The 72089-nt window shown below is 45.7% G+C and overlaps 2 protein-coding genes and 1 long non-coding RNA gene across 5 annotated transcripts; all 3 read left to right on the top strand.

Annotated features, from left to right (window-relative positions):
• Positions 1 to 4300: 4300 nt before the first annotated feature.
• LOC137528065 (carbohydrate sulfotransferase 4-like) lies at positions 4301 to 5413 on the top strand. The gene has a single exon (XM_068249317.1). It carries the CDS (start codon positions 4301 to 4303, stop codon positions 5411 to 5413), a length of 1113 nt encoding a protein of 370 aa, XP_068105418.1.
• Positions 5414 to 22726: 17313 nt separating this feature from the next.
• Positions 22727 to 41162, top strand: LOC137528064 (uncharacterized). Its single transcript, XR_011023263.1, has 3 exons — positions 22727 to 22839; positions 26261 to 26440; positions 41005 to 41162. It is a non-coding gene; the product is annotated as an uncharacterized lncRNA (long non-coding RNA).
• Positions 41163 to 48360: 7198 nt separating this feature from the next.
• LOC137528063 (carbohydrate sulfotransferase 4-like) lies at positions 48361 to 71557 on the top strand. 3 transcript variants are annotated; one of them, XM_068249314.1, is made up of 3 exons: positions 48361 to 48570; positions 57947 to 58019; positions 69295 to 71557. In XM_068249314.1, exon 3 carries the CDS (start codon positions 69355 to 69357, stop codon positions 70489 to 70491), a length of 1137 nt encoding a protein of 378 aa, XP_068105415.1. In that variant the 5' UTR covers positions 48361 to 48570; positions 57947 to 58019; positions 69295 to 69354; the 3' UTR covers positions 70492 to 71557. The 3 variants fall into 3 exon arrangements, with proteins under 3 accessions (XP_068105415.1, XP_068105416.1, XP_068105417.1); XM_068249315.1 differs by lacking the exon at positions 57947 to 58019; XM_068249316.1 differs by lacking the exons at positions 48361 to 48570; positions 57947 to 58019 and adding an exon at positions 60390 to 60444.
• Positions 71558 to 72089: the final 532 nt, after the last annotated feature.

The raw sequence follows: 72089 nt of genomic DNA, 5'->3' as shown, positions 1-72089 counted from the left end.
CAGATGGAAGAGCCCAAAGTGAGGGAGGGGGGGACCTTCCCCCCTCCCCGCCGAGTGTGGCCATGGCTTTCCCCTCATGCTGCGTCCCCTCCAGCCCCCCAAAATGGCCCTGAGCGGGGACTGCAGGCCCTATTGTTACGCCCATGGCTTTATCCTTAAAAAATGGTATATAGAGTTCCATTCTTGTATAAAGAACTTTAAGTGGATATATCTTAATCAATCAAAGCTAGGTAGTTGTCCCTAAGCTTGCAATTGCATTTAAATAGCAATGCTTACTAGGTGGAAGGGATGGAGCGGCGTACTTTGGTGTCTCAGCCTTGGGTGCTGGAGGACCTTGTCCCAGCTCTGGCTGCACCCCAACATGTGTGAGAGGCGGCTCGCTGCTTGCCCGAAGTGCCCCTGCTTCACTCCCTACTTCTGTAGAAGAGTAAAGAATTATTAGCAGCAGTAGACAAATAGGGGCACATCTGGCTATCTAAAGGGGGCACATTTGGCTATTTAAAGGGGGCACATCTGGCTATCTGAACAGGGGAAGGGAGCATATTTGGCTAAATGGGGGAAGGGGGCACATCTGGCTAAACAGCCTTTGAACATTTGACTCCACCCATGACCACAACCATATTCTGACATGTGGCCATGCCCATTTTTTTCCGGGGGGGGGGGGGGGGGCGGTATGGTGGGTGCCAAAACTGCCTCTGGGTGAGACAGTTTGCAAAGAGAGTTTTTCTGAATGTAAGTGGTTCTGGATGTGTGCCTGGCTTTCAAGAGCATAAAGAGATGATTTGCCTATTTGGGGGTGATGCATCATGGGAATCCACAGTTGCTCACTTAAAGGGAGTCAGAAGCCAACACCCCCCCCCCCACCACCACCACCACCACCACACACACACACACACACACAAAAACAGATACTTACCTAAGGAGGGGGAAGGCTCTGGGTGCTACAGAGCCTTCCCGTTCCTCTACTCATCCAGCAGTTCCTGTACTGGCTCCCCCCGTTAGCAGTCTCCGACCCAGAAGTCTTCGGGAGCACTTGGGCTCCACACTGCGCACACAGGATTGCCCGATCTCGCGCAGTACAGCACTCGGGCTCCTGAAGACTGCTTAAGCCTCCCGCGGCGCTAGATTTAAAAGGAAAAGCCTGCAGGGGAACGAGGGGATGAGGAGAGGTATGGAAAGGCTCTGAAGGACCCCAGAGCCTTCCCTCTTCTTAGGTAAGTATCTGTTTTTTGGGTGGTTTCAGATCCTCTTTAAAGCTGAACTATCGTAAATACCTTTTGTTTTAAGAAGGCAAAATTACATATTCAGCAATGATTTTTAGTAAGAGGGCTTTACAGTCTCGATTTATTTAGTACATCACTGCGATTTAAGGCAGCGCTGTACTGGGGACAGCTGTGACACTCGGCTGTCCCCCTGGGTGACTCAGCGAGTGATCGTCTCTCATAGGCTGATGTCTATGAGAGCTGATCGCTGGGATTGGCTGATGGGAGGAGGGTAGTAAATAAAATATAAAAAAGGCAAATTTTATTTTTAAAAAAGGAAATAAATTTACAAATAAATAAACAAACATGGCAGCACCAATCAGAGCCCACCAACAGAAATCTTGGTTGGTGGGCAGAAATGGGTGGGGGGGATCACTTGTGTACTGAGTTGTGTGGCCCTGAAGCAAGGCCTTAAAATTGCAGTGGCCTAATTTGTAAAAAAAAATAGCCTGGTCACTAGGGGGTAAAGTCTGTGGTCCTGAAATGTTTAAAGAGGAACTTCAGCCTAAACAAACATACCATCATTAAGTTACATTAGTTATGTTAATTAAAATAGATAGGTAATATAATCTCTTATCCACCCTATTTTAAAGGAACAGGCAAATGTTTGTGATTTCATAGGGGCAGCCATCTTTTTGGTTGAAAGGAGGTGACAGGGAGGATGAGACACAGCTCCAACTGTCCTGTTGTGAGAAAACGCGGAAAAGCCACCGCAAGTACTCAGAGTAAGGCGGCCGATTCCGCGTTCAACACGGCAGCTTGTGCGCAGGGCGGCGGATTCCGCGTCCGACGCGGTGGTTTGCACGCATAGGGCTACCTCTGTCAGTACTGCTGAATGCGGAGAAAACGCCGCACGCTCGGCCAGCGGTGCAGCGGATTCCGCATCCAAAACAGCAGAGGCATTACAACACATGTCTGGTGTGGCTGGGACTGATAGTCCACTTTAGAAGGACGCGTGCGCGCGCAGAGAGGCAGAGCATTTATGACAGCCAGAGGGGTGTCAGCTGACCAGGCCGGTCAGCTGACAATTCTTTCAGTTCTCATTGGTCCAGCACTTAGGGGAGGCGCAGGAGAGCGCTGGTGTATATATACTGGGTGCTGGTCATTCCTCTGGTGTCTGGCGTTGCGATCACTACGTGGTAGCACTCAGACCCTGTCAGTATCTGTGTTACATTAGACCAGTTTCCTAGGTGTTGATGATCAAGGAGCTCACACCTTAGTCTAGGAATTCTGTATCATTTGTGTTATTATCTAGACCAGTTTCCAAGGTGTTGATGACCAAGGAACTCACACCTTAGTCTAGGAATTTCTGTTATCATTTGTGTTATTATCTAGACCAGTTTCCAAGGTGTTGATGACCAAGGAACTCACACCTTAGTCTAGGAATTTCTGTTATCATTTGTGTTATTATCTAGACCAGTTTCCAAGGTGTTGATGACCAAGGAACTCACACCTTAGTCTAGGAATTGTTGATTATTTGTTATGACCTTCTGCTTTCCTGACCATTCCTCTGATCTCTGATTTTGTACCTTTGTCATTCTGATACTCTGTTGCTGAACTCGGCTAGTCTCAAGATTCTGTATCTGTCTCCTGTTCTGTACTTTATCTGTCCGTGTGTTAACGACCTGGCCTGCCCGACCTCGAGAACTATCTCTCCTGTTGAGAGATAGTTCACAGATCTGTCAGTGACACTCCCTCATTGGTGTCACTCACGTTCTGTCCTTCCCACTCTCGGCCTGACTCCTCCCTGCGGAGAGTTCAGACCAACGGAAGGAACTTGCTGCAGAGCAATACTCCTTATTGCTCTAGCACCTGATTTCCAGGTGCGGTCCTCAAAGTATTACTGTTGCACCAAAACACTCTCATCACTCAGGTGTCCAGAGGTTAGAGATATATCTGATTATCGGTGATACTGCAGATCATTAATAATTGGGTATATATCTGCATTCTCGGTGATACTGCAGATCACCGGTAATCAGATCCTCTCTGTGTTACACCGATCGTTACACATGTGTCCTGATAACCCCTCCCAGCTGTGTGCACTTGGCTTCAAATCCCATCATGCTTTGCACAGCATCAGGGGAAAATGTCCGGGCAGATTTCTTCTGTGCAGCTAAAAATGAGGCTTGTATAAGAGAAACAAAGTTCTGATGCTGTGAAACTGTTAAAGAAACGCCAAGCCTGTTTAGTGCTGCTGAGTAGATTTTTAGTCTGGAGGTTCACTTTAACTACTTGAGGACCACAGTGGTAAACCCTCCTAAAAGACCAGGCACATTTTTACTAAAATGGCCACTGCAGCTTTAAGGCCAAGCTGCAGGGCCACACAACACAGCACACGAGTTATTCACCTCCCCCATTTCCCCCCCACCAACAGAGCTCTCTGTTGGTGGGGTCTGATCGCCCCCCCCCCCCCTGTGTTTATTTTTTTTATCAATATTTATGTTTTTTTATAATATATATTCCCTGCTCCCTCCCCCCACCAGCCAATCAGCGTGATTAGCTGTCATAGGCTTCAGCCTATGACAGCCGATCCCTCCCCAGCATATGGAGGGGACAGCTGTGTCAAACGGCTGTCCTCAGTACAGCGCTGCTGCCGATCACAGCGCTGTACATGTTAATTAGCCGGCAATTAGCGGCAATAGCCGCTCGGAGACTGAAGGCGGGGTGGAGCTCCGACCCCCGAGCAGGAGATGCGCGCGCAGCCTTCGCGCGATCTCCTACAATATGCAGCCCCAGGACTTAACACCGATCGACGTTAGGCGGTCCTGGGGCTGCCGCCGTGGCCACGCCCGTCGGTGTTGCGCGGTCCCAGAGGGGTTAAGTAAGCAAAGGTTGTCTGTTACCCTCCTCTCAGCTGGTACATAAATTGTTGTCCTGAGTGCTGGAATAATCTATGTGCAGGGTTTGGCTGTGAGAGATGTGCAACAGGGAATGGGTTTATGACAGTGGTATATAACTGATTATTTCTCATGTATTAACTTACCTTTATTCTCATATCTTTGTTCTTGTTTTTTGTCTCCCCAAGAGTCAACGTAACAATGCCGATCCACAAAATCTTCTTCTTCCTTCTCTTTTTTGCCATCATATTCATTCTGTACCAGGCCCTCAACATCATCTACCTTACCTATACCTACCCTTCTAATGAATCTCAGAAATCTCCTGTCCACGTTCTCATTATATCTTCCTGGCGTTCTGGGTCTTCCTTTCTTGGCCAAATCTTCAACCATCACGAGGATGTCTTCTATCTCTTTGAACCAGGACATTCAGTCTGGATGAAGTTTCGGAAACAGAGTGTTGAGCTACTCAACTACTTGGTCAGGGACCTCTTTCACTCCCTATTCACTTGTGATGTGTCTCCACTTCGACAATACCTTTCCAAGGGTGGGAAGAGTATCTCTGAGATGGGTTTCTTTGCAGAAAGTCGTGCTTTGTGCTCTCCACCATCTTGTTCATTTTATGTTCCATCTGAAGGATTTGATCGTCTCAAGTGCTACAGCCGTTGTAGAAATGTCTCTCTGGATAAAATGGCCGAGGCATGTACTAAATACAGTCATGTGGTGATGAAAACAGTTAGAATCCTAGATTTATCTGTGCTCCTTCCACTTTTTCGAGACCCTAATCTTGATCTACGGATTGTCCACCTTGTGAGAGATCCCCGAGCTGTTGCATCATCAAGAAAATATTTTAGCTTAAGTATCGAGGATCGAATTGTACTTCAGAACAACAATGAAAAAAGCAAGAATGACAAGGTCATGTCAAAGATCTGTAGATCACAAGTAGCCATAAACAAATTTGCCAAAACAGCAAAACATTTCATGCATGGGCGATATATGTTATTACGTCATGAGGACCTAGCTCTACATCCCGTTAAGAACCTCAAAGAGATTTATGAGTTTGCCAACCTAAGGATGTTGGAGGATATGGAGAGCTGGATCTATAATGTCACCCATAAAGAGGTCCTAACAAAAAGAGGTTTCATGACTTTTTCGAAAAACTCCTCATCAGTTGTCCAAAAGTGGAGATGGAAAATGGATTTCAAAAAGGTGAAGGGGGTTGAACAGGTTTGCAAAGAAGCTATGGATTTGTTTGGCTATTTGCCCGTAAATTCAGAACTGGACATGAAAAATGTTAGTGTAGAACTTGTCATTTAGCTGGGAATGCAAATGTGGTGCACTTCGAAACAAAGAACAGTAAGTTGAACTTGTCTAACAAAAAAGGTACTAAACAATGTTTACAAAGAAGGCCTAGTGTATTACAAAAGTTCAATCACCATCATTCGTGTGGCACACTACCTGCAAAGAAGAACATCACGGGCCATATGCAAACTGGTAGCAGGAAAAAAGGACGCAGGACAAGGGTGGACGAAAAGGGCGCCGCCATAGATTTTAATGCAATTATTGTTCATGCGGTGAAAAAAACAGAAAGAAGAGCACCGTGAAAAAATTCATTACAAACACTAAAACATTATAGTTTTTGTATAAAATATCGTTACCCATCATTATAACCTAAACATTTTTGAATATATTTAAGACTAATATGCAATTAAACAAAATATATCGTAACATCAATAACGATAACTAAATTCAATGATAGTTTATAACACCTATCAACTAAAAATTTTTTGAATTATCAATAATACAATCATGACAATAGTTATCTAATTAATGTGTAACCAATACGTTTGCAAACCAATATATTCATTAATAAAAAGCTTAAATATTTATTGTTAATAAAATCATCACTTTGAAATGCGATTTGAATAACAACTATATTTACAGTACAGTGCTTTCTAAACAAATTTCTGTCATGGATTTTTTGCAATGTCATATAGAAACGATACAATGCATTTCCGTTTTCATAATGACGTGATATTTAACACTTACAATTTATCACAACATGTGTTAACCATAATTAACTTACACATGTATCGACTTAAATGCGGTCAATGTTAATAAATAGAGATGCCCCGAACAGTTTGCTGGCAAACGGGAACTGGTGAACTTAGGGGGTTCGCGATCGCGGAGATCCGCAAACTTTTCCAGAAGTTCGATTTGCCTCCATAGTAGTGGCTGGATAGCGTAATGGTTAAGGGCTCTGCCTCTGACGTAGGAGACCTGGGTTCAAATCTTGGCTCTTCCTATTCAGTAAGGCAGCACCTATTCAGTTGAATGCGGTCAATGTTAATAAATAGAGATGGCCCGAACAGTTCACTGGCGAACGGGAACTGGTGAACTTCTGGGGTTCACGATCGCGGAGATCCGCAAACTTTTCCAGAAGTTCAATTTGCCTCCATAGTAGTGGCTGGATAGCGCAATGGTTAAGGGCTCTGCCTCTGACGAAGGAGACCTGGGTTCAAATCTTGGCTCTCCCTATTTAGTAAGGCAGCACCTATTCAGTAAGGAGCTCTTTGGGCAAGACTCCCTAACACTGCTACTACCTACTGAGTGCGCTCTAGTGGCTGCCTCGCAAGTGCTTTGAGTCTGACAGGAGAAAAGTGCTATACAAAAAAAGGAATTATTATAGTACATCATTATGGTCAACTTTGACCCACTACATCACAGTCAGCAGGCACATTGTAGCCAATCAGGCTACATTCCCTCCTGGAGCCCCCCCCCCCCCCCCCCTTATAAAAGGCAGGCAGCGTCAGCCTTTTCACTCACTCGTGTGCCTGCAGTAATTAGAGAAGGGAGAGCTGCTGCTACAGACTCAGAGAGAGATATAGGAAAAGCTTAGTTAGGCCCTTGTAGGCTTGCTCCTTGCTGATTGTTATTGCTAAAAAAGCACCCCTCGACAGCTCTTTTGAGAGCTAATCTTGTTCTTGTGATCTATTTTTTTTTGTTTTTGTGTGTGGCCTACTTGCATTATATACAGCCCTATCAGTCAGTCGCAGATGGCCTTTGGCCCCTTGGCGGTAATTCCTACTGTGCCACTGCCAGGCCCAGCAAAATCAGTGACTACCTGTGTGTGTGACAGGCAGCTGCACATTTGTAATCCCAATCATTGCACCTGTTCACTGTTCAGTGCACCCACCTACCTACCTGAGCGCACGCAGTGTCACTGTGCTTGTTCGGTACCTGTGTGTGTGACAGGTGCACATTTGTAATACCTATCACTGCATATACCTACCTGTTGTTCAGTGCACCCACCTACCTACGTGAGCGCACGCAGTGTCACTGTGCCTGTGCGGTATCTGTGTGTGTGTGGCAGGTGCACATTTGTAATACCCATTGTTATTTTTTATCACTACCTCTGGACTTGCATGCCATGCCTGCTGCCTTCCTTGGATGGGTGGTGGTAGCCGTTCCTGTTCCTTTGCCCACAGCGTGCCTGCTGCCTTCCTTGGATGTGTGGTGGTGGTAGCTGTCTCTTAGGTTACCACTCCGGACCGGAATCTAACCAGGATTCCCTGGCCATTACCCGTGGTCACCATGGTACTGAGAAAGTACCATCAAAAGTTTCACACAGTTGAATGAATGGCAGACTTGCCCTCCATAATGCATTCTTGGCAAATGCTTTCGATTTGGTTCGTCTATAGAGATGGCTTGAACCTCCGATTTTAGGTTCGTGAATCCACCGCGAAAGTTCGGTTCGTGCGAATTTTCGCGAACTGAAATAGACTTCAATGGGGAGGCGAACTTTGAAAACTGGAAAAATTATGCTGGCCACAAAAGTGATGGAAAAGATATTTCAAGAGGTCTAACACCTGGAGGGGGGCATGGCGGAGTGGGAAAATCTGGATTGGACGCAAAGCAGCGTTTTAATGGCAAAAATCACATTGAATACTAAATTGCAGGCCTAAAGTGCTTTAAAACATCTTGCATATGTGTACATCAATCAGGGAGTGTAATTAGAGTACTGCTTCACACTGACACACCAAACTCACTGTGTAATGCACCGCAAACAGCTGTTTGCATTGTGACAGCCGTGCTGGACTGGTGCGCACCATGGCCAGAGTGCAGGCCGTGGCGGTTTTCAAGCCCATATGGTCGCCGGGCTGTGGCAGCTCAATGATAGAACAACAGTGACTGTCCAGCTGATCAAATTTGGTCTGACCACAATGAAGCAACAACCTTATTATCTTTGGTGTGCCAACCCCCAAGACACTCATATAGCCGGCAGTCATTGCTTCATTGTGATACGCAAGCCCCTTCACCGCAGCAAGGTAATGATCACGAAGGGGAATGGGCACATGTACATGCCTTTTGTTTTGTTGTTGCAGCCGCCCGCAGTGCAGCCAGAAAATTAGGCAGGCATGTACACGCACCAGAAAAATTATTATAGCGGCCCCTGCTAGCCGCCTGGAGTCCTGGACCCTGTTGGTGGTGGCGGAGAAGGCAGTCAAGCGGCCTGCGGGCAGAGGTGCTGTGTGGGGAGCAACTTAGTCTTGGGGCAGGCAGTCACACGGCGTGCAGGCAGAGATGCTGTGTGTTGGGACTGACTTAGTGTTTGGGCGGGCAGTAGAGATCCGGGATCCATGCCTCATTCATTTTGATAAAGGTTAGGTACTGAACACATTTGTGACTCAGGCAACTTCTCATCTCAGTGACAATGCCTCCAGCTGCGCTGAAGGTCCTTTCTGACAGGACGCTTGAGGCAGGGCAAGTCAGACGTTTGATGGCAAATTGGGACAGCTCTGGCCACAGGTCAAGCCTGTGCACCCAGTAGTCCAAGGGTTCATCGCTGCTCACAGTGTCTACATCCACACTTAAGGCCAGGTAGTCGGCTACCTGTTAGTCTGGGAGTTGGTGGAGGGTGGACCCGGAAGCGCTAAGGCGAGGTGTTGGACTAAAGAATGTCCGCATGTCCGACATCACCATGAGATCGCTGGAGCATCCTGTCCTTGCCTGCGTGGACATGGGAGAAGGATTACTGGCAGTGGTACCTTTATTGCGTTGTGCTGTGACATCACCCTTATACGCATTGTAAAGCATACTTGCCAGCTTGTACTGCATGTGCTGCATCCTTTCTGCCTTCTGGTGAGTTGGTAACATGTCCGCCACTTTGTGCCTATACCGAGGGTCTAGTAGTGTGGCCACCCAGTACAGCTCATGCCCCTTGAGTGTTTTTATACGGGGGTCCCTCAACAGGCTGGACAGCATGAAAGATGCCATCTGCACAAAGTTTGATCCAGACGTACTATCCATCTCCTCTTTCTCTTCCTCAGTGACGTCAGGAAAGTCCTCCTCCTCCCCCCAGCCACGAACAATACCACGGGAACGTCAAGCAGCACAAGCCCCCTGTGACGCCTGGTGCAGTTGTTCATCTGTCGCTGTCTCCTCCTCCTCCACAGAAACAAATTCCTCATCATCCAAGTCTGACTCCTCTTCCCCACACGCCTCTTTGTCCTCCTCCCCCCTCTGTGCTGCCGCAGGTGTTGAGGAAACATCTGGTTCTGATGTAAATTGCTCCCACAACTGTTCCTGCCGTAACTGTTCCTCTTCATGCTCCTCCACAGCTTGATCCACCACTCTACGCACGGCACGCTCCAGGAAGTAAGCGTAGGGGATCAAATCACTGATGGTGCCTTCACTGCAACTCACCAGGTTGGTCACCTCCTCAAACGGCCGCATGAGCCTGCATGCATTTCGCATCAGTGTCCAGTTGTTGGGCCACAACATCCTCATCTCCCCGGATTGTGTCCTTCTACTGAAATTGTAGAGGTACTGGGTGACGGCTTTCTCCTGTTCTAGCAGGCGAGAGAACATGAGCAGGGTCGAATACCAGCGAGTCGGGCTATCACATATCAAGCGTCTCACCGGCAACTTGTTTCTCCGCTAAATGTCCGCAAAGCGTGCCATGGCCGTGTAAGACCGCTTGAAATGCCCACACAACTTCCTGGCCTACTTCAGGACGTCCTCTAAGCCTGGGTACTTTAACACAAATCTTTGAATGACTAGATTCAGCACATGTGCCATGCAGGGTACATTTGTCAGCTGGAGAGGAGATCGCGGCACCAGCCAAGGAGGAGGAGGATGACAACAGCGAAGAGGATGTAGCAGGCGGAGAGGAGGTGGCAGGAGGTCTGCCTGCAAGCCGTGGAGGTGTCACAAGTTGGTCCGCTGCACAGCCACGTACTCCCTGCTTGCCATCGGTCACCAAGTTGACCCAATGGGCTGTGTAAGTAATGTAACGGCCCTGACCGTGCTTGGCAGACCAGGCATCCGTGGTTAGGTGGACTCTTGACCCAACGCTGTGTGCCAGAGATGACACCACTTGCCTCTCCACTTAATGGTGCAGTTTGGGCATCGCCTTTTTAGAGAAATAATTGCGGCCTGGCATCTTCCACTGCGGTGTCCCCATGGCCACAAATTTATGGAAGGCCTCAGAGTCCACCAGCTTGTATGGTAACAGCTGGCGAGCTAACAGTTCTGCCACGCCAGCTGACAGACACCAGGCAAGGGGGTGACTGGCAGAAATTGGCTTCTTCCCCTCAAAGATTTCCTTCACAGACACCTGGCTGCTGTGGGCAGAGGAGCAGGAACCACTCAAGGTCAGAGGCGGAGTGGAGAAGGGTGGCTGTGAAGGTGCAAGGGAGAAAGCGGCTGAAGACTCTGCACCTGAAGGAGGAAGAGGAGAAGGAGGGTGGCTTTTCTTTTGTGTGCTGCTTTTCCTCTGGTGCTCTTCCCATTGCAGTTTTTGCCTTTTCGCCAGGTGCCTTCGTAAGGCACTTGTGCCTGCGTGAGCGTTGGCCTTTCCATGCCTTGAATTTTTGGAGGCAGAGAGAATAGGGGCTTGATTCACTATGGGGTGCTAACCTACTTAGCACATGTAAAGTATTTAGGCGTACTAACCAGGGTGCTAAGTAGGTTAGCACCGATTTTCTCAATCACATCGCGCGCAAAGTCTTATGCACACGCTAAGTCCCATAGCCTTTAATGGGCACTTTGCGCGCAGCACCCCTGCGCTCTGTGCAGTGCGCGCGCAAGGTTTTGCACGCATAACTTTGCGTGCCATGCGGTTTGCGCGCAAATTAGCGCGCGAAAAGCTCTTTTAGGCGTGCTAAGGGGGTTTTCACAGGCATGCTAACAGTTAGCACCGCTTTGTGAATCAAGCCCTAGATGGCTTTGCTCCGATCTGAGGTAGTCGACACACTAAAAAATTTCCAAGCCACTGAGCCCCCCCTGGGGTAATGGCACTATGGTGGCCTCAGCAGCTGACGTTGAAGGGCATGTTGGCTAGCTGTCCATAGGTGGCGATACATGGCGCCGGACACTGCTACCAGCTGTTTTTGACAACGAGCTCCCCCTTCTTCTTTCAGCAACTCGTCTCCTCCTACTCCTCTCTGACTCCCCTTCTGAACTGTCCCCCTGTTCATCTCCTCTATTGGGAACATACGTGGGATCCGTACCATCGTCATCATCATAATCATCCTGCCCTGCTTTGCTTGCCTCAGACACCTCCAAAACTGCACCAACAGCAGGTACTTCATAATCCTCCTCCTCACACTTTACGTTCATAGTGTCGCCTAACTCACACATATGAGGTGGTGTAACTTGCTTAGCACCTTCATAATGTTGTTGCAGTAGTGGCAGGGAATCAGTGATTTCACCCCCAAATAACTCCTGCGAAGTGTCAAATGCAGCAGATGTGGTGCTTGTAGTAGCGCTGGTGGCTGCGGGAGATGAGGTGTTCTGTGTTAAATAGTCAATCATGTCCTGACACTCTTGGGAGTTGATGGCACGTGCCTTCTTCTGAGCACTGTACTTTGGGCCAGGGCTGCAAGAAATCACATCATTACGACCTCGCACAGACCTGGTACGGAGTGGTATATCACACTGCGTCCCCTCATGTAGGTAGGTAGGTGCACTGAACACAACAGGTAGGTATTTGCAGTGATAAGGTGGGTTCACTAAACACAAAAGGTGGGTATATGCAGTGATGAGCTGGGTTCACTGAACACAACAGCTAGGTATATGCTGTGATGAGGTGGGTTCACTCAACACAACAGCTAGGTATATGCTGTGATGAGGTGGGTTCACTCAACACAACAGCTAGGTATATGCTGTGATGAGGTGGGTTCACTGAACACAACAGCTAGGTATATGCAGTAATGAGGTAGGTTCACTCAACACAAAAGGTAGGTATATGCAGTGATGAGGTGGGCTCACTGAACACAAAAGGTAGGTATATGCAGTGATGAGGTGGGTTCACTGAACACAACAGCAAGGTATATGCAGTGATGAGGTGGGTTCATTGAACACAACAGGTAGGTATATGCAGTGATGAGGTGGGTTCACTGAACACAAAATGTAAGTATATGCAGTGATGAGGTGGGTTCACTGAACACAACAGCTAGGTATATGCTGTGATGAGGTGGGTTAATTGAACACAACAGCTAGGTATATGCAGTGATGAGGGGGGTTCACTCAACACAACAGCTAGGTATATGCTGTAATAAAGTGGGTTCACTGAACACAACAGCTAGGTATATGCTGTGATGAGGTGGGTTCACTCAACACAACAGCTAGGTATATGCAGTGATGAGGGGGGTTCACTCAACACAAAAGGTAGGTATATGCAGTGATGAGGTGGGTTCACTGAACACAAAAGGTAGGTATATGCAGTGATGAGGTGGGTTCATTGAACACAACAGGTAGGTATATGCTGTGATGCGGTGGGTTCACTGAACACAACAGCTAGGTATATGCTGTGATGAAGGGGGTTCGCTGAACACAACAGCTAGGTATATGCTATGATAAAGTGGGTTCACTGAACACAACAGGTAGGTATATGCTGTGATGAGGGGGGTTCACTGAACACAACAGCTAGGTATATGCTGTGATGAGGTGGGTTCATTGAACACAACAGCTAGGTATATGCTGTGATGAGGTGGGTTCACTGAACACAACGGCTAGGGATATGCTGTAATGAGGGGGGTTCACTGAACACAACAGCTAGGTATATGCTGTGATGAGGTGGGTTCATTGAACACAAAAGGTAGGTATATGCTGTGATAAAGTGGGTTCACTGAACACAACAGCTAGATATATGCTGTGATGAGGTGGGTTCACTCAACACAAAACGTAGGTATATGCGGTGATGAGGTGGGTTCACTGAACACAAAATTTAAACTGAACACTGCATTTAAAGGGGGCTTAGATGCTTTCCTTGCGTTGAAAGACATCCATGGCTACAATTACTAGGTTATGCCTAATGATGTTGATCCAGGGATTTTATCTGATTGCCATCTGGAGTCGGGAAGGAATTTTTCCCTTTTTGGGGCTAATTGAACCATGCCTTGTAAGGGTTTTTTCGCCTTCCTCTGGATCAACAGGGATATGTGAAGGAGCAGGCTGGAGTTGTACTTTGTACTGGTTGAACTCGATAGACGTATGTCTTTTTTCAACCAAAATAACTATGTAACTATATGTAACTATGTAACAAAAGGTAGGTATATGCAGTGATGAGGTGGGTTCACTGAACACAACAGCAAGGTATATGCCGTGATGAGGTGGGTTCACTGAACACAAAAGGTAAGTATATGCAGTGATGAGGTGGGTTCACTGAACACAACAGCTAGGTATATGCTGTGATGAGGGGGGTTCACTGAACACAACAGCTAGGTATATGCTGTGATGAGGTGGGTTCACTGAACACAAAAGATAGGTATATGCGGTGATAAGGTGGGTTCATTGAACACAACAGCTAGGTATATGCTGTGATGCGGTGGGTTCACTGAACACAACAGCTAGGTATATGCTGTGATGAGGTGGGTTCACTGAACACAACAGCTAGGTATATGCTGTGATGAGGTGGGTTCACTGAACACAACGGCTAGGTATATGCTGTAATGAGGGGGGTTCACTGAACACAACAGCTAGGTATATGCTGTGATGAGGTGGGTTCATTGAACACAAATGGTAGGTATATGCTGTGATAAAGTGGGTTCACTGAACACAACAGCTAGATATATGCTGTGATGAGGTGGGTTCACTGAACACAACAGCTAGGTATATGCTGTGATGAGGTGGGTTCACTCAACACAAAACGTAGGTATATGCGGTGATGAGGTGGGTTCACTGAACACAAAATTTAAACTGAACACTGCATTTAAAGGGGGCTTAGATGCTTTCCTTGCGTTGAAAGACATCCATGGCTACAATTACTAGGTTATGCCTAATGATGTTGATCCAGGGATTTTATCTGATTGCCATCTGGAGTCGGGAAGGAATTTTTCCCTTTTGGGGCTAATTGGACCATGCCTTGTAAGGGTTTTTTCGCCTTCCTCTGGATCAACAGGGATATGTGAAGGAGCAGGCTGGAGTTGTACTTTGTACTGGTTGAACTCGATAGACGTATGTCTTTTTTCAACCAAAATAACTATGTAACTATATGTAACTATGTAACAAAAGGTAGGTATATGCAGTGATGAGGTGGGTTCACTCAACACAACAGCAAGGTATATGCAGTGATGAGGGGGGTTCACTGAACACAACAGCTAGGTATATGCTGTGATAAAGTGGGTTCACTGAACACAAAGGGCTTGATTCACAAAGCGGTGCAAAGTGTTTGCACGCCTGTGAAAAGCCCTTTATCACGCCTAAACTCAGTTTAGGAGTGATAAGAAGAAACTCGCGCGCAAAGTTTTGCGCGCGTAGCGCACCGCGCTGCGCGCGCAGTGTGCCGTGCTTCGCGCGCAGCGTCCATTGAGCCCTATGGGACTTTGCGCGCGCAGCGCGGTGCGCTACGCGCGCAAAACTTTGCGCGCGGGAGCTTCGCGCGAAGAGCAGCACAAATCGGTGATAACTCAGCTTTGCACCGCTTATCACGCCTAAAGTCTTTTAGGCGTGATAACTGAGTTATCACCGCTTTGTGAATCAAGCCCAAAAGGTAAGTATATGCAGTGATGAGGTGGGTTCACTGAACACAACAGCTAGGTATATGCTGTGATGAGGGGGGTTCACTGAACACAACAGCTAGGTATATGCTGTGATAAAGTGGGTTCACTGAACACAACAGCTAGGTATATGCTGTGATGAGGTGGGTTCACTGAACACAACAGCTAGGTATATGCTGTGATGAGGTGGGTTCACTGAACACAAAAGGTAGGTATATGCGGTGATAACAGTACACACAAGACAGTCCGTGCACTGCTTCCTTAAGACAAGTTTATTATCCCATTGATTTTCATCAGCAGGTAGATTGACACATTGCAGTAACAACTTAGGTTCATGTAGACATATTATGGAACGTGCTGACCTGTGCCAAGGACGGGTGCGGGAGGGTGACCAGGGGGAGATAGGACTGCGCGACAGCCGTTTCGCGCCGGTGTGGCGCTTGTTCACGTGCAGAAGTCCTGGGGCAAATGGCGGCGTGCACGGGCCTCCGTATGTTACTCGGAGGCCCCGCCCACCACGCGCGCCATTGGCCCTTAGATGCTGGATAGTGATTGTGCAAAATGCTAAGGGGGAGGAGACCGGCCTGTGACGTTACTTCACTCCAGTGGTTGCTATGTCATCAAAGCACACGTGTGCCTAACAACGGATCGCCGTAATATGGCGAATAAGAACTGGTGCGCTTGTTCAAACATAAATCATGTGGGTGCTCATACTCATTCTCATAACGTTATTCGTGCATGTCTTATACATTACAAAACTTCAAAAACCAATGTGTTCATTGTGCCTTATGTGAAATCCGACATCCCACTGAATCTCATTGCCTGTCTGTGCTGTGCCTCAATCTCCACCTGCTTTCTATATAAAAAAACTTTATTTAAATACTAATCTAAAAACACCCTAATATTAAAATCACTATGAGGTTGGGAGGGAGGATGTGGAGTAAAGGAGCGCATGCCGCTGGACCAGTACCTTGTATGGTACACTATCTAGTCCCCACCCTTACCTCCTTTACCACTGTTCCCACCCACATTGGGATGGGACATTCCCACTAGTATTCTCCCATTCATGGGGAACCAATTTAGGGGGTGGGGAGGGGGGGGGGGGAAGAGGGGAGATGGGGAGAAAAAAAAAACCCACCTCCACCTACCCAAAGGGGCATGTACACTCCGTTGCTCAGTTTCACAAGGGGATCCTCAGGTTCTAACCAGAGGACAAGTTTCCAAGTACATGGGAGAGGAGAAAGGAAGAAAAGGGGATGGGAGGGCCCCGGGTGCACCTCCAGGAGCAAAAACTTGTCCAAATTGTGGGGGAGCAGTGTGTGACAAGGCAGTGCATATGTGGGGCAATTAACGCCCGGGGGGGGGGGGAGGAACACCACTGGGGCAAACAACTCACCCCCGTGCGGCGTTCACCCACCTCCCCCGGGGACGAAAAACGGGGGCATGGCCTCCCCCACTCTTGTGGCCCGTAGGCCACATTGCCATCCACAATATAATAGCACCTGCCTCACCCCAGTGCGTCCCCAAAGACGAGGATTATGGTGCATTTCCATCAAAACCCACCGTTTCCCGGGAAGGGACAGAGAAGGGGGAGAGAAGAGGGAAGGCAGGGAGAGAGGGATAGGGAGGGGAAAGAGCCAAACTTGGCTCCTATTCTTGGAGGGACATGGAGATGGAAGTTCCTCGATTCCCAATATCATAATGTGTCTTAGACAAGCTGGTCCTAGAACCAGGGGGGGAAAAAAAAGGAGAAGAGGGGAGGAGAAAAGGGGAACGTGGGGGAGGGGGGAAAATTCTCTCCAGAGGGAATTGGATGAAGAAAAAGGGGGGCGAGCAGGTCAAGGTATAAGTGGGGAAGGGAACACGGGAAGGAAAGAAGGGGGAGAGTTTCGGGTACCAGAGGGAGTAGGGGCACCCCAACCCTATGGATCGAGGAAGCAGGATAGCTCAAGCCTATCATTGAGGCCCACAGGCCCCATTGCCTCCGTGCGTAAGATTACACGGGACTCACGTCGGGTCAACTCCTGGTCTCTGTTACCTCCTCTTCTGGAGTTCGCAACATGTAGGAGTCCTGCAAATTTCAAACATCTGGCTTTACCTCCATGGAAATCCCTAACGTGCTCAATGAGGCGTGGGCACCCCTTCCCCGACTTGATGGACTTGAAGTGCTCCCCCACCCTCTCCTTAAATGGCCTGGTTGTTTTACCTACATAAAAGAAAAGGCAAGGGCAAAAAATGACGTAGGAGACGAACTTGGTCTGGCAGGTGATAAAAGCTCTCACCTCCCACTGCGTTCCCCCCAATCTAAGGTTTGTGCCTTCCAACATCTGTGGACAGTATTTGCATCTGCCACATCTGTGGTTACCTTTTGGACGTTCATTGGTCAACCAATTGGTTGGTGCAACGGAGCGGTACTCGCTCCGAGTCAGGATGTCTCCTAGGGTCGGGGCCCTCCTATACACCACTCGTGGGGGATCGGGGAAGATCTTTTGCAGAGTAGGATCTCTGGTTATAAGTGACCAGTTTTTCTTAATGACCTGTGAAAGTTTCCTGGACATGGGGGTGTAATCAAACGTGCAGGTAATGGAGCCACCCTTATCAGGTTTTGGTTGTCTAGCCAGAAGGGTGGATCTCTCCTTTCCTCTGAACACAACAGCTAGGTATATGCTGTGATGAGGTGGGTTCACTGAACACAACAGCTAGGTATATGCTGTGATGAGGAGGGTTCACTGAACACAACAGCTAGGTATATGCTGTGATGAGGTGGGTTCACTGAACACAACAGCTAGGTATATGCTGTGATGAGGTGGGTTCACTCAACACAAAAGGTAGATATATGCAGTGATGAGGTGGGTTCACTGAACACAAAAGGTAGGTATATGCAGTGATGAGGTGGGTTCAATGAACACAAAAGGTAGCTGTGATGAGGTGGGGCCACTGAACACAACAGCTAGGTATATGCTGTGATGAGGTGGGTTCACTGAACACAAAAGGTAGGTATATGCAGTGATGAGGTGGGTTCACTCAACACAACAGGTAGGTATATGCTGTGATGAGGTGGGTTCACTGTAATTAAAAACAATGGTGCATGAGCCAGCCTGGGGCCCCGGGAACTCTCACTGCCCGGGGCCCCAGAACCAGCATCTGACACCATATGTGAGCGCAGCCAAGACCTTGGAGCTGCCACATCCAAGGCCTGTCTCCTACTGCTCTAAAACTTACCAAACACACAATTGGAGTATCCCATGCAGTTTAGTTAGGAGGGGGGCAGATGAGAGGGAATATCCTGCACGCTGGTGCCCCCTGCTGGTCATATAGCCATTGTCTATATGCAACTGAAGCCCTCTCCTACTAATTGGCTGACTTGCTCAGCTTTTGCTTGATTATCACTGCAAGCTAGGTGTATTATGTGTGCACTTCTCATTGGCTTATAAGCAGCCTGCAGGCTTTATAAAGCAGCAGAGAACTGTTTGGGAGTGAGGTTCTCCAATTGTGTGTTTGGTAAGTTTTAGAGCAGTAGGAGACAGGCCTTGGATGTGGCAGCTCCAAGGTCTTGGCTGCGCTCACATATGGTGTCAGATGCTGGTTCTGGGGCCCCGGGCAGTGAGAGTTCCCGGGGCCCCAGGCTGGCTCATGCACCATTGTTTTTAATTATTGTAGTATCCCATGCAGTTTAGTTAGGAGGGGGGCAGATGAGAGGGAATATCCTGCACGCTGGTGCCCCCTGCTGGTCATATAGCCATTGTCTATATGCAACTGAAGCCCTCTCCTACTAATTGGCTGACTTGCTCAGCTTTTGCTTGATTATCACTGCAGGCTAGGTGTATTATGTGTGCACTTCTCATTGGCTTATAAGCAGCCTGCAGGCTTTATAAAGCAGCAGAGAACTGTTTGGGAGTGAGGTTCTCCAATTGTGTGTTTGTTGAGGTGGGTTCACTGAACACAACAGCTAGGTATATGCAGTGATTAGGGATTAGTGTTGGGCGAACAGTGTTCGCCACTGTTCGGGTTCGCCAGGATTTCGGGCTGTTCGAGTTCGATTCGGGCTTCGCCGGACACCTCGTGGTGTTCGGCCATGTGTTCGGCCATGCGGTCGAACGTATGTTCGGCCTGACAGCGCATGGCCGAACATTCCCCGAACGTTTGGTTCGCGCTGTGATTGGCCGAGCGGGTCACGTGGTTCTGGCACGAACACGCGGCTCGCGCTGCGATTGGCCGAGCGGATCACGTGGTTCGGGTAAATAAATACCCGAACCGCGTCATTTCTCCGCCACTTGCGTTTGGGTTTAGCTTTGGGTAGGCAGGCAGGTTAGACTCTCTCTCACCAGCTAGGCTAGCCAGGGCCCCCCAGCCTCCTATACTATATTTGCCACTGCACTGTAGTGCCAGTCAGCTCAGCGTGCGTTTACTGCTGGGATCAGTAGTACTTCCGTCCATCACCAGTGTATAACATAGTATATAGCATTGTCTTCTATTGCCACTGTACTGCCAGTCAGCTTGTACTGCTGGGATCAGTAGTACTTCCGTCCACCACCAGTGTATAACATAGTATATAGCATTGTCTTCTATTGCCACTGTGCCTGGGTTGCGCCTCAAAGCGTGGCCTTCTCCTCCTGCGCCTCCTCCTGTTCCATCACGTGTGCTGCTGCTGGGTTAGCGTTGCCGGTCCCTTTTTACGGAACCTCTTATCTGTATTACATTTATGACTGCACGGCGGCAAAATGCATTGCTATCCGCACGCTTCTTGTCCTCATGCAAGGCCTGGGTTGTTGTGTCTCAAAACGTGGCCTTCTCCTCCTGCGCCTCCTCCTGTTCCATCACGTGTGCTGCTGCTGGGTTAGCGTTTCCGGTCCCTTTATACGGAACCTCTTATCTGTATTACATTTATGACTGCATGGCGGCAAAATGCATTGCTATCCGCACGCTTCTTGTCCTCATGCAAGGCCTGGGTTGTTGTGTCTCAAAGCGTGGCCTTCTCCTCCTGCGCCTCCTCCTGTTCCATCACGTGTGCTGCTGCTGGGTTAGTGTTGCCGGTCCCTTTTTACGGAACCTCTTATCTGTATTACATTTATGACTGCATGGCGGCAAAATGCATTGCTATCCGCAAAAATGCATATGCTGTGATAAAGTGGGTTCACTGAACACAACAGCTAGGTATATGCTGTGATGAGGTGGGTTCACTGAACACAACAGCTAGGTATATGCTGTGATGAGGTGGGTTCACTCAACACAAAAGGTAGGTATATGCGGTGATGAGGTGGGTTCACTGAACACAAAAGGTAAGGTATATGCAGTGATGAGGTGGGTTCATTGAACAGGTAGGTATATGCTGTGATACGGTGGGTTCACTGAACACAACAGCTAGGTATATGCAGTGATGAGGTGGGTTTACTGAACACAACAGCTAGGTATATGCTGTGATGAAGGGGTTTCGCTGAACACAACAGCTAGGTATATGCTGTGATAAAGTGGGTTCACTGAACACAACAGGTAGGTATATGCTGTGATGAGGGGGGTTCACTGAACACAACAGCTAGGTATATATGCTGTGATGAGGTGGGTTCATTGAACACAACAGCTAGGTATATGCTGTGATGAGGTGGGTTCACTGAACACAACAGCTAGGTATATGCTGTGATGAGGAGGGCTTACTGAACACAACAGCTAGGTAAATGCTGTGATGAGGTGGGTTCACTGAGCACAACAGCTAGGTATATGCTGTGATAAAGTGGGTTCACTGAACACAACAGCTAGGTATATGCTGTGATGAGGTGGGTTTACTGAACACAACAGCTAGGTATATGCTGTGATGAGGTGGGTTCACTCAAGCAGCTGGCGCGCATGGGTCCGCATCCACTAGTCTGACGGAGCGCGGAGAAACCGCCGCACGCCCAGTGAACAAGGCGGTGGATTCCGCGTCCGACGCGGCGGTTTGCACGCATGGGCTCACCACTAGCAGTGTGGCTGAACACGGGGAAACCGCCGCATGCTCTGACAGCGGTGCGGCCGGCCCCGCGTTCAAATCTACTGATGCATTACAACACATGTCTGGTGTGGCTGGGACTGATAGTCCACACAGGTTCAGAAGGACGCGCGCGCGCGTTGAGAGGCAGAGCCTTTATGGCAGTCAGAAGGGTGTCAGCTGATCGAGCCGATCAGCTGACAATTCTAGCAGTTTTTATTGGTCCAGCACTTAGGGGAGGCGCTGGAGAGCGCATGGGTATATATACTGGGTGCTGGTCATTTCTCTGGTGTCTGGCGTTGCGATCACTACGTGGTAGCACTCAGACCTTGTCAGTATCTGTGATATTATCTGTGTTATTATCTAGACCAGTTCCTAGGTGTTGATGATCAAGGACCTCACACCTCAGTCTAGGGAATACTGTATATTATCTGTGTTGTTATCTAGACCAGTTCCTAGGTGTTGATGATCAGGGACCTCACACCTCAGACTAGGAATTAGCTTTACCATCTAGTTATACTCAGACCAGTTCCAGGGTGTTGGTGATTAAGGAGCTCACACCCAAGACTAGGCATTGTTGATTATTTGTGATGACCTTCTGCTTTCCTGACTACTCTTCTGAACTCTGATTAGGTACTTCGCTATATCTGATACTCTGTTGCCAAACTCTGCTTGTCTTAGGATTCCGCATCTTGTCTCTGTCCCTGATCTGTCTGTCTGTTGCCGACCCGGCTTGCCCGACCTCGAGAGCTATCTCCTCAGGTTAGAGATAGCTCACAGACCTGTGGGTGACGCCCCTTCCTTGGTGTCGCTCACACTCTGTCCTTCCTACTCCTAGCCTGACCCCTCCCTCAAGAGAGTCTCAGGCTTGCGGGAGGAACATGATACTGTGCAGTACTCTTTACTGCTGTGCACCTGCTCCTCAGGTGCAGTCCTCAAAGTATTTCTGTTGCACCAAAACACTCTCATCACTCAGGTGTCCAGAGGTTAGAGATATATCTGATTATCGGTGATACTGCAGATCATCAATAATTGGGTATATATCTGTATTCTCGGTGATACTGCAGATCACCGGTAATCAGACCCTCTCTGTGTTACACCGATCGTTACAATATAAATATATATATATATCATGTTACAGAAGACTACAAGTTTTTATTACATAGTGAATTATCTGCACTCTAGTCTGGGATTAGTCACAGTTTCTCAGCATGTTACAGGGAGACAAGCTGAAACTGAGAGCAGAGACGCTGTCTGTGACTACTAAACAAAGCACACACACAAAGCCTGCAGGGGGCATGGAGGGGACGTGCATAACTTCTCCCTATTAAAGCAGAGGCAGCACATTCCTCCCTGGGTCGACAAAGCTTGACAAAGAAAAGAAGATTAGATATATTACAGAGACAGTGCAACTAGAAAAGGCTGCAGTAATCCCGACCACATTAGAACAGGTATAGAACTGATAGGATAAAAGAAATAAGGCTGAACATTTTGTTACAGAGTTTATTTAAATTGTGGAATGGGTTTTATGACACCTTATTTAACATGATTGACTTGGCTTCATGATCTTCAGAAACCTGCTGGATTTCACGTATGCTTGCATGAGCTCACTGGCTCCAGTCTGCTGAGCACCTGACATCTAACTGCTAAACAGTAACCAGCACAACTGTCATCTTTGTGTTTACTATTTCCCTGCATCAGTGTTTTACTTCAGCTAACATCTGGAAATATGCCTGAAGAAAGGGACTAGACTAACTTTATCGGTTAGCCATAAAAAGGTATTACTTTTACAAGACTTTGTTTTTTTCACACTTTATAGTGAAACTTGTCTCTCGTTAAAAACGTATATAGACATACAGTAAGGCTGGTTTTACACTTGTTCTTTGTGTTGCGGTGCAATGCTCCTGCTGCCTCGCACTGCTATAAACCTCACTCGGTACTTACGTATTATCCCATCTGGAAAGTTTGGCAGCTTTTTGTTAAAATTCTGTTTGCTCCCCAAGAAGATCTTTTTTGGAAAGCTGAAAGTCCCGGCTTTCTGTTGCACTGGGTCCTGAGCAGAAGCGTATCTAGAGGGGTACAGGCATGGTTTGTGCCACGGGCGCCACAGCACCATGGGCGCCCTGCCTTTTCTTTTGCTGCTCTGCCATGCCTGCCCCTGTGCCTCCACATCATTTAGACCTTAAATCAGATTAATGCTGGTAACTGGGGAATGCAGCTACTTAACTTATGTATGAAGGGTGCATTTAGCTTAGTGTTAAAAAGAGAACAGAGAGGAAATAACAAAAGATATTTCCAAAAATTAACTTCAACAATATCCTGAGCAATAAAACATAGGCAAATATAACACATGTACATGAGGAAGGATGCGGTTTTTAGAGGGGAAAGTGCTCTTATAGGGGGAAGAGGGAGGGCTCAATTTAGTGTTTGCCATAGGCTCTATATTACCCAGATACGCCCCTTGTCCTGAGTCAGTACGATTCTCAGTTCCCAAGTTATGGGGTTTTGAAGGAGCGGTTTCCCCTGAACTTGGCTGCAGAAAGTGCAATTACAAAAGTATGGGACAAACCCGACATGATGATAAGCAGCACACCCGGTAGGTCTTCTACTTGCTTTGCAGCATACATCTGGATCTTCAAAACTTATGCCAAGTGCCCTGGGTCTCTCATTACAGATGAAGGAGCAACACAGCTTTGCACCCTCGTCTCCTCTCTGTCTTACTGGCATGGGCAGGAGACTCAATTCCACTGTGCTCTCTGCAGCAAAGTGCAGGGGACACCCGTCCACCAACCCCCCCCCCCCCCCCCCCCCCAACTTGGGAATGGGGCATCGCATCGACTCGGGACCCAGTGCAAAGGAAAGCCGGGACTTTCATCTTTCCAAAAATGGTTAGATTTGGCTAAGGGATCAAACAGAATTTTAACAAAAAGCTGCCAAACTTTCCAGACCGGATAATACGTAAGTACCCCTCACTCATATGACCCTGCAGCAAAGTACGGCAACAGGGTCATATGTGTAGTGCCACCCCCCCACTCAGTGACATACTTCTTGCTGGGCAGGTAAAATAGGGTAATGCAATGCAGGTTCAGCCTGCAGGTGTTAAAGGAGCCTTAGGCTAGTTACACACCAGGACGTTGCGTTTAGGAGACGTTATAGGGCACATAACATGCCCCTAACGCAACGCCTGGTGCTCTCTGGTGTGGACGTCGGAGTGAGCCGCGTTGTGCAGCTCACTCTGGCGTCCGTGATGCCGTGATGCGTACTCTTGGACGCATGTGGCATCACATGGTCCCGCCGGCCAATCGCCGCTAGTGATGGGCGAACACCTGGATGTTCGGGTTCGGGAAAGTTCGCCGAACATGGCCGAGATGTTCGGCATGTTCGGGCCGAACCCCGAACTTCCCGAACATCCCTATTTTGGGGGCCCTATGGGGTCGCAGGCATAAGGGGGGAGCATGCCCCGATCGCGGGGGGGGTCGGAAATTCCCCCCACCCCCTCCGCTAGCGCTCCCCCCTCTGCCCGCTTCCCCATTCAAAAGTTTCAAGAAGTACCTGTATAGCGGATGGCCTGGCAGTGGGCGGCACTGTGGAGTGAGGAGGAGGAGGAGTCCGGAGAGTGACGAGTTGAGGGAGGCCGGGCAGCGGGCGTGAGGTCAGCGAAAGGGCGGAACTTCCGCCCTTTCTCTGACCTCACGCCCGCTGCCCGGCCTCCCTCAACTCGTCACTCTCCGGACTCCTCCTCCTCCTCACTCCACAGTGCCGCCCACTGCCAGGCCATCCGCTATACAGGTACTTCTTGAAACTTTTGAATGGGGAAGCGGGCAGAGGGGGGAGCGCTAGCGGAGGGGGTGGGGGGAATTTCCGACCCCCCCCGCGATCGGGGCATGCTCCCCCCTTATGCCTGCGACCCCATAGGGGGGCCGTATTGCGGCCTGTTCGGCCGAACAGGGCCCTGTTCGCCCGAACAGGGGCCCTGTTCGGCCCTGTTCGGGGGCATACAGAAGTTCGGGGCGAACCCGAACTTAAAAGGCCGAACACCATGAGGTGTTCGGCCGAACTCGAACATCACCCGAACAGGGTGATGTTCTGCAGAACCCGAACAGTGGCGAACACTGTTCGCCCAACACTAATCGCCGCACAGAGCGGCCGCTCCAGGAAGTAAACACTGCACGTCACTGAGTGCAGTGAATATTAATTAGCCATGTGCCTGGCCGCTCTCTGCTCCTCCCCAACGTGACTGAGCATGTGCAAACAGTCTAACGCGGCTTAGCCGCGGAGAACGCACAGCATGCAGCACTTTGCTGCGTTACAATGTAACGCAACGTGGGCAGTGTGAACAGCCCACTTGTGTTACATTGTTGTGCGTTGGGGGAGCGTTACAGGCTGCACTAACGTGCGCCTGTGACGTCCCTGTGTGCAAGGAGCCTTAGGGATCCTTCACTATGGCGCTTATTCAACTCACTTTTTTCTACTAAGTTTGATATTTTCAAACCTTACCTTTTAAGCCAACATCGAGCATGAAAATACTCAGAATAATTGTGTACTTTTTAACCCACTTGCTGGTACTTTTTTTTTTTTAATTGCAAAGTGCTGGAAAATAATTTTAAATAGTAGATGAAAAATGATGTCCTACTAGAAAACTTAGGAGAAAAAGTGAATTGAATAAGGGCCACAGGGCCATATGCAATTCTCTTTTTTACCTGAGTTTTCACCTAGGAGATAATTTTTCATCTTTGATTTTAAATAACTTTCCAGTACTTTTCAACTAAAAAAGTACCAAAAAGTTGGTGAAAAAGTACTATCAAAATTATTGTAATCATTTTCTTGCCTTCTGGGGGCTTAATAGGCATTTTATTGACAAGTTTAAAAATATCACCTAGGAGAAAACACAGGTGAAAAAGTGAATTGAATAAGGGCCACAGAGTTAATGATGCACTGTGAGGGAATTTCCCCCTCTCCTCATGGCTCACTCTGGTGTCAGAATTACAGCAGACTGCTGTCAGATAAATGTGAAAGGAATTAGATAACAGTAAACAAAGAGTTAAGCAGTGAAATGTATACACCAGTACTTAGCAGCACTTCCCAAACAATTCACATCTCAATTAAAAAAAAAAACATGTTAATCGATAGTGTCCCTTTAATACACTCAGTCCAGTTGCTGTTGAAATTAGATTTTTATGATGACAATCCCGCTTCAAGGCAACAAGCATGAAACCGTGCATGGTGTGCGCCGGGGGCGCGCATGTGCGTCATCTGCTGAAGTCGCCGGATTACCGTAGCCGCCAGCGGGACGATGGAAAGGAAGAAGAGGATGCTGGGAGACCTCACAGGCTATGGGGAGCTGGAGGAAGCCCCAGCGAAGTCCACGGTGGCTAAGAGGTTAGTGCTCTCGCCTTGCAGCACTGGGTCCCGGTTCAAATCCCAGCCAGGTCAACATCTGCAAGGAGTTTGTATGTTGTGTCTGTGTGGGTTTCCTCTGGGCACTCCAGTTTCCTCCCACATCCCAAAAACATACAGATAAGTGAATTGGCTTCCCCCAAATTGGCCCTAGACTACAATGTATATATACATAGACAAATGACTATGATAGGGACTAGATTGTGAGCCCCTCTAAGGGACAGTTAGTGACAAGACAATATACTCTGTACAGCGCTGCATAATATGTCGGCGCTATATAGATACTTAAATAAGTACAAATTTATTTTTCAGCAAACAAGAAAACACTCAAAATAAATTTGATAGTACATTTTGGTATTTTTTTCACTTGTAAACTGCCAAAATATTATGTTAAGCAGCAGAAGTTGACAAATGAGCTTCTATCAATTAACTTTTCTCCTGAGTTTACTCTCAAGAGATAATTGCAAAAAGACTTTTCAGCACCAGACAATTGAAAAAAAAAAAATACTAAAAAGTGGGTAGAAAGCAATATCAAACTTAGACAGTGGCTCAGCAGGTCGGCCAGGCCATCTGCATTGTTTAGAAGGAAATAAAAATGTCAGCCTTCATATCTCTCTCAGTTCAGGTGTACATTAACCACTTCACCCCAAAGGGGTTTTCACCCTAACAGACAAGAGTGATTTTCAGGAAGGAAGGGTTTGGGTTCCTGGAGAACTGGGCAGACTTTGCAGTTGGCTACAGGTTCTACAGCAGGGATGGGCTGCACCTTAATGGGGAGGGTGCAGCTGCATTGGGGGAGAAGATGGCTAAACGGTTGGAGGAGATTTTAAACTAGGATCTGGGGGGAGGCGGGAGGATAAAGTCTCAATATGTAGACAAGATAAGGTAAAAAGACAGTGGGAGCCTAACATTATGGGGGGTGGAGAGGGGGGTGGAGACAGTGTAAAGATTAAGGAGGTTGGTAAAACTTCAAGTAGCCCATTTCGTGTAAACAAAATTGGTAAATGTGGTGGTAAAAATATAAAGTGCATGGTAACCAATGCTCGGAGCCTTGCAAATAAAATAGACGAACTAGAGTTCATTCTGAATGACAAAGGCTATGACATTGTGGGAATAACCGAGACATGGATGGATGAAAGCCATGACTGGATAGCTAATTTAAAAGGATACAATGTGTTTAGGAGGGATAGAACAGGGAAAAAAGGTGGAGGGGTTTGTCTCTTTGTTAAGAATTCTTTTACAGCTGTCCTCAACGATGAGATGGAGGAAGATTGCGAAGATGTGGAGTCCGTTTGGGTAAATATTCATGGTGGAAATAAAAGTTGCCAATTGCTTATTGGGGTATGCTACAGACCACCTCTTATTAATGAAGCTGCAGAACTGCGATTACTACAGCAGATTGAAAAAGCTGCAAGTAAAAACGAGGTCATAATTATGGGCGACTTCAACTTTCCAGACATTGACTGGGGTATTGAGGCTACCCATTCTGGTAAAAGCAGCAGATTTCTTGCAGCACTACAGGACAATTACTTGACTCAAATGGTAACGGAACCAACTAGGGGGAATGCGTTACTGGATCTGATCATTTCTAATAGACCAGATAATGTATCAAATGTGCAGGTTCAAGAACATTTGGGAAATAGTGATCACAACATGATAACGTTTGATCTGGTGACTGATAGGCCACGGGGCAGCGGGACCACTAAAACTATGAATTTTAGAAAAGCAAAGTTCAATCAAATTAGGCAGGCACTAAGTTTGGTGAACTGGGATAATGTACTACAAGGGGACGACACTGAAGGGAAATGGCAAGCTTTTAAACGTATTCTCAATCAATATTGTAGTATGTATATCCCATATGGAAACAAAATGTCTAGGAATAAAAAAAGGCCTCTATGGATGAATAGAAAGGTTAGGGATAAAATGAAGAGGAAAAAGAATGCCTATAAGGTCCTAAAACAGGAGGGGACTGAGGCTGCACTAAGCAATTATAAGGAGTGCAATAAAAATTGTAAAAAAGAAATTAGGCTGGCAAAGATCAAAGCTGAAAATCAAATCGCTAGGGATATCAAATCTAACCCAAAAAAGTTTTACAAGTACATCAACTCTAAAAAAAGAAAGGTTGACTGTATAGGAATCCTAAAAGATGAGGGTGGGAACTCAATGGTGGACGACCAAGGTAAGGCAGAGTTATTAAATGCTTTCTTTGCTTCTGTCTTCACAAAGGAAACAGCACTGTTGCAAATTACAGAGGCAGAAGAGTCTCAATCTTCTAACTGTAATATTAAATACTTAACGCAGGAAGAAGTAAAGGCAAGACTAAATAAATTAAAAATAGACAAGGCACCTGGCCCGGATGGCATGCATCCTCGGGTCCTAAGAGAATTAAGTTCAGTTATAGCTAAGCCCCTTTATCTTATCTTTTGTGACTCTCTTGCAACTAGCAGAGTCCCAGTGGATTGGCGTACAGCCCACGTTTTCCCATTATTTAAGAAGGGCAAAAAATCTGATCCAGGAAATTATAGACCTGTAAGCTTAACATCAGTTGTATGCAAACTATTTGAGGGGTTACTAAGAGATACTATACATGACTTCATAGTAGAAAATAATCTTATTTCTCAGCATCAACATGGGTTTACTAAAGACAGGTCCTGTTTGACTAACATGCTCAGCTTTTATGAGGTAGTGAATGCTAATATGGATATTGGGAATGCTGTAGATGTGATATACTTGGACTTTGCAAAGGCCTTCGACACTGTTCCCCACAGAAGTCTGGTGCAAAAGTTGAGGATGCAAGGACTGGGGAAGAGTTTGTGTGCATGGATAGGGAACTGGCTAATGGACAGAAAACAAAGAGTTGTGGTCAATGGATCGTACTCAAAATGGGAGACTGTTAGCAGTGGGGTCCCACAGGGGTCTGTACTGGGTCCAGTGCTCTTCAATTTATTTATTAATGACCTAGTAGATGCAGTAGTGAGCAATGTTGCTATTTTTGCAGATGATACAAAATTGTGCAGAATCATCAACTCTCAGGAAGATAGTGTCATATTGCAACAGGATCTGGATAGGATGGCTATATGGGCACATACATGGCAGATGAAATTCAATGTTGACAAATGTAAAGTCATGCATGTTGGTCGTACCAATGGTCTAGCACCATACAAAATAAATGGGATACAGTTGGGAACATCAAACTTGGAGAAGGACTTAGGAGTACTCATCGACAACAAGTTAAATAATCGTACTCAATGCCAAGCCGCTGCAGCTAAAGCGAACAAAATTTTGGGATGCATTAAAAGGGAAATAAAAACTCGAGATGCTAGCATAATATTGCCCCTGTTTAACTCTCTAGTAAGGCCACATCTGGAATATGGAATTCAGTTCTGGGCACCACATTACAAAAAAGATATTGCAGTTTTAGAGCAGGTGCAGAGACGAGCTACAAAACTGATACGTGGGATGGAAGGTCTCGCTTACCAAGAAAGGTTAGATAAACTGGGTTTATTTAGTCTAGAGAAAAGACGCCTTAGGCAATATGAGGGCAATATAATAGCTTGGCGAATGAGCTTTTTGTCCCTAGGCCTTCTCAAAGGACTAGAGGACATGAGCTGCGCATGGAGGAAAAACGTTTTAGCCATTTATTTAGGAAAGGGTTCTTTACAGTAAGAGTGGTTAAGATGTGGAATGCATTGCCACAGGAAGTCGTTATGGCAAACTCTATACCTGCATTTAAAGGGGGCTTAAATGCTTTCCTTGCGTTGAAAGACATCCATGGCTACAATTACTAGGTTATGCCTAATGATGTTGATCCAGGGATTTTATCTGATTGCCATCTGGAGTCAGGAAGGAATTTTTCCCATTTGGGCTAATTGGACCATGCCTGGTGGGGTTTTTTTTCGCCTTCCTCTGGATCAACAGGGGTATGTGGGGGACGGGCTGGAGTTGTACTTTGTACTGGTTGAACTCGATGGACGTGTGTCTTTTTTCAGCCAAAATAACTATGTAACTATGTAACCTTTCAGTACTCATCCCTTTCATTTGCCAATAGCTTAATCACTACTAATCACAATCAAATGATCTATATCTTGTTTTTTACACCACCAATTGGGCTTTTTAGTGGTTGATATTTGTTTTCAGTAATTACTTTATTTTCTATGCATTTTAAAGGGAAAAACAAGGAAAAAATGAAAAAAAAAAAAACTACCGTATATTCCGGCGTATAAGACGACTGGGCGTATAAGACGACCCCCCAACTTTTCCAGTTAAAATATAGAGTTTGGGATATACTCGCCGTATAAGACTACCTCTCTCTTCCAACGCACAGCAAATTAAAATAAAAATAAAAAAAATCCTGTACTGGTGCTGTGTATGAACAGATACTGGTGCTGTACTGTATGTGTTACCCAGTATATAACAGTATATAGTCAATTGACTTGTTGCATTGGTCAACTCTGCTTAAAGAGACTCTGAAGCGAGAATAAATCTTGCTTCAGAGCTCAGAGCATGTGTGCCCCTGCTAAACCGCCGCTATCGCGCCGCACAACGGGGGTCCCTTCACCCCCAAATCCCCCCCGCACGACTTGGTCGTACGTTTGGTCGCTCCTGGAGGCAGGGCTAACCGCCGCAGCCCTGCCTCCAGTCGCGTCTATCAGCGGCGCATCGCCGCCTCTCAGTGAAGGAAGACTGAGAGGGGCGGGGGAGAGGCGGAGATACGTGCTGACAGACGCGCGTGGGGCAGGGCTGCGGCGGTTAGCCCTGCCCCAACCAGGAAGCGCTCCCCCGCTGCACCGAGGGGATTTGGGGGTGAAGGGACCCCCGTTAAGCCGCAGGATAGCGGCGTTTTAGCAGGGGCACACATGCCCCTGCTATCTATGAGGTCTGAAGCGAGATTTATTCTCGCTTCAGACTCTCTTTAAGTAGACTGGTCAGCTCTCCTTGTCTACCTGGTAGGTGAACAGAGGCGCCAGTAGAATAAAAGTACATAAAATTTTAAAAAAATTGCTGGGAGGAAGTGGTGGACTTGCCTCCGTTAAAGCAGACACCAAGGACTGTGATTAAATAAATAAATACACATTTATTGAAGATACCCCAAGGATGCAACGCGTTTCGTGGGCACAGCCCACTTCCTCAGGCAATAAACAGGGGATAAAAAACAGCAATTCTGTTACAGCAAGCAGAGCACCTCTGTGATGTCTTTGTCTACCTGTTTATCAGTGCAGTATGGAAGAATAGTTTGCACTCCCTAAGCAGGGAGATCTGAGAGGCGGTAACAGGATAGGGCGTATTACCCGGCATCAGTGACACCCGGCATATAAGACGACCCCCAACTTTTCAGAAGATTTTCAAGGGTTAAAAAGTAGTCTTATACGCAGGAATATACAGTACTTCTCCAATTTCATCCCTTATAGTTTTAATATAAACACTGCTACTGTGCATAAAACCCACACATTTTATCTGCCTATTCATTCTGATTATCACAAGATTTTATTTATGTCCCTAGTACAAAGTATGATGACAATATATTATTTGGAAATAAAGGTGTATTTTTTCTATGGTGTTTTTTCCCCCACTATTTTCATGTGCACCGAAATGCATGTGCATGCACACAGCGGCAGCAACACTGTATGACTTCCTGGAGCCATGTTTTTATAAGTCAACTTGTCATTAAGTGGTTAAAGTGCACCTGTGACTAAAGAACTCTGAGGATTTTTACTTACATGTGGCTTTCTCCAGCCTCCTTGAGGCAACTCGCAGTGCTGCTAGGATACCATTTTTCACTATCTGGAACTAATACGGATCCGGATACCCAGATATCCGATCCGGGTCGGATATCCGGATCAAAAATTTTCCAAACCGAATCCGGGTCGAATATCCGACCCCAGTATCCGGGGTATCCGGCCGGATTCGGATATCTGGATAGAAAAACCGGAAGTGCCCTTTAAATTGCTTTAAAAAGGGTTTTTAGGGTCAATGAGGCATGTAACATCATTATTTTGCAAAGGGGAACTCTACTTGATGATCTGGGGACTTCAAATTCCCCTCCCCCCCAAAAAAAAAAATGGCTGTCAATTAACATCAGGCCTTTGTTCCAGACCGCGGTCGCGCAGCCCACATTGTGTACAAAGTCCAAAATGCAAAGTGCAAAGTGCTACGTGCAAAGTGCCAAGTGCCACATGCAAACACATGCAAACACATGCAAAGTGCAAAGTGCAAAGTGCCACTTGCGAAGTGCGAAGTGCCACGTGCAAAGTGCCAAGTGCAAAGTGCCAAGTGCCACGTGCAAAGTGCCAAGTGCAAAGTGCCACGTGCAAAGTGCGAAGCGCAAAGTGCAAAGTGCCACGTGCAAAGTGCGAAGCGCAAAGTGCAAAGTGCCACTTGCGAAGTGCGAAGTGCCACGTGCAAAGTGCCAAGTGCAAAGTGCCAAGTGCCACGTGCAAAGTGCCAAGTGCAAAGTGCCACGTGCAAAGTGCGAAGCGCAAAGTGCAAAGCGCCACTTGCAAAGTGTGAAGTGCAAAGTGCCACTTGCAAAGTGCAAAGTGCCACTTGCAAAGTGCGAAGTGCAAAGTGCCACGTGCAAAGTGTGAAGTGCAAAGTGCCACGTGCAGAGTGCCATGTGCAAAGCGCCACGTGCAAAGTGCCAAGTGCAAAGTGCCACGTTCAAAGTGCGAAGTGCGAAGTGCCACGTGCAAAGTGCTACGTGCAAAGTGCCAAGTGCCACATGCAAACACATGCAAACACATGCAAAGTGCAAAGTGCAAAGTGCCACTTGCGAAGTGCGAAGTGCCACGTGCAAAGTGCCAAGTGCAAAGTGCCAAGTGCCACGTGCAAAGTGCCAAGTGCAAAGTGCCACGTGCAAAGTGCGAAGCGCAAAGTGCAAAGTGCCACGTGCAAAGTGCGAAGCGCAAAGTGCAAAGTGCCACTTGCGAAGTGCGAAGTGCCACGTGCAAAGTGCCAAGTGCAAAGTGCCAAGTGCCACGTGCAAAGTGCCAAGTGCAAAGTGCCACGTGCAAAGTGCGAAGCGCAAAGTGCAAAGCGCCACTTGCAAAGTGTGAAGTGCAAAGTGCCACTTGCAAAGTGCAAAGTGCCACTTGCAAAGTGCGAAGTGCAAAGTGCCACGTGCAAAGTGTGAAGTGCAAAGTGCCACGTGCAGAGTGCCATGTGCAAAGCGCCACGTGCAAAGTGCCAAGTGCAAAGTGCCACGTTCAAAGTGCGAAGTGCGAAGTGCCACGTGCGAAGTGCCACGTGCAAAGTACCACGTGCAAAGTGCAAAGTGCAAAGTGCCACATGCAAAGTGCCAAGTGCAAAGTGCAAAGTGCCACGTGCAAAGTGCCACGTGCAAAGTGCAGAGTCCGAAGTGCAAAGTGCCACGTGCAAAGTGCGAAGTGCAGAGTGTGAAGTGCCACTTGCAAAGTGCCGCGTGCAAAGTGCCATGTGCAAAGTGCCACGTGCAAAGTGCCAAGTGCCACTTTGCATGTTGCACTTTGCACATGGCACTTTGCACGTGTTTGCACGTGGCACTTTGCACGTTTTTGCACGTGGCACTTTGCACTTGGAACATGGCACTTTGCACATCACGTGCAAAGTGCAAAGTGCCAAGTGCAAAGTGCCACATGCAAAGTGCGAAGTGCAAAGTGCCATGTGCAAAGTACCACGTGCAAAGTGCGAAGTGCAAAGTGCCACGTGCAAAGTGCGAAGTGCCATGTGCAGAGTGCCACGTGCAAAGTGCCAAGTGCAAAGTGCAAAGTTCCACGTGCAAAGTGCCACGTGCAAAGTGCGAAGTGCAGAGTGCGAAGTGCCACGTGCAAAGTGCCATGTGAAAAGTGCCACATGCAAAGTGCCAAGTGCCACGTGCAAAATGCCACGTGCAAAGTACCAAGTGCAAAGTGCAAAGTGCCACGTGCAAAGTGCGAAGTGCCACGTGCAAAGTGCCACGTGCAAAGTGCCACATGCCAAGTGCCAAGTGCCACATGCAAAGTGCCAATTGCCAAGTGCCACTTTGCACGTTGCACTTTGCACGTGGCACTTTGCACTTTGCACGTGTTTGCACGTGGCACTTTGCACTTTGCACATGTCACTTTGCACGTTTTTGCACGTGGCACTTTGCACTTGGCACTTTGCACATGGCACTTTGCACGTGTTTGGACTCGGCAGGCAGCAGCTGGCCTGGTGTGTGCAGAGCACACACACAGACACATAGCAGCTGCAGCAGCACTGCAGCACACACTCTAAATGTCACACTATGACATCAATCAAGCTAATAAATGATTTAACTATAGTGTAGTGATAGTGAAGGGGTTAATCACTGAACAGCTTATCACTGTGTACAGCCCTTGGCCCAGCAGCACTGCAGCACAGTCTCTAACTGTCACACTATGAGACATCAACCAAGCTAATTAACGATTTAAGTATAGAGTAGTGATAGTAGTGAAGGGGTTAATCAATGAACAGCTTTAGGTTTATAACTGTGTACAGCCCTTTGTAGGGCACCAGCACTGGAGCATGTCTCTCAGTGAGCATTCAGCAAGCCAGGACGATCTGTCTCATAATGGTAGCCCTCCTCATTATACAGGGGGGCTGGCCAGTGTTCCTTTCTGTGATTGGGTGCCAGGGCTTAGGCTGGGAGGCCTCTGATTGGCTCAATGAGGTCAGGTGGTGCTGGCCAGGGTTCCCCACTGTGATTGGTTGCTAGGTCTTCTGCTGGGAGCCCTCTGATTGGCTCCAGGACGTCATCACCTTAGTTTCGGATCCGGATACCCGCAATATCGGTGGATATCCGCGATATGCGCCCAACTATAGCTATCCGGATTTTGGCCAGCTATCCGGAATCCGGATCCGGTTGGATAGGCCTAAAAAGTTCAGATATCCGGGTCTACCCGGATATCCGGAATCCTGATGAGCAGCACTGGGCCCACTCAGTCCCTTGCTGTCTCCCTAGGCTGCTCCAATCTTCTGCTGGATGGCCTTTTTATCTACCCGAGTCAGGCCAAACTGGCCGTGCACGCCCCCGTCATGCTCCCATTGCCGAGAGCATCCTGCGCCTGTACAGCACGCTCTCAGCTCCTGATGCCTAACCTTCCCGGCTACGAGAGTGTGATGGGGCGTGCACAGCTGGGCAACGCATGGGCATCAAAGCAATATTCTGCAGAGTACTTGGCCGGCCACCGGGTGAACGGACTGGCCTAGGGAGCAGGGGTGCTCGGATACCCCTTTTCAAAATCTGAATTGATCCGGATCCGGATACCCAGATATCCGGATCCAAATTGGATATCCAAATCCAAACTTTTTGTTATCCGAAAAAACTCGGATATCCGAGCCCAATATCCGTCCGGATTCGGATATCCGGATAGAAAACTGGAAGTGACCTGAAAATTACTTAAAATGCTTCCAAAAGTCTCTTCAAATGGTCAAAATCCCTTTCGGAGGTCTCTTTCTCTCTCTCTCTCTCTAGGCTTGACTGCCTAAGAAAGGGATTTTGCCATTGAAGGTGATTTTGGCTGTTGTTCTCAGCGTCACACTTCTTGAATAGAGTATCATCTTGAAACTTCCATGCGTAGCTCGCTATCTTTGACATTTAAAAAACCCATAACACTTTTTTGTTTTGAATACCTTAATCATAATATTATTGTTTATAAATTCCTTAATTACCTTATCTTGTGGGAATTAACGTAGGTTTGCAATGTTTACACATTCTAATCAGGTCATTTCTGACGCAATTAATTAAAAATGGACATCACCAGCCATCTTATCTGCTGGCTGCCCCAGACATTGAGACTAAACAATGTCATTCATGACGCATTTCTGATAAAGTGTTCTCTGCTAATTATGTTGGAATGTCTCGGTACTTTCCCAGACACAAGACATAAGATTGGTCTGGTTGACACTGTAACCAGACCTGTGAGAGTCTTCAGCAATTTAAGACTTATTGAAACATACAGGGCTTCTAATATACTTATTTAAATATAAAGCTTATTATATAATTCTTCCTAAAAAAATTAATCGTATAAAATATAATTGCATATTAAAATATAATAATATAAAATACTTTAAATATAATGACTTCAACCGGCAGAGGTCACCATTTCATAACAAATAATATTAATTTTATAAGACTATTAAACCGCCAGGTGGCATCATTGAATCACCTTAAACTAATTGGGAAATCCCCTTGTTTTATATTTTATATCTTTCATATTTTGACTTCTCTAGCTGGGAAATGTTTATCTTTTCTTGCTGGCTGTAACGCCCTTGTACAAGAACACATCAACAACCCTCTAAAACTAAAACAATCTCACAAGAATGTTTCACAGACCCAAATCATCACTAGCTTGTAAATATATTTCAAAGTATTACATTATATTATACAGGGTTTAACAATAACTATTTCTTTCTTTAAAAGGACTGTATTAATTATTAGTCTTCAGATTAATAATATCTATGTATAAGAATTAAGAAAATGTGCATATATACTGTAATTACTGCAGTAATGTAAGTTTAACTTGTATCCAGTCTTACACACTATAACCTTGACATTTGAAAGATACTTTGTACAATAAACAAAGAATGTTTTGCCTTCTTGTATCCAGTACGTCAACAACCTTCCAGCTTGCACGTTAAAATAATCTTATAGGCTTTACAGCCTGGAATATGCTGAGATGTCACAAAGCAATTTATTAAAGAAGTAACCCAACTTTACAGTTTACAGTGAAATTTTGCATAGAACATTAAAATTTAAAACCTATACATATGACAGCTTTTCTTGCATAAATAAAACCGCTAGAATTCTGACACGGATATCTGAACTAACTATCCGCCCGGATTTCGGATTTCAGATAGGAAATCCAAGTTTGTCGGATAGTGCTATTCGTATTTTAAAAAATATGCGAATTGCTATTCAAAGTTCGGATAGCTGAAAAAGTCTGGGTAGTTCGGATATCCGGAATCCGGATGAGTACCACTGCTAGGGAGATGACAAGGGACCAAACGGCCTCAAGCAGCTGAAGGAAGCCCCAGGTAAGTATAAATCTTTAGAGTTACAGTATTTCATCTCAGGTTTCATTTAAACCCACATAAATGTGCCTGCAGCCTTTTAAAATGCTAGATGCTGTGTTTTATTTTAGTATCCCGTAATGATGGGTTTTAAAGGTCGGTGAACAGCCGCTTGCAGTAAAAAGTTGCACTTCTGTAAAAAAAAACTGCGCTCAATCCAGATCCAATCACTTCTGTGTGTATTACACAATGCCTCCAATGCTGCTCCACCATAAACTTATGGTAAAAGAGTTGATGATCTACAAAAGTAGATTACAGTTAGACCGCTTCCTGGTGCATTCACTATTTTAATGTAAAACGTAGCAAGGTTAAAAATACACTTACAAGATCATATTAAAAAACAGACGTATCGCACCCTCTGGTGCAGGATCACCGTCTCTCTAGATGTTACCTTTGATGTTGCTTATTTATACCCGTGTATCCCACATGATAAAGGGTTGTAGGCAGCTCAATATTTTCTAGGGGATTACCAAGAACAGGTTAATTTCCTCATCGATCTCCTTAGGTTTGCTCTTTCGCATAACTATTTTTCTTTTATGAAGGACCTTTATTCACATCTTTCCTTCTCCTCATTGTCATATCCTCATCCTCCTGTGTCCTCTTGTTTTCTATATTTCCACCACTTGGTGTCTTGGGTGATGAGTATTGGGAGGAAGATAGTGACATATTGTACAGCAGAAGGAAATGGCAGCGCTTCCAAACAGACGCTGCACCTGAATTGACTACCTGCACAAGTATGCAGAGCTCGAATAACGGGCAGGTGACATATGGTGACAGGTGACAGTGACATATTGCAACAGGATCTGGAAAGGATGGCTATATGGGCACATCAATGGCAGATGAAATTCAATGTTGAACAATGTAAAGTCATGCATTTTGGTCATACCAATGGTCTAGCACCATACAAAATAAATGGGATACAGTTGGGGGCATCAAACTTGGAGAAGGACTTAGGAGTACTCATCAACAACAAGTTAAATAATCATACTCAATACCAAGCAGCTGCAGCTAAAGCTAACAAAATTTTGGGATGCATTAAAAGGGAAATAAAAACTAAAAGTAAAAACTAAAAATAGACGCCTTAGGCCCGGTTTACATTAGCGGTCGCCGTCCGGAATCGCCGTGCCGGAGCCGGACCGCATGCGGAACGGACGGAACGGACGCACGTCATAGAAATGAAAGCCTATGCGTCCGTTCACATGCGTCCGTTTCGTCCGGACCAGATCCGGACGGGATCCAGACTCCGGCATAAGAACCAACATGCGCTATTTTTTGGTCCGGCTCCTCCGGCAGCCGTATCCGGAGCACCATCCGGCCAATACAAACCAATGAGAACCGGAGAGCGCACAACACACTGGCTAAAAATCCGGATGTTCTACCCCACTTCCTATGCGTATTGTAGCGGCGATTTTGGATGGGGACACATGGGCAAGCATTTTGGAGTGGAGCAGCAGTGACTTTAAACGTGCTGGAGATGGCAGTATGTCGGAGGTGGAGGTGAGTGCTAAACAGCGGAGGGCCTGATTCCACAGGTCCACCTTCTGCTGACCTCCCAGACCCCACCATTTTTATTGTATTTCTACTATCTTTTGCCAAACGGATCCGGATCGCATCCTGATGAACACCTGATGCAACCTGACCGGATCCGGATCGGATCCGGATCAGAACCGTACGGTTCCGATCCGGATCCGGTCAGGTCATCCGGTCCGTTTGGCAGAGAACCGCAAGTGTGAACCGGGCCTTAGAGGGGATCTAATTAACTTGTATAAATACATCAGAGGGCAATATAAAAGCTTGATGGATTCTTTTTTTGATCCTAGGCCTTCACAAAGAACTAGAGGACATGATCTGCGCATGGAGGAAAAATGTTTTAGCCATTTATTTAGGAAAGGGTTCTTTACAGTAAAAGTGATTAAGATGTGGAATGCATTGCCACAGGAAGTAGTTATGGCAAATTCTATATCTGCATTTAAAGGAGGCTTAGATGCTTTCCTTGCGTTGAAAGACATCCATGGCTACAATTACTAGGTAATGCCTAATGATGTTGATCCAGGGATTTTATCTGATTGCCATCTGGAGTCGGGAAGGAATTTTTCCCTTTTGGGGCTAATTGGACCATGCCTTGTAAGGGTTTTTCACCTTCCTCTGGATCAACAGGGATATGTGAGGGAGCAGGCTGGTGTTGTACTTTGTACTGGTTGAACTCGATGGACGTATGTCTTTTTTCAACCCAAATAACTATGTAACTATGTAACTATTCCATCAGTTTACCTCACCTAGTTGGTTCTATTGAGTTTCATTGTATATTGGTTTCCTGCTTCAGTCTTATCCTCAACTGCATATGGACTCCAGGTTCTTTCTGTTCTTTTGATTTTATTTTGCATCCATATATCATCTTCCTACTGGTCCCACCTACTCAGCCTTTCCTCCCCTGTTCCCTAACCCCCCTCCCAATTTCCTTCTCCCCCTTTCTTTTCCCTCCCCCCCCCCCCCCCATTCCCACTTTCCCTCTCGTCTCCCCACTCCTTTTTTCCCCCATTCCATTGTTAATCCATCTGAGATGTGGGAATGATTAACTGTATGTATGCAGAATTTTAGATATATATTTAGTTTTTTTTAAGAATGGGTCATTAAGCATGTACTTGATTCTGAATGTGTGCTTATGTCATAATATTTGACCTCAGCAGATTTAGATAGAACCGTTATGTTTAAACTAGCTTTTTATATTGGGTTTGCTTTTTATTGTATTGGTTGTAATTTACATAAAAAGCACTAGAGGGCAGTAGTGTTGTAATGTCACCTGTTTGATGTATCCACGATCTTACGGAGCCTGGACCTAATCTAATAGCTCCCGCGGTTAAGACAGCCCATTACTTGTTGCTATGATACGGGACGCGTATTTATACGCGTCCTTTTGCGCCTATGCGTCATGATCTGATGAGGGCGTAGAGTGCTGAAATGCGTAATGGCGCAAGTTTGCTTCCGGGTCTGCCTATCCCTATACATAGGGCCGGATTTCTAGCAAGGCCTCATAGGCCATGGCCTAGGGCACCAGAAATGTAGCCTTGTTTAGGGACGGCTGAGTGAGGGGCAGTAAAGTGGGGGAAGGCGTGCAAACAGGAAGATATCAGTCATGCTGCCTCCGGCTCCGAGACGAGCCCTCAGCTCCTCCAGCTCCACCAGGAAACACACTGCACATTGGGCACAGATGCAGCTAGTCTGTCCCTGGCCGCCCAATGCTGTCTGCAAACTTTGATGCAGGGTGGCTACGGATGGTGATAGTTTGCCTTTGGCGGTCCCATCAGGAGTTCTACACTACTGGCCATAGTGTGGAGGAGCTGGACGCGTTTGGTAACATCCAGGGAGACGGTCATCCTGTACCAGAGGGCAATACATTTGCTTTTTATTATGATCTTGTAAGTGTATTTTTAACCTTGCTACCTTTTACATTAAAAAGTTAACACACCAGGAAGCGCTCTACCTCCTTTGTATGCTTGCAGTAAAAAGTCCTGCAGAAGAAGACTTGGCATCTCGGCTTCAGGTCTGAATTACGAAGCGACTGCAGAGAGGACAGAGACCAGGCGAAGAAAGGCGTAGTGCTGAATCAACATAATAAATCTCTTGGGGATACAAAATGAAGGATTTATTTTGCTGTTTTATGGTGTTTTGTTTTTTATATCCTGTTCTATAAAATGTTCTGCTGTTGACACGTCTGGTCCTTCATTTACTGCTCCACAAATAGCCCTGTTACCTCACTGTACAAATCTATCACGTCACACCAAAGGGGTTGATTGGAGGTGTGCAAAGTGAGGACTTGAAGTGAACCTCCGGACTAAAAATCTACTCAGCAGCACTGAAAAGGCTTGGTGTTTCTTTAACAGTTTCACAGCATCAGAACTTTGTTTTTCTTACCAAAGCTGCATTTTTAGCTAAGCTCCACCCATCAAAGAAAAAAAGCCCGGGCTTTTTTCCCCTGATGCTGTGCAGAGCATGATGGGATTTCCTATGTAGTTATTCATGTTGCCTAGCAACTGGGAGAGGCGCTCAGGATATAGGACAGTTGGAACTGTGTCTCATGCTCCCTGTCACTTCCTTTCAACCAAAAAGATGGCTGCCATCATGAAATTAAACATTTGCCTGTTCTTTTAAAACAGTGTGGGTAAGACATTATATTACCTATCTATTTTAATTAACATAACTAATTAATGACAGTATGTTTGTTTAGGCTGGAGTTCCTCTTTAAATTGTAAAATTTAAAATATGTGTAAACATGTACAAATAAGAAGTATGTTGTTGTTTTTTTCCAGAGTAAAATGAGCTATAAATTACTTTTCTCCTATGTTCCTGTCACTTACAGTAGGTAGTAGAAATCTGACAGAACCAACAGGTTTTGGACTAGTCCATCTCTTCATGGGGGATTCTCATCAAGGCTTTTATTCTTTATAAAGATATTCCCTAAAAAGGATTTAAACAATGATGCTGGCCAGCTTCCCTGCTCGCTACACAGTTTTTGGCAGTTGGACAGAGCAACAGCCATTCACTAAGTGCTTTTGTAAATAAACAAAACCCTGAGAATCCCCTATGAGGAGATGGGCTAGTCCAAAACCTTTCAGTTCTGTCAGATTTCTACTACCTACTGTAAGTGACAGCAACATAGGAGAAAAGTACTCTGGAAAAAAAGTACTTCTTATTTGCATATGTTTGCACATATTTTACAATTTTTCGCCATAGTGGCCATTTAAGATAACCATACATCTAGCGGTGACGGGCAGATTCGTCCAAGAGACAAACCTCTCTCTAATCGAATCTGATAAGAGAGAGATCTGTCAGCTGCCCGTACACCACAGCCCAATTCCGATCAATTGCTGAAATCGATCCATAATTGGCCTTGTGCGGCGCATCTGCCGCTGTGCCCCCCTAATGTAAATGTCCCCCCGGAGCCCCACGTAAAGCATGCATTACCTGTCCGTGGCCTGCGCTTTTCCCCCACTGGCATCCGAGCGCATTCTCCTCTCCATAAACGCATGCACCATGTGGTTTCCTAGTAAGGGTGCGCCTGTGTGACGTCACACGTGTGCCCTGTATGGCCAACTTTAAAGGGCAACTGAAGGGAGAGGGATATGGAGGCTGCCATATTTTTTTCCTTTTAAGCAATACCAGTTGCCTGGCAGCCCTGCTGATCCTCTGCTTGTAATACTTTTAGCTATAGACCCTGAATAAGCATATGCAGATGTGTTTCTGACATTATTGTTAGACCTAATAAAACTAGCTGCATGCTTGTTTCTGGCGTCAGTCACACCCTACTGCAGCCAAATAGATTAGTAGGGCTGTCGGGTAACTATGGCTGTCTCCATATCCCTCTGACTTCAGTTGTTCTTTAAAGGAAACCAGAGATGGCTATGTGCCCCCCCCTCCCTTGTACTACCGTGGCACATGTGCACTCTCAGTCTTTGTGAACTGTACATGTGCAGAATGCTCCCCGAAACTAGAGCCCGTTCAGGGGGTGCGCGCACCCGGGACTGTGCATGCGCAGTGGCCGACGACTGCTGAAAATGATGCAAAATTATGAATGGACTACACAAAATCAACTGAATTTACAAATCGTAATTGTGCTGCATGCATTTTTCTGTACTGTGATGAATGGGATCAGCAGCGCCGTACATAGCAGCGCAGATGGCGTGCGATCATACGCGCTGCATTCCGATCACTCACACAGCCATCTGCCCTAATTGATGTGAACGAGGCTTCATACTTTTAGCCAGTGACCCTGAACAGTAGCGTAGCTAAGAAGCTGTGGGCCCCGATGCAGGTTTTGCATTGGGGCCCCCCAAGCACTCTATACATAACAATACGGTGCACCAAAACCTGCTAAGGACAACCACAGTGTCAGAGGTGCAAGAAGGGGATGGGGAGCAGTGTGTTAATGATTACTACTATTCAAAGTATCTATAGAAGTGATCATTACCACCACAGGACTAGTGTTGGGCGAACATCTAGATGTTCGGGTTCGGGCCGAACAGGCCGAACATGGCCGCGATGTTCGGGTGTTCGACCCGAACTCCGAACATAATGGAAGTCAATGGGGACCCGAACTTTTGTGCTTTGTAAAGCCTCCTTACATGCTACATACCCCAAATTTACAGGGTATGTGCACCTTGGGAGTGGGTACAAGAGGAAAATGCTTGTCTCTTTGGCTGCAGTAGCGTCTGAATCATGCCAGAAACAAGCATACAGCTAATCTTGTCAGATCTGACATTAATGTCAGAAACACCTGATCTGCTGCATGCTTGTTCAGGGTCAGTGGCGTAGCAATAGGGGGTGCAGAGGTAGCGACCGCATTGGGGCCCACTCTCAACTTCAGTATTAGCTGTTTATTGGTCCTGTGTAGAGTTGGGCGAACAGTGTTCGCCACTGTTCGGGTTCTGCAGAACATCACCCTGTTCGGGCAATGCAGCAATGGCCGTTAGCAAAGTCTGAATCTCACGAAATGTCTCATGCAGGTAGAAGACATATTGTTAGACTTGGATTCCAAAGATGGGGTCCCTACATCTCTGCAAACCAGAGTTACAGGGGTCCAAAATTGGTAAAATCCCCCATAGGATTTCATTGGCTCCCTATTTCACTTTCCAAAATCTCACATCTTTTCAAAGGGCAATGGCTCAGCAGTACCAAATTTTCTAGCATTGTAGGGACCCTTAGGGGGAACATGACTGGTGAGTTTCGGGCCCCTAGGCCGAAGAGGTCATAGCCCAGGGTCACAAAAACCTGTTTATTTGGGCTATTTCAATGGTAGTGATGGTGACGTACATAAATCGCAGCAATGGCCGTTAGCAAAGTCTGAATCTCACGAAATGTCTCATGCAGGTAGAAGACATATTGTTAGACTTGGATTCCAAAGATGGGGTCCCTACATCTCTGCAAACCAGAGTTACAGGGGTCCAAAATTGGTAAAATCCCCCATAGGATTTCATTGGCTCCCTATTTCACTTTCCAAAATCTCACATCTTTTCAAAGGGCAATGGCTCAGCAGTACCAAATTTTCTAGCATTGTAGGGACCCTTAGGGGGAACATGACTGGTGAGTTTCGGGCCCCTAGGCCGAAGAGGTCATAGCCTAGGGTCACAAAAACCTGTTTATTGGGGCTATTTCAATGGTAGTGATGGTGACGTACATAAATCGCAGCAATGGCCGTTAGCAAAGTCTGAATCTCACGAAATGTCTCATGCAGGTAGAAGACATATTGTTAGACTTGGATTCCAAAGATGGGGTCCCTACATCTCTGCAAACCAGAGTTACAGGGGTCCAAAATTGGTAAAATCCCCCATAGGCTTTCATTGGCTCCCTATTTCACTTTCCAAAATCTCACATCTTTTCAAAGGGCAATGGCTCAGCAGTACCAAATTTTCTAGCATTGTAGGGACCCTTAGGGGGAACATGACTGGTGAGTTTTGCCACTGCTGAGCCATTGCCCTTTGAAATGGTGTGAGATTTTGGAACGGTAAATAGGAGGCCCAATGAAATCCTATGGGGGATTTTACCAATTTTGGACCCCTGTAACTCTGGTTTGCAGAGATGTAGGGACCCCATCTTTGGAATCCAAGTCTAACAATATGTCTTCTACCTGCATGAGACATTTCGTGAGATTCAGACTTTGCTAACGGCCATTGCTGCGATTTATGTACGTCACCATCACTACCATTGAAATAGCCCCAATAAACAGGTTTTTGTGACCCTAGGCTATGACCTCTTCGGCCTAGGGGCCCGAAACTCACCAGTCATGTTCCCCCTAAGGGTCCCTACAATGCTAGAAAATTTGGTACTGCTGAGCCATTGCCCTTTGAAAAGATGTGAGATTTTGGAAAGTGAAATAGGGAGCCAATAAAATCCTATGGGGGATTTTACCAATTTTGGACCCCTGTAACTCTGGTTTGCAGAGATGTAGGGACCCCATCTTTGGAATCCAAGTCTAACAATATGTCTTCTACCTGCATGAGACATTTCGTGAGATTCAGACTTTGCTAACGGCCATTGCTGCGATTTATGTACGTCACCATCACTACCATTGAAATAGCCCCAATAAACAGGTTTTTGTAACCCTAGGCTATGACCTCTTCGGCCTAGGGGCCCGAAACTCACCAGTCATGTTCCCCCTAAGGGTCCCTACAATGCTAGAAAATTTGCCACTGCTGAGTAATTGCCCTTTAAAAAGATGTGAGATTTTGGAACTGTAAATAGGAGGCCCAATGAAAGCCTATAGGGGATTTTACCAAATTTGGAGCCCTGTAACTCTGGTTTGCAGAGATGTAGGGAACCCATCTTTGGAGCCCAAGTCTAACAATATGTCTTCTACCTGCATGAGACATTTCGTGAGATTCAGACGTTGCTAACAGCCATTGCTGCGATTTATGTACGTCAGACTCGCCACCATTGAAATTGCCCAATAAACAGGTTTTGTGACCCTAGGCTATGACCTCTTCGGCCTAGGACTGCATTGAACGCGACCCACGCATTGTGCGCATTCTGGACAACACCAATTACTGGGTTTATACCCTTCTGGATCCACGGTACAAACACAATGTTCCAAAACTGCTTGAAGAAAGAGCCAGACAGGTCAAAATGGAAGAATTCCAGCAGGCCCTTGTGGAGACTTTAGAGAGGAGATTGACATCCTCCCCCTCCTCTAGCCAGTTGTACGCCGACAGACTGACTTCCGAAAACCCAGGACGACCAGGAGGGCAGCAAACAACACAAGCCGCAGCTAGTGCCCAAAAGGGAATGGTATCGGCAGTGTCCTTGGAGTGGGAAAATTTTCTGACACCCATGCAGCAGCACACAGAACAGCAAGCGTGCAGATCCACCTCCAACACCGATCGCCTGGAGAAGATGGTCAAGGACTACATGTCAGATGGCGTAGCTGTGTTGAACAATCCATCTGCACCCTTCAACTATTGGGTATCGAAGCTAGACACCTGGCACAAACTGGCAATGTACGCAATAGAGGTGCTGGCTTGCCCGGCAGCCAGCGTTATGTCGGAACGCTGTTTCAGTGCTGCCGGAGGCATCGTCACAGATCGGCGGCGTATCCGCCTCTCCACAGAAAATGCAGACCGTCTGACTCAAATTAAAATGAATCAATCCTGGATTGGAAACGACTACGCAACACTCCCGGACCCCAACCAAGTAACATGAACAATGAACATCTGTGATGGGTTAGCGTTTCCGGTCCCTGTTTATTGAACCTCTCATCTGTATTACATTTATGACTGCATGGCGACAAAATGCAAATTGCTATCCGCACGCTTCTTGTCCTCATGCAAGGCCTGGGTTGTTGTGTCTCAAAGCGTGGCCTTCTCCTCCTGCGCCACCCTCCTCTTGTTCCATCACGTGTGCTGCTGCTGGGTTAGCGTTACCGGTCCCTTTTCCTGGAACCTCTTATATGTATTACATTTATGACTGCATGCCGACAAAAAGCATGTTACCTGTGCAAAGAAAACAGACATTTCCCGCATTTAAAAGACAGTTTTCCCTTTGAAACTTTAAAATCGATTTTCTCAAAAACTATAAGCTCTTTTTGCTAAATTTTTTTTTCCTCTTGTACCCACTCCCAAGGTGCACATACCCTGTAAATTTGGGGTATGTAGCATGTAAGGAGGCTTTACAAAGCACGAAAGTTCGGGTCCCCATTGACTTCCATTATGTTCGGAGTTCGGCCATGTTCGGCCCGAACCCGAACATCTAGATGTTCGCCCAACACTACACGTGACCCGTTCGGCCAATCACAGCGCTAGCCGAACGTTCGGGTAACGTTCGGCCATGCGCTCTTAGTTCGGCCATATGGCCGAACAGTTTGGCCGAACACCAGCAGGTGTTCGGCCGAACCCGAACATCACCCGAACAGGGTGATGTTCTGCAGAACCCGAACAGTGGCGAACACTGTTCGCCCAACACTACACAGGACCAATAAACAGCTAATACTGAAGTTGAGAGTGGGCCCCAATGCGGTCGCTACCTCTGCACCCCCTATTGCTACGCCACTGACCCTGAACAAGCATGCAGCAGATCAGGTGTTTCTGACATTAATGTCAGATCTGACAAGATTAGCTGTATGCTTGTTTCTGGCATGATTCAGACGCTACTGCAGCCAAAGAGACAAGCATGGCTGCCAGGCAACTGGTATTGCTTAAAAGGAAGTAAATATGGCAGCCTCCATATCCCTCTTACTTCAGTTGGCATGTATTAAAGTGATTTAAAATAAACACATGATGTACCTGCAAATGAATATTATATACTTACCTCGCCAGCAGCTCCTCTCAGAAGCTCACCATTTCGTCTAACAAGGATTCCTTCCATTTCTGACAAGATCGTGTCAGACTTGTCTCTCGGGAAGCTGAAAGCCTCACTATATCAGTTGCTGTCAGTTATAACTGAAAGGACAACTGATGTGCAAGGTAATGTCCATGCTTCCCTATGGCTCAAGCAATATTACTGGTTTATAGACTGCTGACCTGGTAGCTGTTATGGGGTCATTGCCATAGACGACTGAGAATTCCATTGATCACAGTGAACAAACAAGATGCAGGAGAGGAGATAGAGATTGATTAGCAGACTATGCGGGAGGTAAAAGTTTGACTTTTATTTTTCAGTTCAGGTTTGCTTTAAGGATGTTCTGTGTCTCAAATACTCTTGTTTGCTTTTGGCTGAGAAAATGATGAGTTTGCTTTGAATGATACCCAGAGGTTCAATACTAGACTAGGTCTGTTGCAACACCTTCCTGTTCAGTTATGAAAGAACAGGAAAAAAGGCATTCCTCTGGGTGAATAATAGGTGCCTGGGAACTGAAGGTCATAGACTGTCACTAAGAGAAAGCTTGTCAAAGGCTTTTACAAGAACACGTACACCTCACCACAGCCCGGTGCTACCAAACAAAGGCTATCTGCGTGTCTTATTTATAAGTCTGCTTTTCGAGATGCCTCCATCATTACAGCACACGGCGACTGCTGAGCTACTTCAGAGGAGGACCTTAGGACGGACATAACTCAAAGGAGGACCTCAGGAAAGACATCAAGGTAAGAGACTTTCCAATCCCGTCTTACTGAAACACTTCGGCCATAGGAGAGATCTCTCAGTAGAAACCATCAGTCTCTCGAGGCTCAGCAATGGTGAGGTTAGGGGCCTCGGGAGGAAATGCAGACATTTGCAGACAGGAGTGAATTTTTCCAAATTCAATGTGCACAAAAATATACAAATTTGTGTACATTTCGCAGTTTGTCAGGTGTATCTAGGTCAGTGGAAAAGCCCATTTAACGTACTTTACAAAGATTCTGATCCCCGATTGACCTGTATTTTTCTTAACTCAAGCCAAAGTCCCTTACCGTGACACTTCTGATAATTGTAGTTCTGCTAAAGCTAATTCTTCTTGCTGTCATTCACCTAATTGTAACCTAATTCACCAAACTCCAATTCTGCTTATCCTGGTTCACCTAACTGTAACCTGATTCACCGAACTCCAATTCTGCTTATCCTGGTTCACCTAACTGTAACCTAATTCAACAAATTCCAATTCTGCTTATCCTTGTTCACCTAACTGTAACCTAATTCCCCAAATTCCAATTCTGCTTATCCTGGTTCACCTAACTGTAACCTAATTCACCAAACTCCAATTCTGCTTATCCTGGTTCACCTAACTGTAACCTAATTCACCAAATTCCAATTCTGCTTATCCTGGTTCACCTAACTGTAACCTAATTCACCAAACTCCAATTCTGTTTATCCTGGTTCACCTAACTGTAACCTAATTCACCAAACTCCAATTCTGCTTATCCTGGTTCACCTAACTGTAACCTAATTCACCAAACTCCAATTCTGCTTATCCTGGTTCACCTAACTGTAACCTAATTCACCAAACTCCAATTCTGCTTATCCTGGTTCACCTAACTGTAACCTAATTCACCAAACTCCAATTCTGCTTATCCTGGTTCACCTAACTGTAACCTAATTCACCAAACTCCAACTCTACTTATCCTGGTTCACCTAACTGTAACCTAATTAACCAAACTCCAATTCTGCTTATCCTGGTTGACATAACTGTAACCTAATTCACCAAACTCCAACTCTACTTATCCTGGTTCACCTAACTGTAACCTGATTCACCAAACTCCAATTCTGCTTATCCTGGTTCACCTAACTGTAACCTAATTCACCAAACTCCAATTCTGCTTATCCTGGTTCACCTAACTGTAACCTAATTCACCAAACTCCAGTTCTGCTTATCCTGGTTCACCTAACTGTAACCTAATTCACCAAATTCCAATTCTGCTTATCCTGGTTCACCTAACTGTAACCTAATTCACCAAACTCCAATTCTGCTTATCCTGGTTCACCTAACTGTAACCTAATTCACCAAACTCTAATTATGCTTATCCTGGTTCACCTAACTGTAACCTAATACACCAAACTCCAATTCTGCTTATCCTGGTTCACCTAACTGTAACCTAATTCACCAAACTCCAATTCTGCTTATCCTTGTTCACCTAACTGTAACCTAATTTACCAAACTCCGATTCTGCTCATCCTCACTCACCTAACTGTAACCTTATTCCCACTAATGATGCCATCTTCATTGTACAATTTTAGCAAATGTATATACTACTGTAGTAGAAGGGTAAACTGAGTAAATAGCATTAAAGAGACACTGCAGCGGAAAAAAATGTATGATATTATGATTTGTATGTGTAGTACAGCTAAGAAATAAAACATTAAGATCAGATACATCAGTCTAATTGTTTCCAGTACAGGAAGAGTTGAGAAACTCCAGTTGTTATTTCTATGCAAACAAGCCATTAAGCTCTCCGACTAAGTTAGTCGTGGAGGGGGCTGTTATCTGACTTTTATTATCTCAACGGTAAGTGAACTGTTTACTTTTTCTCTGCTAGAGGAGAGGTCATTACTTCACAGACTGCTCTGAAAGAATCATTTTGAATGCTGAGTGTTGTGTAATCTGCACATATTATAGAATAATGCAATGTTAGAAAAAACACTATATACCTGAAAATAAAAGTATGAGAATATTTTCTTCGCTGCTAATCTTCTAGTAATTATTCATAGTACACAACCAATTCATTATATCATATATTTTTTTTTTCGCTTCAGTGTCTCTTTAAGAGGTACTTTAGGTCTACCGCTAGTGTTGGGCGAACATCTGGATGTTCGGGTTCGGTGTGGTTCGGCCGAACATGCCCCTGATGTTCGGCATGTTCGAGCCGAACCCCGAACCCAACCCGAACATGTCCCTTTGGGGCCCCTATAGGGTCCCAGCATAAAAGGAGAGCATGCCCCGCGCGCGTGGGGGGGGGGGGTCGGAAATGCCCCCCACCCCTCCCCGCTAAGCTCTCCCTTCTGCCGGTACCCTATAATTAAATTTAAGTGCCCAAAAGTACCCGAGGAGGAGGAGGGCAGGAAGAGGGAAGCCGGAGTTCTTGGGCACTAGTACCATCTGGTGCTTCCGCCCTCTCTTGACGCACTTCCTGCTTGATGACTTCCTACATGATGACACGTACCCTCGTACGCGTCATCGCGGTACTTCTGCGCACTCTTGACGCGACTTCAAATGTAAACAGGAAGTGCGTCAAGAGAGGGCGGAAGTACCAGATGGTACTAGCGCCCAAGAACTCCGGCTTCCCTCTTCCTGCCCTCCTCCTCCTCAGGTACTTTTGGGCACTTAAATTTAATTATAGGGTACCGGCAGAAGGGAGAGCTTAGCGGGGAGGGGTGGGGGGCATTTCCGACCCCCCCCCCCCCCCCCCCCCGCGCGCTCGGGGCATGCTCTCCCTTTATGCTGGGACCCTATAGGGGGCTATGTTCGGCCGGACACGGCTGTGTTTGGCCGAACAAAGAAGGCCTGTTCGGGTTCGGGCAGCGTGCCCGAGCACCCTCCCGAACACCATGAGGTGTTCGGGGGTGCCGAACCGAACCCGAACAGGCCAAAATCCGGGCGAACCCGAGCAGTGGCGAACACTGTTCGCACATCACTATCTACCGCATATTACATAGATAATGGTAATATTGTACAATAAAGATTGTGTCTTTAATGTGTGCCTTTACCCTAATTCTGCAAGCCCTCATTCTCCTAACTGTATCCTAATTCTCTGCACTCTAATTCTGCTAGCACACATTCTCCTAACTGTATCCAAATTCTCCACACTCTATTTCTGCTAGGCCTCATTCTCCTACTTGTAACCTAACTGTATCCTAATTATTCACAATCTAAATCTGCTAGCACACATCTTCCAAACTCCAATTCTGCTAGCACGCATTCTCCTAACTGTGTCCTAATTCTCTACACTCTAATACTGCTAGCACCCATTCTGCTAGCTGTATTTTAATTATCTGCACTCTAATTCTGTAAGCACACATTCTCCAACTGCTAATTCTGCTAACACACATTCTCCACACTCTAATTCTGCTAGCACACATTCTCCAATTTGAATTCTAATCTTCCACACTCTAATTCTGCTAGCAGTGATGCTCAGATACCCCCGATCATGGATTCAAATAAATCCGTCCACGGCGGAATCAAAATTCGACCAAAGTCGTGATTTTCAACCGGATTTGAAATGGCCTTACGAATTCGGCCCAGATTTTACCTGTGATTGCCTCTAAAATCCGGAATCACGGGCCGTGATTCGTGATCAAAAGCTTGCCAAAACCCGCTGACTTTAGCGGTTAATAGCAAAGCCTCCTTACATGGTCGAAACACCATAGATATGTTAAGAAGAACAGTGGGAACAAGAGGGACACTGCTCAGGTGTCATTTAAAATGACAGTTTAGCAATGAAAGGGAAGAAAACAGCATTTTTATTCCTTCAGTTCTCAAAGATGGTAGGAGCTGGATGACAGAAAATGAGTCAGGAAAGAGTTAACTAAGGAAGAAAAGAGACCACTGCTACTAGGAAAAAAAAGGAAAACAGTCATAGGATTAAATAAATTAACAACTGCTGCAGTCAGTGTCAAAGCTGTAAAAGAGGTGAAGAAACTGCAGAGCTCACTGATGTTTGGGAATGCCTGCATTTAAACTCAGCGGAACTTAGTTCTGTCTGCTTTGTAATGTAAATCTCTGGTATTTCTCACATCGATCTGTAAGTCTATCATACAAAGGAATGGATTATCAGGTGACCGTTATGATTGATCCTGATTGTTTTAACACATCAGGAAGTGAGAGAGAGATGCAGGGATTGGGGAACTCTGGAATTCAGCTATTAGTGCAGAGCAAGGCGCTTTGAATAGGACGGTGGTAGATCCCAAAAAACGGCATGTCTGAAACTTCGCATTTAACGCCCCAAAAACGCCTGGGTGTACGAGATTAGCCTCCTTAATGCTAATTTCCAAAACCCTAACTCTGCTCATCCTCAATTTCTTACTTTTAGTTCTGGTAGCCCTTGTTCTCGAAAAACTATTCTTAACACTCCAAATCCTACTTTTACTAATTCTAATTCTCCTAGCCTTGAACATATTCTCCAATCCCAAAATCAATCATTAAAACCTTACTTTTTCTAACCTTTATTCTCTTAATCCTAAATCTCCAAACCCTAATTCTGCAAATTCACAATTTCCTAACCCTATTACAAGTATTGGCCAATCAGAATGCTAAAAATTCTATAGAAAAAGCCTCCTCAGAAATTGGAAAACAGAAAACCGAAAATTACCAAAAAACTTGGTAATTTTAGCCCTTGGAAGGATTGGACCAATCAGAGTCAACTCGGAATTATTTAGCCAATCAGAGAATGAAAAAAAATGACCCAAAAAAAAAAGACTCGTACGAAATCGGAAATCCACGTATTATTATTATTATTTCCCTAGCCCTAATTACCCAAGACCAAATTCAGATAACCATCACTCTCTTAACCCCAACACTAATTCTACGAATCTTAATTCTATTGATATTAACTCTCTTATCCTTACCTCTAATTCTCTGAACCCTAATTCACTTTTTTACCTTTATCTCTAATTCTCCATACACTCATCCTAATTCTTCTAAACAATAACAATAACAATAATATTTATATAGCGCTTTTCTCCCTGGGGACTCAAAGCGCTGTGACCCTGCATTATGCAGTCTCAAAGGCTAGGGAAAAGAGGTGAGTTTTTAGCCTTTTTTTAAAGCTGTCCAGAGAAGGAGCCTCTCGTACTGATTGTGGAAGTGAGTTCCATAGAGTAGGGGCTGCATAGGAAAAGGCCCGAGCACCAAATGTTAAGTGTATCCTGGGAATAACCAGCTTCATCTTGTTGGCAGAGCGGAGGGTGCGTGGAGGGGCATAAAGTTCCAATAGATCCGCTATGTATTTGGGTCCCATGTGGTGTAGAGCCTTGAATGTCAGCAGGCAGATCTTAAAATTGATTCTCCATTTTACTGGCAACCAGTGAAGTGTTTGCAGTACTGGGGTGATGTGTGAGCTGCGGGGGGCATTGGCTAGGAGTCTGGCTGCAGCATTCTGTACTAGCTGTAAGGGGCGCAGAACCTTATCTGTAGATCCGATTAACAGGGCGTTGCAGTAGTCTAGGCGGGAGGATACAAATGCGTGAACCAGGGCAGGTAGGTCTTCAGCTGGGATAAGGTGTTTTATTTTCGCTATATTTCTTAGATGGAAGAAGGAAGACTTGACGACAGCTGATACCTGCTGTCTGAGTTTTAGATTTCCATCCAGGATCACCCCAAGGTTTCGCACAGAGTCTTTATACTGTACAGTATCTCCCCCAATTGCTAGTTTGAGGTGGTGAGCGTTTTGAACTTTATCCATCATGTGTGGACCACCTACCACCAACACCTCTGTTTTGTCAGAGTTCAGCCTCAGCCAGCTGGTGTTCATCCAATTTTGTAAATCCACTAGACACGCATTTATGGATGCTGATGGGTCTTGGGTGCCAGGCTTGAAGGACAGATACAGTTGTGTGTCATCTGCATAACAATGGTATCCTAAACCATAGTTCTGGATTATTTTGCCCAGTGGGAGCATGTAGACTGCAAAGAGTAATGGTGATAGTACAGAACCCTGTGGAACTCCATATGGGCATATTTATGCAGAGCTGCTAGCAGCACTTTCTTTCTGTAGATTTTTTCAGATCAAAGTATTTACAAAGTGGAGTTGTAACTTTCCATTGTCTCCAGACATCAATTTTGCCAACCCTCATTTCCCTAAACCTAACGCTAATCTTCCAAATCCTAATTCTCTAAGCACTTTATTATCCTACTCCTAACCTTTTTGCCAGGGGCTAGCGGTGTAATTAATGGTTGCCAGGGGCTAGCAGTGTAATTAATGGTTGCCAGGGTCTGTGAGATTAACACAAAAAGCTGTGCAACTGTTCTATAGCAAAAAAAAAAAAAAAAAAAGAATATATTTTAACCCAGGTTTAAATTGATTAGTCTGTTTTTAAGATGCATATATTTCCATAAAAAATTGCATAAACTCAGAAAAAGTTGCATATCATTGATCATCCCTATTGCTGATACAAATCCTGCAATACAATTGCAGTGTGTCTACTTCCTGCTTTCATGGAAGCAGGCATATTGTTAACATCCTGTGTTTACAAATTAGCTGCTGCTGTGGCAGAGGAGATTCCTGACTGAGCTGACACAGCTGACAAATCAAATTACAGTTGTGGTTAGTCCCAGATGAGGGAGAATTAGACAGGCTGAAGTCTCTAAATACATACAGGGTGCATTCCCCTCTGTTTTCCTTCTGTCCTGTGCAAGAGTTCAGAATTAGGTCCACTTTAAAGGCTATTCAGTGCATTTTTCACACTGTTGCAATTTATTTGCACAAGACTCTATGGGCTCGATTCACAAAGCGGTGCTAACCCAGTTAGAGACTTTAGGCGTGATAACCATTGCACCATGCTGGTGAAAAACCAGTTTAGGCGTGATAAGTTTAGGCATGATAAGTTTAGGCATGATAAGTTTAGATAAGTTTAGATCGCGCACAAAGTCCCACACGCAAAGCAGCGCCATTAAACTCTTTGCGAAGTGCACCAGACTTTGCTAGCGCAAAACTTTTGATCAGCTGTGCACTGCGGTGCTAACCCAGTTGGTGCTTAAACTTATCACGCCTAAACTTATCACGCCTAAACTTATCATGCCTAAACTGAGTTTAGGCGTGATAAAGGGCTTTTCACCAGCGTGCTAACTGTTAGCACCGCTTTGTGAATCAGGACCTATATATCCCTTTTGCATCAAAATAATTAATTAGAAGGAGCACTCTAAATTAGTAATTAGAGATGGCCCAAACGGTTCGAAAGCGAGCTTGTTCGCGCGAACAACTCGAGATCGCGTTCACGGCCGAACGTGAACTTTATGCGAGTTCGACCCGCCCCCATACTACATCATTGGGCTAAACTTTGACCCTCTACATCACAGTCAGCAGACACATGGCAGCCGATCAGGCTGCACTGCCTCCTGGACCCCCTTCCCCCTTATAAAAGGCAGCAGCATCGGCCATTTTCTCACTCTGTCTGCTGCTGATATTAGTAAGAGAAGGGAGAGACATTGGAGAGATAGGGAAAGCGATAGTTAGGAGGTCTGTTAGCTTGCTCCTTGCTGATATTTATTGCTGAAAAATGCATATACAGCCCTGTGTGTCACAGCTGGCCCTTGCTAATTGCTATACTGTGCCAGGCCCAGCACATTCAATGCCTACCTTTTCACAGCACCTGTCTGCTGTGACTGCAGCACATTGTATTATAATACCAGTCACTGCATACCTTTCAGTGCATCTGTGTGACAGCACACTGTTTTATATATCAGTCAGTGTGCATACCTTTTCACTGCACCTGTGTGACTGCACATTGTTCTACCAGCAGTCACTGCATACCTTTCACTACACCTGTATGACTGCACATTGTTCTACCAGCAGTCACTGCATACCTTTTCACTGCACCTGTGTGACTGCACACTGTTCTACCAGCAGTCACTGTATACCTTTCACTGCACCTGTGTGACTGCACATTGTTCTACCCACAGTCACTGCATACCTTTCACTGCACCTGTGTGACCGCTCATTGTTATACCAGCAGTCACTGCATACCTTTCACTGCATCTGTGTGACAGCAGGCTGTTTTATATACCAGTCACTGCATATCTTTTCACTGCACCTGTGTGACTGCACATTGTTATACTAGCAGCCAGTGTATACCTTTCACTGTATCTGTGTGACTGCACATTGTATTATACCAGCAGTCAGTGTATACCTTTCACTGCACCTCTGTGACTGCACATTGTGCATGGAGTTTGCCGATCTGCAAGGGCTTCACATTACTTCCTGTTAAAACAGGATCAGAGACCTCCGGTGGTGAATGGAGGTAATTATAGCTGCTGTCACCGCCGTTGCTGACACTTAGATATATGCAGGAGGGGAGCGCAGAGGGGAGAGCCTGAGGTGAGAGAGGGGGGGGGACTGTCCCCCCTCCCCGCTGATGTGCAAAGCTGTCCCCTCATGCTGCGACCCCTCCTGCCCCCCCCCCCACCAAATGGCCATGAGCGGGCCCCAAGGTGGGGTGGAGGGGGGGCCCGCTCAAATTCTTGCAGGGGGGCCTGGGGACTTCTAGTCACGCCCCTGCATGCCTGCCTAATTTTTCTGGCTGCACTGAGGCTGCAACAACAAAACAAAAGGCATGTACATGTGTCAATTCCCCTTTGTGATCCTTACCTTGCTGCGGTGAAGGGGCTTGCGTATCACAATGAAGCAATGACCAGCTATATGAGTGTGTTGGGGGGCACACCCAAGATAATAAGGTCGTTGCTTCATTGTGGACAGACTAAATTCGAACAGCTGGACAGTCACTGTTGTTCTGTCATTGAGCTACCTCAGCCCGACCATAAGGGCTTGAAAGCTGTCATCGCCTGCACTCTCGCCATCATGTGCACCAGTCCAGCACGACCATCACTACACAAACAGCTGTTTGCGGTGCGTTACACAGTGCGTTTGGTCTGTCAGTGTGAAGCAGTACACTAATTACACTCCCTGATTGATGTATACACATGCAAGATGTTTTAAAGCACTTTATGCCTCCAATTCAGCAATGCAATGTGATTTCTGCCATTAAAACCCTGCTCTGCGTCAAATACGTAATTTCCCCCGGGACTTTTGGTGTGTATCCCACTCATCCATGCCCCACTCCAGGTGTTACACCCCTTGAAACATCTTTTCCATCACTTTTGTGGCCAGAATTAGTGTTTGTAGTTTTGAAAGTTCGCCTTCCCATTGAAGTCTATTGCGGTTCCCATGGATTGCGCGAACGCAAAGTTTTGAAGAAGTTCGCGTTCGAGGTTTGCGAACCTAAAATCGGAGGTTCGAGCCATCTGTATTAGTAATTTATATAACAGTTTTAACCCCTACTATTTTTAATGCTAACGCATCTGTTAAAAAATTGTTTGATAAAAATATCCATTTTCAGGCACTGATTATCTGACGAAGTCCCCAGAAACGCTTGGTAGTTGTGCTTTATTAAATGTCTGCATCCATTGGAGGTAAGTGGTAAGCTACATGCCTTTCTTTTATTGTGCTCAATATATATTTAGATTTTTTATGTTTTTGTATGTATACTTTTTCCACACAAAAAATACTAAAAAAAAAAAAAAATACAAAAAACTAGCAGGTGTCTCAAACAAACATCAGAATCAAAATCAGAATAATTTATTTTGCCAAGCATAACTGGGTCATACCCGGAATTGGGTTTGGCACAATACAAGGCTCAGGAATAGGACATATATAGATCAGGGATGGTCTTAGTCAGCCAACTTCGCTACGCTGGAACTACTCGTAGTTTTATGCAATTACGCTTCACAAAATTACGGCTTCAAAATAAAATATTCGCTTTGTATGCATTTCGTAGACTACGCGCTAAAATACGCAATTACGCGTAGTGCGAAGCGTAGTGTATGCGGACGCTTATGCCCTTTTGCGGAAAACTTTCCGCATTAATTCTTCTTTAAATGCTTTTACCGGGAACTCTTCTATGCGTACATTCCCCTTTTTCAATGCGTAATTTTGTAAGCATACAATCGTACACGGAAAAACAGACGCGAGTATCGCATTCGTAGTTTACTTCGCAATACATATGTAAACTACGCATAGCAGGTGTACTTCGCTACGTGTAAATTCATAAGCGTAGTTTTGAAATTTCGTCTATGAACTACGATGTGTAGATGCAAACTACGATGTGTAGATGCAAACTACGATGCGTAAATTCGCACTGGAGTAGTTTCTGCTCATCCCTGATATAGATAGCAAGAGACATACAGAGACATAGCATGCAGTTTACCACAGAGAGCAGCAGTAGCAACAGTCAACGGTTCCAAAAATTGTGACATGAAATGGGACCGAATGGTTTAGTTTAGAATGATTAGTCCAGAGTGATTTGGTCCAGCGGACCGGCTGACTGGTTGGCCGTGACACAGCCCTGGCCTCGGCTATTGGTGTGGTTCTCTGATGGGAGCCTGTGGAGGGAGTAGAAAGTGTTTCTTTGTCTAGCATAGGGTACTGGGAAAAAAAACACAAAGACAACTGGAGCCCAAATGGTGCAGTACATCACAAGTGGTAGAGTGTATAGAAAGAAATGTTCTACGAGGGAATACTCAATAGGGTGGGTTTGCACGAGCGGCAACTGACCACTTCAGGCATGTGGAGTATCTTATACCTGACTCCACTCATGTATATCAGCAATCCTGGAGTTGGTCGCTCTCTAGTGAAGAATCACACGCACTCTGATACCTGTAGGGTGGTGGGATTCCACCTCGGGTCTGGTGTATGGAACTCACCAGGCAATGGGGGGGGGGGGGGGGGAGTAAGGCACAGAAGAGGGTAAAGAGGTGCCCAATATGTATAAAATACTCTAAAAACACTAAAAATAAAGAAAATTGAGGTAGCTTACCTCACCGACGACAACTCACTTTTGAGTAGAAATATTTAATAATAAGCACTGGCAACTTGTTTCGTGGGATCTAGCCCACTTCCTCAGGCCAAATAAAGGGCCGCTGCAGTCAAATAGCCACATTCGGGGTGCCAGGAAGTGGGCTAGATCCCAAGAAACACATTTCCAGTTATTATTTAATATCTCTACTCAAAAGTGAGTTGTCGTCTGTGAGGTAAGCTACCACAATTTTCTTTATTTTTAGTGTTTTTAGAGTATTTTATACATATTGGGCGTCTCTTTTCCCTCTTCTTTGTCTAGCAGTCTTGGCGGAGATGACCCAAAGCCTCCAGCCTAAAGGAAGCAGGCTGAAGCAGCAGTGGCCTGGGTGAGAGGGATCATTGGCAATTCTAAACGCCCTGGAGCGCAGTCTTGTGTGATGATGGGCCAGTCAAGTGGGGGGAGGGGTCTCCCAATGATTCTCTCTGCTGACCTGACCATCCTCTATAGTTTATGCCGTTATGTCGTTGGCAGTGGAGCCGGCATACCAGAACAACATGTAGGAGCAGAGGAATCATCAAATTTTGTTACAAATCTAAGAATGCTTTTATTCCTTACTATACACAGTCCCCTTTTCCCTTTACACCTGTAGTGATGGTTGCCACTCCATCCATACGTAGTATTCAGGAATGTTGTCCATTGGTATCTGGTATGTAAATACCTTATAATGTGAAATTCCCCCGAGCCTGTACAGAGTGTGGAACCTTTGATAAGTGGCTTGTACCCTCAGGCTGTTAGAGAGGGGAACACAATACAGTGTGGGAGGGGAACTGTACCTGTCTCATCAGGCTTCCAAAATAATGCTTGGGAGCGACAAGGAATATAGTCGAAGAACAAGAGAATCTTGTCTGGTTAGGCAACAGGTGGAGGGAGCGCAGGATACTGCAGAAGTGGAAGACATGTGTGCCCCGTCAGGCTTACAGTCTAGGTGGCCAGTTACATACAGAAGGAGAGGATAAAAGTCCACTACCATCAGGTGTAAGGTAGGCAATAGGCATACACTGTGTAATATATTATTATTATTATTATTATTATTATTATTATTATTATTATTATTTATTGATTTTTTTATAATTCTGACATAGCCTTACAGGGTTAACCAGGAAAATAACTGATATTTCCCAGATCAAAAAAAGTATGGGTAAAATGTTGATCATTATAGGGCAGCAAGGTAGTGCAGTGGATAGCATTCTCAGCGCTGGGTCACCGGTTTGAATCCCAGCCTGGGCACTATTTGCAAGGAGTTTGTATGTTCTCCCCGTGTCTGTGTGGGTTTCCTCCGGCCACTCAGGTTTCCTCCCACATCCCAAAAACATACAGATAGGTTAATTGGCTACCCCCTAAAATTGGCTCTAGACTACGATAGAGATATATATATACTGGATATAGGACTATAGTAGGGAATCGGGATTAGGCTGTGTGAGCCCCTCTGAGGGGCAGTGAGCGACACGACTATGTACACTGTAATGTTCTGCAGAAGATGCTATATAAGTATATAATATAATATAATATAATATATAATAATAATATGGTAGGGCATTAGACTATGACCAGTGGCGTACCTAGGGTATTTGACACCCGGTGCTGATTATCCACAGACACCTACCCCCCCCCCCCCCCCAAAAAAAAGAGGAAAATTAGTGAGCATGACAGGTAGTAGAAGGATTAGATTGTGCTCTCCTCTCAGTGACATGACTATGTACTCTGTAATGTGCTGCAGAAGATGGTGCTGCTATATAAGTACATAATAATAATAATAATAGTATTGTAGGACATTAGACTATGACTGTGGTAGGATTAGATTGTAAGCTCTGAGGACAGCCAGTGACATGACTATGTACTCTGTAGAGTGCTGCAGGAGATGTCAGTGCTATATAAATACATAATAATAATATGGCAGGACATTACACTATGATTATGGTAGGATTAGAGTGTGAGCTCCTCTGAGGACAGTCTGTATGTAGCAGTTTGTGGGTTTAGGTAGGTAGGTAGCGGTAGGTAGCAGTGTGTGGGTTTAGGTAGAGATGGCACCGGCAAACGGTTCCAGGCGAACTTTCGGTGGTTCGCATTTGCCAGCGAAGGTGAACTTTTGTGGAAGTTCAGTTTGCCCCCACAGTGCGCCATTAGGGTCAACTTTCACCCTCTACATCACAGTCAGCAGGCACATTGTAGCCAATTAGGCTACACTCTCTCCTGAAGCCACTCCTCCCCTTATAAAAGGCATGCAGCGCTGGCTATTACACTCACTCGTGTACCTGCAGTAATTTGTGAAGGGACAGCTGCTGGCAGACTCTAATAGGGAAAGATTAGTTAGGCTCTCGTAGGCTTGTTAGCTTGCTCGTGGCTGATTGTTATTGCTAAAATAGCACCCCACAACAGCTCTTTTGAGAGCTAATGTTCTCCTGATGTGTTTTTTTTTTTTTTTGTGTTGCCCACTGACACTGCATTATACAGCCCTATCTGTTGCAGCTGGACCTTGGTAATTGCTATTACTGTGCCAGCCAAACCCTGCCTAACTACCTATACTGGGATACCTACCTATGTCTACCTAACTACTGGGGCACCTACTTACCTATACGGGGACACCTACCTATGCCTACCTACCTACCTATACTAGAGCACCTACCTATGCCTACCTACCTTTACTGGTACTCCTACCTATGCCTAGCTAACTACTGGGGCACCTTCCTATGCCTACCTACCTATAATGGGACACCTACCTATGCCTACCTACCTATACTGGGACACCTACCTATGCCTACCTACCTATACTGGGACTCCTACCTTTGCCTAGCTAACTACTGGGGCACCTATCTATGCCTACCTACCTATACTGGGACTCCTATCTATGCTTAGCTAACTACTGAGACACCTACCTATGCCTATCTACCTATACTGGGACACCTACCTATGCCTACCTATCTATACTGGGACTCCTACCTATGCTTACCTACCTATACTGGGGCACCTACCTAGGCCTAGCTAAGTACTGGGGCACCTACCTATGCCTACCTACCTATACTGGGACTCCTACCTATGCCTAGCTAACTACTGGGGCACCTACCTATGCCTACCTACCTATAATGGGGCACCTACCTATGCCTACCTACCTATACTGGGACACCTACCTATGCCTACCTACCTATACTGGGGCACCTAACTATGCCTACCTACCTATACTGGGACTCCTACCTATGTCTAGCTAACTACTGGGGCACCTATCTATGCCTATCTACCTATACTGGGACACCTACCTATGCCTACCTACCTATACTGGGGCACCTACCTATGCCTACCTACATACAAGAAGATAATAAGGTTGTTGCTTCATTGTGGACAGAGCAAATTTGATCAGCTGGACAGTCACTGTTGTTCTATCATTGAGCTACCACAGCCCGGCGACCATATGGGCTTGAAAACCGCCATGCCCTGCACTCTTGCCATGGTGCACACTAGTCCAGTACGGCCGTCACTACGCAAACAGCTGTTTGCGGTGCGTTACACAGTGCGTTTGGTGTGTCAGTGTGAACCAGTACTCTAATTACACTCCCTGATTGATGTATACACATGTAAGATGTTTTAAAGCACTTTAGGCCTGCAATTTAGCATTTAGTGTGAGTTCTGCCCTTAAAACGCTGCTTTGCGTCAAATCCAGATTTTTCCCCAGGACTTTTGGCGCCTATCCCACTCCGCCATGCCCCCCTCCGGGTGTTAGACCCCTTGAAACATCTTTTCCATCACTTTTGTGGCCAGCATAAATGTTTCTAGTTTTCAAAGTTCGCATCCCTATTGAAGTCTAATGCGGTTCGCGAAAGTTCGCGCGAACCGAACCTTTCGTGGAAGTTCGCGAAACGAAAATCGGAGGTTCGGGCCATCACTAGGTTTAGGTAGGTAGGTAGCAGTTTGTGGGTAGGTAGGTAGGTAGCAGTGCGTGGGTTTGGGTGGGTGGTTAGGTAGGTAAGGTTTAGGTAGCAGTGGGTGGGTGGTTAGGTAGGTTGGTCGGTTTAGGTAGGTAGGCAGCAGTGGGTGGTTAGGTAGTAGAGTGGTTACATGTGGGTTTAGGCAGGTAGCAGTTAGTGGTTATTTATGTAGGTAGGTAGTATTTCTCTCTCTCGCTTCCTCCCTCCTCCCATCAGACCTGCAGATCAGCGCGGCGAGCAGGGACTGACCTACGATCAGCTGACTGACAGAGCAGCGCACAGTGTGCAGCTGCGCGAGTCAGTTCATATGCAGGAGGTGAGGAGTGACGTCACTTCCGCCAATGAAGTAGTCGGGTCTCGCGTTGTCTGTAGGTCTGTCCCGGCGCTCTCCGTGCTGATCTGCAGGTCTGATGGGAGGGAGGGGAACACAGGTGGGCAGCCCAGCCTGAGGCCCCTGCAGGGATTGAGGCCACAGGCAAACCTAGCATAGCAACAGGGACGGCAGCACAGGACTCCACCATGAAGACACCTGGGGCGGGCCGCTCTTGCCGCTTGACGGTAGGAACGCTACTGACTATGACTATGGTAGGATTAGACTGTGAGTTCCTCTGAAAACAGTCAGTGACATGACTATGTACTCTGTAAAGTGCTGCAGGAGATGTCAGTGCTATATAAATACATAATAACAATATGGTAGGACATTAGACTATGACTATGGTAGGATTAGAGTGTCTGAGGACAGTCAGTGACATGACTATGTACTCTGTAATGTGCTGCAGAAATTGTCAGTGCTATATAACTACCAAACCAAAACTCAGGTCACAACAAATCACATGCTTACCTATGGAGAGGGAAGCCTCTGGGTCCTGTAGAGGCTTCCCATGCTGTCCTCCAGTCCCCTGTTGCCACTCGCAGACCCTTCATACATTTCTTACAAGGGCTTGTTGGAAATCTGACTGGGGCCATGTTCTTCTTCAAGCACGAGTGTGGCTGTACTGTGCCTGCATAAGTACGGCTGTGCCTGTTCGGTAAGCTGGAGCTGCTTCTGCATGAGTGGCTTTGTGCTCCTGCGCAGGTGTGCCGTGCTTACGTGGCTCCACCCTGACCACGCTCATGCCTGAAAAGGAGCATGGTCCCGATGTTCCGGAGGGTCCCGGACAGCAGCGGTGGACCAGAGGACAGCGTGGGAAGCCTCTGGAGAATCCAGATGATTCCTTCTGTAACCCTCTAAAAGAGGGTCCCAAAAGTTTTGCTAATGTATTTCTATGTGTGAGGTAACTTTAGCATCTAAGGCTAAGTTTCGCCTTAGATGCTTGTCTGTGGAACCAACGCATGGGAGAGGAGAGGAGGCAATTGTCGCATAGACTGTTGCTAAGCGCCAAAGCACACAGAGCAGTGGAACTTTCCAGAAGCCCCATGCGGCCTGTCGGAAGCTACAGCGCAGGCGCAAAGCTAGAAGGGTGTAGCCGGAGGGAACTGGCTGAATCTAGCCAGAGCGGGCCAGAGAGTGGAGAGAGGAGAGGAACTTGGGAGACAGGAGCAGCTGTGAGGAGCGGGAAAGGAGGCCACGAACAGAGAGAAGGCCACAGCAGTCACCCCGGAGACTAAGCGGGGATCCGGCGGCCATGCAGTGACTACAGTGGAGCAAGTAAGGCAGAGGCAACCTGGCCAGACAGTGACCAGAGACCAGAGGCAGCTTGCACTGAGTCCATCCGAGCTAGTTCGGACAGAAAGGACCCCGGCAGCCAGATGAGTGCTGAGATAGAAATATAGCAACCCAGAAACTGGAGAGGCCAGATCTGTTCAAAGTACTGTTACAAGAGACTGTTTGTGTGCAAAAGCTTTAAAGATACAGAGACCTTGTATTGATGATACAGTTGTTGATGCAAGATAGAGCTGCCCAACTAAAGTGAAGAAATCTTCTGCCACTTATATAAAGTGTATTGAGAGTAAAGGCCTTCCTGTCACTAGAGACATTAACATCCTCCATAAGTACCCCGCAAAGCTGATACAGCCCTCACTTGCATTAAGTCCTGTTATAGAGACATTGTTCCCGTCAAGTACTCTTCCGTGCTATGTTCTGAAGTGTTACTGAGAGTTTGATACAAGAAGTGCACCAAAGTGTGATTTAAGCATATTCCTTAAGTACACAGTCCTAAGGAGACTGGAAATTACTAAGGTCGTGATAGTAAAAGAGAACCTTTCAGTATTAAAAGAAGATAAGTGAAAAAGGAGGCGTTGCATTGCATCTTGTGATACTTAAGTGTGCTACAGTAAGAAGTGAACTGTCATCTGACCAAGATACAGAAATATGATAACAGAGGCGCCAAGCAGAATAAAATTAGTTAAAATTGTTAAAAAGGGGGAAGTGGGTGGACTCACCTCCCTTCTGAAAAAAATGGCCGGACAATGGACAGGTTACTTACAGTCTAAAGTAACATTTATTAGTAACTCCAAAAGTGCAACGCGTTTCACGGGTAACAGTCCCGCTTCTTCAGGCAAACGATTATTTGGAGGGTGCAAAATCAGGTCATGAACCAGGTAGAGCGCCTCTGACATCATATTTCAATATCATCTAGTCCACCCTTGGTGGAGGGGTGTATCCCCATTTTCTCCTATCTACAGAGAGCGACTTTTTAACCTGAGCGGGGTCAGGTTACAATTCTCCCCGCCGGCCTTTCCAGTGGTTGCCTTTGTGGCGACCCACCCTTGTGAGTATAATCATCTCATTTATTCACAACAGACCTCTCCATATTAACATACTGCACCATATTGGGCTCTCGGTTTCTCCCCCATTTTCAAGCTGACCAAGATACAGAGTTAACTTACTTGGAGTACAAGTTGTGCATCAACTCTAAATTAGAGCTTATTCAGCGTAAACGTCAAAGTGCACTAAAAGGGAGTTATATTGTGGGAGAGTGATTTGGGTGGCAGAGCTGGGTGCATTGGTCACTTTATCTTTTATTTTGTTTACTTTTATTTTCCTAACCTTTTTGTTTATTTGATTTATATTTTATTTTGTTTGTTATTTTGGGAGGCCCTATCCAGAGAGGTGTGTTAAGAGTAAAGTGGGTTTGTGGTGAGATATTATCAAGGATAAAGAGTCTAAGAGATATTTGAGCAAGGTGAACATCCTTTTGGGATCAACCAACGAACTGTGCAACTATACAGTACCATCTTAAGAACTGTCACGAATTCCCCCAAGGTTTTGCTGAGCAATATAGCATGGACTTGGTTGCAAGGGACTGAGAACTGTTTAAGAACTGAAATTGCTCAGTAGACCATCCCCTTCCCCAGCCCACGTCCTAACAGTGGTACTGTGATGTAAACATGCTGTAAAGTGATTGATTGTGTACAAGAAGACCTTTGTAGCTCAAATTTCTTATATAATTTGTATGTAACTTAACCTTTTTATTCCGCAGCTTTTACTGGTGCACGGCTGTGAAGACTTGGTGATTGTGTATTTTGACCTGTGATGTGCAAGGGAGGTGTGTTGTGTTGTTGAAGTGTTACAGGTTGATTGAAGCTGACAGTGACCACCGTTAGGTTGCAAATAAATCTTTAATAATTTAATCTGAGTCAGTGTCTGGTGGATTTGGTGCTAACGTTTAAATCGGGTTACACTTCTCCTTAGGTATGTGATTTTTCACCTAAACTTCGGCTCGGGTTTGCTTTAAGGACAGACTTGGGCGAGAATACGGCATGTGTATGGGAGTTCCCTAACTTTCCCTAACACGACACCCAACTGCCCCTAGACAGCATTGTTCTTCTATTCATCCTGACCACCGAAAGCCACTCTGTGATACACCACATGCCTCCTTCCCTGTTCATAGACGTGCTTCTAGCATCTAGGCTAGTCACACTTCACTCTGTCACTCTGTACAGAACTAGGCCCCAAACTGCACCTGAGCTCAGCAACTCTCCATTGCAGCTTTTGGGAAGGTTTAGTGCATCTGGTCGGTACAGATGCCCCCCATTTTTTGGCTCTGCGTTCGATTGTTTTTTTCTTCCTGGTTGAGCTGTGCAGAATTAGGCAACACGGCCTGATGAAGGGCGCATACAATTCTTTACAAAAGCCTGAAACGAGCATGTGTCGTTGCCTTGAAGTGTAAATGCCCACAAAGCTACAACCATTGTTGTTTCACACCAACCAATGTGATTCTAAAGACCTACTATTTGTGATATTGAAGAACCACTTTTTCTATTTTTGTATATGTGTCAATAAAGTTTTTTCAGAGACTTTTTTGCCTGTCTGAGATTGCATTGCAATATACTTTAGTCCTTTTCAAAGATATAAACAAATGTTGAAGGGCAAGGTGGATTGCCCTAAAAAGGACTGTGGCTTTTTGATCCTCCACAATATAAAGGATCGTATCCCAGAACCTGTTTTATAAAGCACTTTGTACTATCACAGTCTCTGTAATAAATCAACTTATCTCTCTCTTGTCAGACTTGTGAGCCTGTGTCTGGAAGGCTGCCAAATTCTTCAGTGTTGTGGTTCTGCTATGAACTCCCCCTTCCAGGCCCCTCTATGCACACTGCCTGTGTGTTATTTAGATTAGAGCAGCTTCTCTCTTATCTTTTACAAGCTGGATAAAGCGTCCTCTGAGCTGGCTGGGCTTTCACATACTGAAGAATTACAGACAAGGGCAAAGCTGTTTGCAGGAAGAAACAAGCAGCCTGAAACTTCAGTGCATGAGAGATGCAGGGGGAAAGAAACACACAATGATCTCTTGAGATTCAAAAGGAAGGCTGTATACAGCCTGCTTGTGTATGGATGTATTTTCTATGTGTGGACATACTGTACATCAACCTACTTCCTGTTTTGGTGGCCATTTTGTTTGTTTACAAACAAACTTTTAAAAACAGTTTTTAACCACTTTTAATGCGGCGGGGAGCGGCGAAATTGTGACAGAGGGTAATAGGAGATGTCCCCTAACGCACTGGTATGTTTACTTTTGTGCGATTTTAACAATACAGATTCTCTTTAATATAATGAGTCCTTTATGTACTGTTTAATTGTTATATTGTGTATCTATTTTATTGGCTGTGTTCTTTGAGCTATTGTCAAAAACAGAAAAAACAGATTCCTCTTAAGTGTGAACTTACCTAGCCAATAAAAATAATATTCTGATGCTCGTTTTGATTGTCTTAGCTTTGTGGAAAGAAAGATATGTGCTCATCTTATCGATGCAGCAGTCATGGTCACTTCTGGAAAGTCCACTGGTGTCTTGATCTTATGCCACTTTCATGAGATCTGCAGTCTCTAGCATGGTGGCCCTTGTCAAATATGGTCAGTGTCATCTAGATTTTTAAAAACAAGGAACACCAAGAGCCCCAATAGTGTAATATGTACTGGTAAATGGTTACTAGATAGAGTAAATATTAATACTCACAAACCAGGGTTACCATTAGGCAACCACTGTAAAGGCAGGTGGGGAGATTTTCCTGACCCCACTCAGGAATAAGAAGTCGCTCTCTGTAGATGAGAAAAAGGGGTTCAACCCTCCACCCAGGGTGGACTCAATATTATGCAGGAGAACAGAGGCGCCAAAAGGATAAAAGGAAGCTAAATGAGCTTAAAAACCAAATTCTTGGTAAATAACCAAGAAAATAAGTCACCTAGATTTTTGTTTCTGGTCAGTGGCATTCCCACTGTCTACCAGTCCAAGTCATTTCCCTTTCTCATTGTCTTAGTTAGTGGGATGGTGTTGGCATAAGGTTGCAGTAGCTATGGCTATTTTTGGCAAGACGTACTGGGCCAGGTCTTACTGCTGCTGTCACCAGGGTACAAACCTTTCTTTCCACCGGTAGATTTTACTTTTTCCACTTTTTGAAACATATTATTGTACACTCTGTTATTCTCATTTACTAACCTTTTTGTTATGTGTTTTGTTTTTGTTTTTTTTACAGCTTTTCTTCCCAGTCTATTCTTTTCTTGACTTCAAGTCAGCCTGGTTGTTCCTGCTGAGGATGTTCTCACGTGTCAAATTGCTCTCCTTGCTGTTTATATTTTTTATGATCTTCTGCTTACTTCAAATCCTTTCTATCAAAAGTCCTTCCATTTCATACTCCCCATCTTTAACTCTGAAAAAGAACCCCGTCCACCTCCTGGTTGTGTCATCTTGGAGATCGGGTTCCTCCTTCGTAGGTCAGATCTTCAACCATCACAGTGATGTGTTTTACCTCTTTGAGCCTGGACATCCTGTCTGGATGAAATTTCGAAACGAGAGTTCGGAGCTACTCCATTACCCTGTAAGAGACCTCCTACGATCTCTCTTCACTTGTGATGTGTCTCCTCTTCGGCAGTACCTTCCCAAGGGGGGAAATTATATTGGTGAATTGCGTTTCTTTGCAGAATCTCTAGCTCTTTGCAGCCCTCCAGCTTGTTCAGCATTCATCCCCTCCGAAGGCTATGACCGTTTCAAGTGCTATCACCGATGTAAAGATATTTCTCTGGAAACAATGGCAGAGAGGTGCAAAACACACAGCCATGTGGTCATGAAAACAGTTCGGATTTTTGACCTTTCTATTCTATTGCCCCTTTTTCGGGATTCTGCTCTCGATCTTCGGATTCTGCACCTTGTAAGAGACCCTCGAGCCATTGCCTTTTCAAGGAAATATTTTGATCTCGAAATTGAGGATAAAATTGTACTTAGGAATGAAGGAGACAAAAATATAACAATAAGCAGAGTCATGGAGAAGATCTGTAAATCTCAGGTCGACATCAACAATGTGGCCAAAGCAGCTAAAGCTTTGCAGGGACGGTATATGGTCATTCGCCACGAGGACCTCTCCAATGATCCTCTTCAAAGCATTCAGCAAATTTACAGTTTTGCCAGTCTTTCTCTAACCAAAGACCTGGAACAGTGGGCTTTCAATGTCACCCACGAGGAGGTGGAGAATTACAATGGTGTCATGACCTTTTCACGGGAGTCCTCACAGGTGACCCAAAAATGGAGAACTAATCTGGACTTCAGTTTTGTAGAAGAAATTCAACAGAACTGTAAAGAGGCAATGGATCTGTTTGGCTACTTAGCAGCAAGATCCCCGACTGAACAGAAAAATACGGATCTGACTTTGGTTAAAAGGAAATGGTCATTAGTATGAACTAAGGGCAGTGGCGTAGCTAAGGAGCTGTGGGCCCCGATGCAAGTTTTACATGGGGCCCCCCAAGCACTCTTTACATGACAATTGATACGGTGCACCAAAACCTGCCAATGGCAACCACAGTGTCAGAGGAGCAAGAAGGGGATGGGGAACAGTGTGTTAATGATTACCACTATTCAAAGTATCTATAGAAGTGATTATTATGAGCACAGGACCAATAGAGAGCTAATACTGTGGTTGAGGGAGGGACCTTCGGGGCCCCTCTGGCCCAAGGGCCCCGATGCGGTCGCTACCTCTGCACCCCCTATTGCTACGCCCCTGACTAAGGGATTTGGCATGAGGGTTTTCGAGGGGACATTTATTAAGAGTGTCTGAGACAAAATATTGTTAGGTTTTTAGAAACCCAAACAGAACTGTCTAAGACATCTTAAGAAATCACTAGATAGCGCAGTTTCCTTCTTAAAGGATACCCAAACTGACATGTGACATGATGAGATAGACATGTGTTTGTACAGCGCCTAGCACACAAATAACTATGCTGTGTTCCTTTTTTTCTTTCTCTCCCTGAAAGAGTTGAATATCAGGTATGCAATTGGCTGACTCAGTCCTGACTCAGACAGGAAGTGACTACAGTATGACCCTCACTGATAAGAAATTCCAACTACAAAAAACATTTTCCTAGCAGAAAATGGATTCTGAGAGCAAGAAAGAGGTAAAAAAAGGGGAATTTCTTATCAGTGAGGGTCACACTGTAGTCACTTCCTGTCAGGACTGAGTCAGCCAATTGCATACCTGATATTCAGGTATCCCATCATATCACATGTCAGTTCGGGTATCCTTTAAACTGTTCTAAAATAAGAGGAGTTAGGAAGGTTTTTCACACAGTGCAGTGTGTAAGAGAAATTGCTGTTGCTGAGGTAACCAACACATCTGCTGTATTGATACTGGCAGGCTCTTAATGAGGAATTCATCCTCACAAGTTTGCCTCAGGCAGCAAAAAGTCCAGACTTAGCCCTGGTCAAATACTAATAAACAATTTGACCCACAACTTAGACTATGGCCTCAATTCACTAAGCTTTATCAAACACTTTACCGAAAGTTTGATAATTTACCTTATGGGTAAAATCTAATTTTGAATTCACTAAGGTGTTATAGATTTATCCAATGTTTTATCGATAAAACGTTCAATAAATATATAACACCTTAGTGAATTCAAAATTAGATTTTACCCATGGGGTAAATTATCAAACGTTCGGTAAAGTGTTTGATAAATCTTAGTGAATTGAGGCCAGTGTTGTAGATTTTAGCCCTTTACATGACTGAGTTTGATACCCCCCGTATTATTATTATTATTAATATTATTAATTTGTACAGTGCCATCATATTCCGTGGCGCTGTACAAAGTAAGAAACGAACATGGGGAACATAATAATACAGACAATGGTGTACACCAATATACAAAATATTCTCACAAACTGCATATCAGGGCAGTTTAGCAAAAAAAACAAGCATTGAATGTTTGCACTTCCATAATATAAATGTCCTTTGTTCTGATGATCTCCTAAAATGTTTACAGACTTATCCAAGAATGGTTGTAC

This window comes from Hyperolius riggenbachi, chromosome 8 (assembly GCF_040937935.1).
Source record: "Hyperolius riggenbachi isolate aHypRig1 chromosome 8, aHypRig1.pri, whole genome shotgun sequence".
Lineage (NCBI taxonomy): Eukaryota > Metazoa > Chordata > Amphibia > Anura > Hyperoliidae > Hyperolius > Hyperolius riggenbachi.
The sequence above is the reverse complement of the archived record's forward strand: the minus strand, read 5'-3'. Positions and strand labels throughout refer to the sequence as shown.

What these genes read in the sequence shown, in the direction of transcription:
- LOC137528065 (XM_068249317.1), top strand. Translation starts at nt 4,301, where the DNA reads ATGCCGATCCACAAAATCTTCTTCTTCCTTCTCTTTTTTGCCATCATA.
- LOC137528063 (XM_068249315.1), top strand. Translation starts at nt 69,355, where the DNA reads ATGTTCTCACGTGTCAAATTGCTCTCCTTGCTGTTTATATTTTTTATG.